We start from the raw sequence: 71,461 nt of genomic DNA on the forward strand, positions 1-71,461 counted from the left end.
AGATCAAAGGTAATTCAATAATAAATATTATGTTGCACCTTCAACCAATAGCCTAACAAATTAACAACTCTTGAAAAAATACAAAGACTTTTGCATCAAATTTCAGCCAGACCTGACCAGCCAGCCCGAGCCGCCTGCATGCTCGACCCCCACCAGTTTAGTCCATAACTCAACTCTCTCCCAACACAATTTCCTTCTCAGTTCTCACCTTAAATTTTTTAATTCTCAAGGGAAAGGTTTGGAAACAACAACAAAAAACACACAAAAAAACCATACACCTCAAATATACATTAACACACATAAACAGCAAATCCCCCATATAAATTAATCTTATAGGCCTAATAGTACTGTAGAGCTCTTTTTACTTGCACACAATATAGCTGGGTCGCCTCGTCTTGTACCTAGGGGTCCACCACCCTGCAGCGCCCCAACCCAACACACACCACTCAGCTTTAAGATCTTTGTGAAACATGAATTTATTGTTTTTAGGCATGTAAGGCCAAGGCCAGATTGAGAACTCACAGGACGGCAGATCCCAGGGCCAGTACTGAGCAGCCCAGCAGCTAGGGATTGCCTAAATAGGTATCTCCCTGACGTGGGCATGTTTTCAGTATAGACTCCTTTTGGTCGAACTGTATTCCATATAAGGCATCCAGACTTTATGAAACTTGCCAGTATACCCTTAATCTGGTAATAAATCAAATCTCGTAATACATAACTTGACATTATGGGAGGATAACCAACCTTCCAATGAATGGCAATGCATTTCTTAGCCGCTATAAACGCTTGGTTACACAGTTTCTTCAGAAAAAAGTCTCCAGTACTAACATTTCCAAGCGAACAAAAACAGGAAGGAGAATCTGTAGACATGCTGAGACAAAACAACATACTCTTTGCCAGAATTCAGCCAGCCTTCACAAGACCTTAACATATGCAAATATGTCCCCTTTTGTGTTTTACACCTCCAGCAGAGGAATGACATTTCTGAGTGATGATATTCAGTTTCACTGGCATATAGTACATACTATGGATGGTCTTAAACTGCAGTAATTTATGTCTGAGATTATATGAACATGACTGGGCATTCTAACATATCTGTACCTATTCATCATCATCAATAGCTTCTTCCAGGTCTTCCTCAAATATTCATTTTTGTTGTTGTTTTGTGTCATCGGGAAAAGCCTCTATCAACCCTTGATACAGTTTGGAAATCAACTTTGGAGGTGTGTCAGACTGCTTTAAAATAGCATCTGGCTTGTCCAGTGTTTGCTGCACAGAGAGAATAAAGTCTTGTATCTGCAAAAATTCCCCTCAGCTCCGTCACAGAATAGTATTCTCTGGCTGCCTGACCCTGCTGAGACCCCTGTCCCAATCTGATTCTCCTAAAATGAGGCATTATCCAAGAATAGAATCAATGGTTCAATTAATGAAATGACCATTATTCCCAGATCCTACACCGTAGCTTTAAGCTTAAGCTGCAGTTTTGTAGCTACTGTAGGTCTACCCATCAATTCAAGATGGACATTTTTATCATTCACCGATATTAATATACTGCAAAATTCACCTGAGCTCTGTAGACTGGTCTTCCCTGGTTGTCTGACCCTGCTGGGACCCCTGTCACCATCTGATCCTGCTAAGACATGATGAGCAGTGTTGTGTACTGACTGTGCACTAAAGGGCTGCATTCCCGAGGGATGCCTGTGGGACCTGCGGGTCCCAACAGAGATCATTGCAGTTTGGTCGGCATCTTTCATGCTGCGGGAGGTCAAACAGATGACTTTGGGATGAAAATATTTTTGTTGTCCCATAAATTATTTGGAAATGGTCCTCTTTCTGCTTTGTATGTGTTAGCCTACCTATTGTACTAAAATCACATATTTTTCGCGTTATTCACACACTCAGGATTCGCTGCTTCATCATCATCAACCTCTTCATGTTTACATTTTTGGCATGGATGTTTTTGGGGCCATACTGGTATCATCATAGCCCTGTCTGTTTCCTTCCATAGACTTCCTGTAATGAGGCTGTATGCTTTTTAAAAATAACTGTGATGTTCATCTCAAGCAGTCAGTCAACCACATAGAGAGCTCACCCATGATAGTGAGTTGAGGGTTACATAGGAGCTGCAGCACAATGACTCTTGTGAGTAACGTCCATACAGCTGTATTTATAGTGTATATTTGTTGATACATTTTTTACTAGAAGCAATAACTGTTTTATTACTAAATGTAACATTTGGGACTTTCTATCTTTAGGAGAAGATAATTGTGTTTAATGTTTTAAAGTAGACTAATAATAATAATGTAATATTGTGCCATAGGAGATAGAGGATTTAGGTTCAGGATTTATATTTATCAGCCTGTAAGGATTTATATAAAATAAGTCTCCATTACACTTGAGGCATATAGTATACCATATGATTATTCCATATACTACTACAGCACATACAGTACATACAGCATAGGCCTAGAATGTGAAGCTAGCACCAACGTGTAACTGTACCCTGAGATAATTTGGTTGATTTATAAATACATTTAAAAAATATAAATAAATAAGAAGAACTAACATTGTATTTCTAATGCCTGTGTCTGTTTGAAGGAACAGAAAAAAATGACCAAGTAAAGAAGCTAAATAGACTCTCAATGAAAATAAATAACAGCAGCTATCCAAAAGTATCACGAATGACAGTTCATTGCTTGTTTTATCAGGCTTTTATTAGTTTATTCATAGCTGACCTGTGGAGCATTTAATGTCTCTAATATTAACTCATTGAGTTTACTCATATTTGTGGCGGATATCTCACCATTTGTTAAATGACAGTAAGGCAAAAAAAAGAAGATTGCTCATGCCTAATAAGAAGAGGAGTGAATTGCTTAAGTACTTCTAGCCAACTATTTAAGAAGTGAGATATTTCACAAAAGTTTGGGACAATTTCCCAGAACCAGATCAAACCTGTTCCTGAATGAAGAGTACTCTCAATGTCCAGGAATTCAGCCCCATAACTTTGTAGACTCATATGTACCTCATATGTACTGAATGACTGATCGTCTTCCAATTCACAACCTGTTAGCTATACCTCACTGGGCGGTAACATTTTTTTTTTTTTTAAATGTGTTCTTAGATACCCGCCTGGATAAATAATGGTAATGAATAATTGAAATACTGGCAATGAAGGACATTTAATTTAACAACAGCTATGCTTTTGAAAGATACTTTTATCTCCTTTACTCTCTGTTCATATGAGTGGCTTTGTCTTCAGCAGGGGAGGCTCCTCAGAGGAGGAAGGGGAGGACTATCAAAATATATAGTGAAACATAAAAATGTATCCTTTTTAGATAAAACGAAATAAATATAACTAAATGACTAATAATAAAAATGAAATATAGTGCATTTGGAAAGTATTCAGACCCCTTCAATTTTTCCACATTCAAGTCCAAGGTAAGCTTTCGGTTTTATTAATTTATTGCCACCCGGGTCCGCCGGTGTTACTGCTAAACTGCAATGCTGTACACTGTAGCGGGTTTAATAACAGGTTAGTTCTAGTAGCTATTGACTATGGCGTTAGCTAATATGGTGACAACGATGTAGGGGCTGTATGAGGCGGTTATGGTACAAAAGTTTGGAGAGTTTTTTTTGCCTGGTTACTTACAGCTGTTGTGTTGGGCACTGAAGCAAACGGAAAACATGAGAGGAGGAGAGCATGTAGATGTGAGAAGGAATTATACAACAAGCAATGTGATGATGCTGTTTGTATGTGGCTGCTATGAAAGTGAAAGATGCACTACACAGAAAACGCTTCGCCATTTCCTGGTTGCTAAAAATCTAATAGTTATCCCAATTTCAGTTTATGTGACAAAACAAACAGGTGTAGTGTAGATAATCATTGTACCATGTAAACCGCTGTGAAATGTATTTTTCATAACCAAAAATATTGTATTTTCAGCTGTTTAAAGCTGGCGTACAAAACCGATAGTAGAAGACGCAAAAGCGAAACTTGAAAACGGGAAGCGTAGCTATAGCGCACATAGACTTGCTTTCAAGGACAGCTCTATAACTCACATTTCTATATGAATTTTGTTGGGTCACCCAAATAGTTACATTTTGCAGCTTGAACTCTGAGTGCTGGTGATCAGGGGTGTATTCATTCTGCCGATTCTGTTTGGGTGGGGGTGGGGGGGGGTAGATCAGCTTTAATATTTATGGATTGTGGCTTCCATCTACAGTATGTAATTGTCTGCCTCATTTCCAATCCCCAATATATATATATATATATATATATATATATATATATATACAGTGCCTTGCGAAAGTATTCGGCCCCCTTGAACTTTTCGACCTTTTGCCACATTTCAGGCTTCAAACATGAAGAATCAACAACAAGTGGGACACAATTATGAAGTGGAACAAAATTTATTGGATATTTCAAACTTTTTTAACAAATAAAAAACTGAAAAATTGGCCGTGCAAAATTATTCAGCCCCTTTACTTTCAGTGCAGCAAACTCTCTCCAGAAGTTCAGTGAGGATCTCTGAATGATCCAATGTTGACCTAAATGACTAATGATGATAAATAGAATCCACCTGTGTGTAATCAAGTCTCCGTATAAATGCACCTGCTTGGTGATAGTCTCAGAGGTCCGTTTAAAGCGCAGAGAGCATCATGAAGAACAAGGAACACACCAGGCAGGTCCAAGATACTGTTGTGGAGAAGTTTAAAGCCGGATTTGGATACAAAAAGATTTCCCAAGCTTTAAAACATCCCAAGGAGCACTGTGCAAGCGATAATATTGAAATGGAAGGAGTATCAGACCACTGCAAATCTACAAAGACCCGGCCGTCCCTCTAAACTTTCAGCTCATACAAGGAGAAGACTGATCAGAGATGCAGCCAAGAGGCCCATGATCACTCTGGATGAACTGCAGAGATCTACAGCTGAGGTGGGAGACTCTGTCCATAGGACAACAATCAGTCGTATACTGCACAAATCTGGCCTTTATGGAAGAGTGGCAAGAAGAAAGCCATTTCTTAAAGATATCCATAAAAAGTGTTGTTTAAAGTTTGCCACTAGCCACCTGGGAGACACACCAAACATGTGGAAGAAGGTGCTCTGGTCAGATGAAACCAAAATCAAACTTTTTGGCAACAATGCAAAACGTTATGTTTGGCGTAAAAGCAACACAGCTCATCACCCTGAACACACCATCCCCACTGTCAAACATGGTGGTGGCAGCATCATGGTTTGGGCCTGCTTTTCTTCAGCAGGGGCAGGGAAGATGGTTAAAATTGATGGGAAGATGGATGGAGCCAAGTACAGGACCATTCTGGAAGAAAACCTGATGGAGTCTGCAAAAGACCTGAGACTGGGATGGAGATTTGTCTTCCAACAAGACAATGATCCAAAACATAAAGCAAAATCTACAATGGAATGGTTCACAAATAAACATATCCAAGTGTTAGAATGGCCAAGTCAAAGTCCAGACCTGAATCCAATCAAGAATCTGTGGAAAGAACTGAAAACTGCTGTTCACAAACGCTCTCCATCCAACCTCACTGAGCTCGAGCTGTTTTGCAAGGAGGAATGGGCAAAAATTTCAGTCTCTCGATGTGCAAAACTGATAGAGACATACCCCAAGCGACTTACAGCTGTAATCGCAGCAAAAGGTGGCGCTACAAAGTATTAACTTACGGGGGCTGAATAATTTTGCACGCCCAATTTTTCAGTTTTTTATTTGTTAAAAAAGTTTGAAATATCCAATAAATTTCGTTCCACTTCATGATTGTGTCCCACTTGTTGTTGATTCTTCACAAAAAATTACAGTTTTATATCTTTATGTTTGAAACCTGAAATGTTGCACAAGGTCGAAAAGTTCAAGGGGGCCGAATACTTTCACAAGGCACTGTATATATATATATATATATATATATATATATATATATATATATATATATATATACACAGTACCAGTCAAAAGTTTGGACTCACCTTGTAAAATTCTAAAAACCTGTTTTCACTTTATCGTTACGGAATATTGTGTGTACATTGCTGAGAATTTTTCTTATATTTAATCAATTTTAGAATAAGGCTGTTACGTAATGAAATGTGAAAAAAAGTCAAGGGGTCTGGATACTTTCCAAAGGCACTGCATATACACACAGTACCAGTCCAAAGTTTGGACACACCTACTCATTCAAGGTGTGGCCACCAAATATTAACCCTCAGAGACAGTGGTTGATATTGCTCAGAATATTGGACAGTGGCCATGTGTGCATCAGATTCTAATAGTATAGGAGCTCTTACAGTGTACAGCTCTTACAGTGTATGTTTATCCACAGTGCACTTTTACTGGTGTTTGAACGGTAAATATAGACGACTGTAATAGTCTTTGACATTTGGTCATGATTGATGGAGTGACCAATGGCTGTTCCCTCTTTCTGTCACCAGGAAATGTATCCGTGTGTGTCTCTCCTGCTCCTGATGATGGGCAGAGGTGGTACGTTATTAAAAAAGTCAACAAAATCACCTCTTGATTTCTAAAATTCTCACAATTATAATATGAGTCATCCTGTGTGTGTGTGTGTGTGTGTGTGTGTGTGTGTGTGTGTGTGTGTGTGTTGTGTGTGTGTGTCAGCCATTCCCCTAGTGCTCTCCCAGGAGGTGAAAGTATGTTCCAAAACAGTGATCAACTCCTGCAGTGACTGCATCAAATCAGGAGCGTACTGCGCGTGGTGCAAACAACTGGTGAGGAGAGCCATATACAGTTGAAGTTGGAAGTTTACATACACCTTAGCCAAAAACATTTAAACTCAGTTTTTCACAATTCCTGACATTTAATCTTAGTAAAAATTCCCTGTTTTAGGTCAGTTAGGATCACCACTTTATTTTGAGAATGTGAAATGTCAGAATAATAGCAGAGGGAATTATTTATTTCAGCTCTCACATCACATTCCCAGTGGGTCAGAAGTTTACATACACTCAATTAGTATTTGGTAGCATTGCCTTTAAATTGTTTAACTTGGGTCAAACGTTTCGGGTAGCCTTCCACAAGCTTCCCACAGTAAGTTGGGTGAATTTTGGCCCATTCCTCCTGACAGAGCTGGTGTAACTGAGTCAGGTTTGTAGGCCTCCTTGCTCGCACACACTTTATCAGTTCTGCCCACACATTTTCTATAGGATTGAGGTCAGGGCTTTGTGATGGCCACTCCAAGACCTTGACTTTGTTGTCCTTAAGCCATTTTGCCACAACTTTGGAAGTATGCTTGGGGTCACTGTCCATTTGGAAGACCCATTTGCGACCAAGCTTTAACTTCCTGACTGATGTCTTGAGATGTTGCTTCAATATAGCCACATAATTTTCCTCCTCATCATGCCATCTATTTTGTGAAGTGCAGAAGTCCCTCCTGCAGCAAAGCACCCCCACAGCATGATGCTGCCACCCCCGTGCTTCACGGTTGGGATGGTGTTCTTCGGTTTGCAAGCCTCCCCCTTTTTCCTCCAAACATAACGATGGTCATTATGGCCAAACAGTTCTATTTTTGTTTCATCAGACCAGAGGACATTTCTCCAAAAAGTACGATCTTTGTCCCCATGTGCAGTTGCAAACCTTAGTCTTTATGGTGGTTTTGGAGCAGTGGCTTCTTCCTTGCTGAGCGACCTTTCAGGTTATGTCGATATAGAACTCGTTTTACTGTGGATATAGATACTTTTGTACCTGTTTCGTCCAGCATCTTCACAAGGTCCTTTGCTGTTGTTCTAGGATTGATTTGCACTTTTCACACCAAAGTACGTTCATCTCTAAGAGAAAGAACGCGTTTCCTTCCTGAGCGGTATGATGGCTGCGTGGTCCCATGGTGTTTATACTTGCGTACTATTGTTTGTACACATGAACGTGGTACCTTCAGGCATTTGGAAATTACTCCCAAGGATGAACCAGACTTGTGGAGGTCTACCATTTTTTTCTGAGGTCTTGGCTGATTTCTTTTGATTTTCCCATGATGTCAAGCAAAGAGGCACTGAGTTTGAAGGTAGGCCTTGAAATACATCCACAGGTACACCTCCAATTGACTCAAATTATGTCAATTAGCCTATCAGAATCTTCTAATGCCATGACATCATTTTCTGGAATTTTCCAAGCTGTTTAAAGGCACAGTCAACTTAGTGTATGTAAACTTCTGACCTACTGGAATTGTGATACAGTGAATTATAAGTGAAATAATCTGTCTGTAAACAATTGTTGGAAAAATTACTTGTGTCATGCACAAAGTAGGTGTCCTAATCGACTTGCCAAAACTATAGTTTGTTAACAAGAAATTTGTGGAGTGGTTGAAAAACGAGTTTTAATGACTGACATAAGTGTATTTAAACTTCCGACTTCAACGGTATCTATGTGTGATTGATTGCCAGTGGTGGAAAAAGTACCCAATTGTCATTGTTGAGTAAAAGTAAAATTGGGTTTTAAATATACATCAGTATCAAAACTAAATGTAATTGCTAAAATATACTTATTAAAATAACTTGAAATTCCTTATATTAAGCAAACCAGAATGCACAATGTTCTTGTTTTTTAAAATTTACAGATAGCCGGTGGCACACTCCAACACTCAGACATCATTTACAAACAAAGCATTTGTGTTTAGTGATTCCGCCAGATCAGAGGCAGTAGGGATGACCAGGGATGTTCTCTTGATAAGTGTGTGAATTGAACCATTTTCTGTCCTGCTAAACATTCGAAATGTAACGGTACTTTTGGGTGTCAAGGAAAAAGTATGGAGTAAAAAGTACATTACTTTCTTTAAAAATGTAGTGAAGTAAAAGTTGTCAAAAATATAAATAAAGTACAGATACTCTAAAAAACTACTTAAGTAGTACTTTAAAGTATTTTTACTTAATTACTTTACACCACTGGTGATAGCAGTGCTTAAACTATAGATATAAACAAGGTGTAGGCCTAAATTATATCTCCTCTTTAAGACCCATGCATGTGAGTAAACTAGATGCTAACATGCATTTGGTTGTCTATGTATAGCGGTGTATGCAAACAGAGCTGAGAATATGCATGAAGGTGCTAAGCCACAGCATGTGGGTGGGTGTGCTAGCAGCAGTACTAAAATATACATGTGAAGGCCTTATTTTATTTCCATTTCTTGGTAACACTTAATTTGAATAATAGTCCCTTAGGTCTAAATGTTCAACTAAGCACAAACTGTCATTTTAATTGTCAACTGCAACATTGTTTGTAAACAACTACAGCGACCAAAAAAAATAAACTAATTTTGAGTTGCTGGATATAGTTTGATATTCAGGTAATCTGTAGAGGACTATCCACAGACAGTCAGACCTCTTGAAACCAACCTAGAGAGATGGTCTTAACTAGGGGTCCTACTAATTTAAAATTCATTCCAACACATTTACTACAAATTCAGAGTGAATTACAGAGAAACTCCATCACTAGCTGCAGATTTGTAACTGGCTAATGTGATTCTCCATTAGCCATTACAGGATTGCTTCTGTTTGGCGTAGACAGAGAATTTTCGAACAGCCTTAACTTGGCGATAGTATCTTTGTTCTCAAATCGGCCAAACGTATATTCTAAAATGTCTGTGTCAAGTTGCAGGTAGTTGAAATTGCGACATTATTAAAATGTGTTTTTGCTCCATGAAGTAATCCAATAATGTGTGTGCCACAATCTTGTCTATTTCAAATCATAACATGCGGCACTTCAGGGTGGACCCACCTGTATTAATCAATAAGAGAAGATTTGAAATAGACAAGATGACGGCATGCATATTGTTGGATTACTTCATTTAATAATGGAGAATTTTCTAAATTCAAATGACTCACCGACATTTTAGAGATACATGTTTGGCCGAATCGAGTACGAAGATAGTATCGCCTATGTTGTAAGGTGATTGTCATAAAACCAGGTTTAAAATGTTAAATTAAAAAAAATCTTTTAAAAAAACGAATTTCAATAAAACACAATACGTTGCTGTGGATTGTACATAAATCATTGAAAAGAAAGTTTACATTAAATATTTATTACGTATAAACAGTGTCTGTGGACATGTGTCTCATTACCGTAACAATTCAAGTTTCTGTTAAACTCCAATCAGTTTTTGAGTAGTTTTATTCACCCATGATGCATAATATAGAAGAGTAGTCCTTAGATGAGCACAAGTTAAGTTAATTTATTTGCTTACAATGCACTCAGAAAGTATTCAGTATTCAGATTTCCCACATTTTGTTACATTAATCCTTATTCTAAAATTGATTAAATATTTTTTTCTCTCCTCATCAATCTACACACAATACCCCATAATGACAAAGCAAAAACCGGTTTTTAGACATTTTTGCAAATGTATTAAAAATAAAAATGGAAATATTAAATTTTCATAAATATTCAGACTCTTTACTTAGTACTTTGTTGAAGCACCTTTGGCAGCAATTACAGCCTCGAGTCTTCTTGGGTATGACACTATAAGCTTGGCACACCTGTATTTGGGGAGTTTCTCCCTTTCTTCTCTGCAGATCCTCTCAAGGTCTGTCAGGTTGGATGGGGAGCATCACTGCACAGCTATTTTCAGGTCTCTCCAGAAATGTTCGAAATGTTCAGGTTCAAGCCCTAGGACATTCAGATACTTGTCCCGAAGCCACTCCTGTGTGGTCTTAGCTGCTTAGGGTCATTGTCCTGTTGGAAGGTGAACCTTCGCCTCAGTCTTGAGCGCTCTGGAGCAGGTTTTCATCAAGGATCTCTCTGTACTTTTCTTCGTTCAACTTTCCCTCGATCCTGACTAGTCTGCCAGTCCCTGCCTCTGAAAAACATCCTCACAGCATGATGCTGCCACCTCCAAGCTTCACTGTAGGGATGGTGCCAGGTTTCCTCCAGACGTGACACTTGGCATTCAGGCCAAAGAGTTCAATCTTGGTTTCATCAAACCATAGAATCTTGTTTCTCATGGTCTGAGAGTCCTTTAGGTGCCTTTTGGCAAAGTCCAAAGGGGCTGTCATGTGCCTTTTACTGAGGAGTGTCTTCCGTCTGGCCACTCTACCATAAAGGCCTGATTGGTGAAGTGCTGCAGAGATGGTTGTCCTTCTGGAAGGTTCACCCATCTCCACAGAGGAACTCTGGAGCTCTTTCAGAGTGACCATAGGTTTCTTGGTCACCTCCCTGACCAAGGCCCTTCTCCCCCGATTGCTCAGTTTTACTACTGTGTTCTTGGGGACCTTCAATGCTGCAGGCATTTTTTAGTACCCTTCCCCAGATCTGTGCCTCGACACAGTCCTGTCTCGGAGCTCTATGGACAATTCTTTCGACCTCATGGCTTGGTTTTTGCTCTGACATGCACTTTCAACTGTGGGACCTTATATAGACAGGTGTGTGCCTTTCCAAATTATGTCTAATCAATTGAATTGACCACAGGTGGACTCCAATCAAGTTGTAGAAACATCTCAAGGATGATCAATTGAAACAGGATGCACCTGAGCTCAATTTCGAGTCTCATAGCAAAAGGTCAGAATACTTATTTAAATAAGGTATTTCTGTTTTTTATTTTTTATAGATTTGCAAACATTTTTAAAACGAGTTTTCGCTTTGTCATTATGAGGTATTGTGTGTAGATTGATCAGGATTTAAAAAAAATCAGTTTTAGAATAAGACTGTAACGTAAAAATGAAGGAAAAAGTCAAGGGGTCTGAATACTTTCCGAATGCACTGTATATGCCTTCAGAATGATGTTCTTATTCTCAAACACCCCCTTTACCCCACGTTCTCATTACCAAAATAGCTCAAATTGGGAAAAAGTCTGATTTAATTTGATCATAATTGTATAATTTAATTCGAAATATTTTTATTTTCAGTGTTATGTTTATCAGGCCTTTTCATTAGGGGAGCAATGTAAAAAAAAAAAGTAAAAATATGGATTTGTTTATTACTTTTTTGGACATCTAAAACTGCTTCGGTAATTAGCATTTTGTGAAAATGTTGGTAAAATGCATAATATCTCATTCAAAAACGTAATAATAATTATGAAATAGATAAGTACATATGCTCATCTCAGTGATTCAAGAGGACATTTCTTGAAAAATGACCCTTGAGAATTGTTTGGTGACAGTTTTGTGAGAATTACCTTGTAACAGCTGACGGAGAATCACATTATCCCGTTGCAAATCTGTAGCTACTCCATCACAGTTGCCAGTCTGTTCCATTCCCAGAACTTCATCAAAGCAGGGGAGCAGGAAGCAGCTCGCTGTGACACCTGGGCTCAGCTAGTAGAAAGGGGCTGCATGGAAGGAGACATCATATCTCCCGAGAATACCTTTTCTTTTTCTAAGAACATCGCCCTGTCCAACACTGCATTGGACAAGGAGGAACCCATCCAGCTCCGTCCTCAGGAGGTCAATCTGAAGCTCAAACCAGGTGAGGGTTCTCAAAATGGCCACCATGTAGTGATGTGACGTTTGATACCGGATCTCTGAGGCATGCGTCGAAAATGCTAAGAAGCTAACTTCGAAGCAGTGCGTGTATCACTTTATCAGAAGTAAATCATGACGTCCGAAGATTCGTTTGATCACGTGCTTTTTCAAACCGTGTGTTGCAAAATTCGAGATCCCACTGATTTCGCCATGGTTCCGGTGCTTTCTTGGATTCCAAGCTGCTTTTTAACACCAACCTCTACTGGAACCCATACTTACAAATATAGTTTTGGTTTTGTACTAAAAGTTAGCAGGTAGAGTAGGTAACTATGTAACATTCAGGGAAGTGAGAATATGAGGTCAAATCCCATTGAAGACACACTATTTTGAAAATTGTTTTATGTGAAACCACACTTTCTGCACTGTTGTTCAAATCATTTGTTTTATTTAGTATAGTATAAACTTCTGTCTTAAGTATGACGTAAGACACAAAGCATGATGTAAGATGCAAACCTGGTATTCCAACTGACTATAGGCTAACAAAGCCAATGACTTTCCGGTGCACCATGTAGATTTGAGGAAAAGTATGGAGAAAAATAAGTCTCTGATCATCACACGCTGCTATTTATTGCTGACCATTGCATTGGAACAGATAATGAAGCTCCGAGTTATTAACAATTTTTCGGCACAATTTGGTGAAAGCGCCGAAGCCTTCAGAAAGCCTCAGTTTCCCATCACTACCGCCATGTTCTGAAAATGGCTAAAACCAGACCTGTTTAAGCATGGGTAGAGCATTTTTTCCACCAATTAGTCAACTAGGTTGAACTTTTATGGGTTAAATGAGGATAACAGAATTTCATTCAGGTTAGCACCAGGGATCAGCCAATTAACTAAACTCCTCAGCGAACATTTCCTAACTACAGGTGGCAGTAAATCACCAACCTTGGCTTTAAGCTCTCTATCCAACTCTATGGCTGTAACAGATTCAAAGTAGTCAAATGCAATCACAATAAAAGGATCTTAAAATGGAAAATGAACGTCCTCAATTTCATCATTACTGTTATCCTTGCAGTCTATGTTTGTTTTTATGAAAGTAATACATCTTTTCATTCACTTTTTACTTTTCTCTTGGGCATTTCAGTTTTCATCTTGATGTTGCTTTTTTCAGGACTGCCTTGTACATTCAAGCTGGACTTTCAGAGAGTAGAGGGCTATCCTGTTGATCTCTACTACCTGATGGATCTGTCCTACTCCATGGAGGATGATTTGAGGAGCATCAAGACTCTGGGAAATGAACTGTTTAATGCTCTGCAAGGCATCACAAAAAAAGGACAAATCGGTGACATAATCTCAGATCAGATAAAATTGTTCAAATACTATTTGATTATTTTATTTGCATTTGCTTTAGTTTGCCTTGGGTGTCCACGTGGGCAGGGTTTGCACTTTTGGGACTTTCCTATTAGTTCCATTCCAACAGCACAGCTAAAGTATTTCAAATGATTTCAAATAGTATGTGAATCCAGGTCTATCTCAGCTCCAATTCCTACTCAAAATCAATGTATGTCCATGGGTGTCCATGAATCTCATTTTTATAACCATTACCTTTTGCTCTAGGTTTCGGCTCTTTTGTAGACAAGACTGTCCTGCCGTTCACTAACACCAACCCGGAGAAGCTGAATAAGCCATGCGCCGAAACGGAGAAGTACTGCCAACCTGCTTTTGGCTACAGACATGTTCTTAGCATGACGGAAAACAAAGCTGAGTTTGAGAGCGAGGTCAACAAGCAGCGCATCTCTGGGAACTTAGACTCCCCCGAAGGGACGCTGGACGCCATCATGCAGGCTGCAGTCTGTGGGGTAAGAGTAGACTAATCCCACAGAGCAAAAATATGTTGAATCAACATTCTGTCAACATACTGAAGTTGAAAATCAGTGACAGTTTTTGGTTAGCCTGTTGTCGAAGCAGCATTGTGTATCATAGATAAGTACATAAGTTGCCAAGTACAGTACTTCAACTCCTTCATGGAGTTGAGTGCAGACTATAGTTTTTTAAATGAACCTCCGACTCGCTTCGCTTCAATACTTCAAAAATGTTCATTCTTAAACACTTACTGTATACCTATGTTTGTCCTCTGTTGTTGCATGTCTTTCTTCGTTAGTTGAAATCAATACTTTTTAATAAAACGTTAGTCAAATACAACCACTGACTGTTTCCTGATTGAGATTCAATTGGCACTTGCGCATTCGCTCTGAGTTGCCATCTTAGAGCAACAGCAATAAGGAAACAGTCGGTGGTTGTATTTGATTAATGTTTTATTAAAAAGTATTGACTTCAGCTAATGAAGAAAGGCATATAGAGACTAGGAGTCAGAGGTTAGTTTCAATGTAGTAGTAGTACAGTAGTAGTGGTGGTGGTAGTAGTTGTTCATTTATCAGACGCTTTTGTCCAAAGCGACTTAGTCATGCTGTCATACATTTGATGTATGGGTGGTCCCGGGAATCAAGCTCACAATCCTGGCATTACATGCTCTACCAACTGAGCTACAGGGGACCACAAAAACTATAGTCTGCGCTCAACTCTGTGGAGGAGTTGAGGTACTTGGCAAGTACAGTAGATAGGTAGCCCTATATAGACAAACAGGGAAATAGTCCACTTCTGCAACAAAAAATTCACACAGAGATGTGGTCGGCCTATTGTTATTCCAACAATTTTCATAATTCAATGAAATGGAGCAGAATGATGAAATATACGCACGTTGTGAAACTTAAATGTATTTCTGTATTTTTACACATTACGATAGGTAAAAAAAAGGGTACTGCTAGTGTAGCACTCGAAAGAGAAACTCAGGCCCCTAACAATGTATGATGAATACATTTTCACCTCTTTGCCATTCATTTTATATGAAGCCCCAAATTGCTTTCAACAGGACAGGATTGGCTGGAGGAATAGCAGCACTCGGCTTATCGTCCTGACCACCGACGATGGCTTCCACATGGCAGGGGATGGCAAGCTGGCTGGCATACTGGAGCCCAATGATGAGAGATGTTACATGGACAATAACCTGTACAGCAAGAGCAATGAAATGGTATGTGATGACATGCAGCACATTCAGATCAGTATCATTGGTCCTCAACAAAACTATATGAAACATACCATAAGAGATTATGAGAAATATGTAGTGAATGTAACAGCATGACTTAGAAGCCTGCATTCCAGCCCATTTGTCCCTAAACAATTACATTGTTGAGGTTGTACAAGTGTCTCTGTATGTAGGACTACCCATCTGTTGGTCAAGTGGCTAATCAGTTAGAGAAGAACAACATTCAGCCAATCTTTGCTGTGACGAAGAACATGGAGCACGTATACAGGGTAAGTGGACTCTTTCTTTCCTTTATTTTTCCTCTGTCTTTCTATTATTCATTTTAATGTTGTCTAAAGGTGTTTCGGCACCAATATTTTGACACACTTCAACATATCTAATGCAGGCACTTATTAATCCTGTGACATAATCAACACCTTTATTCCAGGAACTCAGTAAAATGATCCCCAAGTCTGAGGTGGGAGTGTTGTCAGCTGACTCCCATAATGTTGTGGAATTGATCAAAAATGCCTACAATGTAAGACATTTATAATCTTTTGTTATTAACTTAACAAATCACCAAAAAAAAACCTGTACTCCAAGAAATCATATTGTAATTATGTGTGGAACTTTACTTGAGTTCAGTGGTGGGAAAAGTACTAAATTGTCATACTTAAGTAAAAGTAAAGATACCTTAATAGAAAATTACTCGATTAAATGTAAGTCACCCAGTAAAATACTACTATCTGGTTTTAAATGTACTTAAGTACAGTGGGAAAAGTTCTTAATAGTCATACTTGAGTAAAAGTTAAAGTAAATGCCACACATCAAATTCCTTATATTAAGCAAACCAGACGGCACAATTGTATTGTTTTTTAATTATGGACAGACAGGGGCACACGCCAACACTCAGACATAATTGACAAACTCAGTATTTGTGTTTAGTGAGCCCGCCAGCTCAGAGACAATAGGGATGACAACGTGTTAAATTTATAGGTGCGTGAATTGGACCATAATTCTGTCCTGCCTGAGCATTTGAAATGTAACAAGTACTTTTTGGTGTCAGGGAAAATGTATAGGAGTAAAAAGTGCATATTTTCTTTAGGAATGTAGTGGAGTAAAAAAGTAAAAAGTACATATACCCCCCAAAACTACTTACGTTTTACATTTAAAGTATTTTTATTTAAGTACTTTACACCATTTTTACTTAAGTACTTTACAACCCTGCTGGAGCTCATCATAAACTTGAAACTCTAGTATCTCTAGGAATAAAGTGTCCGTTTGGATTTTCTTGGGTTGTTTTTTTCTGGTGATGTAGCGTTGGTGTCAGCTCTAAGACTGTTTTGTGTCTCTGACACAGAGGCTCTCTTCCAAAGTGACGGTGACTCATGATGCTCTCCCTGACAATGTGAGAGTCACTTACACTCCGCTCTGTCCTGAAGGGGGAACCTCAAGGGACAAAGGAGTGTGTAACAATGTGGGAGTGGGACAGATGGTAAGTGCTCAGCAGCAACAGACTATCCCATACCAAAAATAATATGGTAACACTTAACTTTCATGAATAAGCATTAATAAACTGTTGACAAAACATTCATTAAATATGTATTTAATTACTTGTAAACATTTATATGCATCTAAAAGGATTCTAAGCATTATAATTCATATAATGGCTAATTACTGAAATGTATTATAAAGTGGTATACTTCAGGAATACATTTAGTTACATGATACATAGCAACAAACAGTATCCAAACAGATACCCTAAAATGCCTCTCTTGAATTCCTCTCAGGTGTCTTTCAACATAACAGTGACAGCGGATGAATGTATGGACAGTGTAATGTCTTTCCTGATTGGTCCGTTGGGTATGAAGGACAAGCTGAAGGTGAGCTTGTCGACTCACTGCAAGTGTGAGTGTAATGACACTGTGATGGTCGATCACCAGAACTGCAACGGGAAGGGCCGAGTCAACTGTGGCATGTGCAGGTAAGGCAGGCATTGGCCGGGATATTAAAAAAAAATAGCACGTGCAGTACTTTCATTCTTATTTTGATTTAGTCAATATTGAATTCAATATGTGATGCACGATTCACCCTCCTTCCCGCTATGTGTGCATTGAGTCACCTGAAAAACAAATGGCCTTCTGGGAAACATGAACTGATATGATTCACCTATTTTCTATACTGTATCTATATTCTCTATATTCTGGGGGGACAAAACACAGGCACCACGGTGGGGAGGGGGGGGGGGCATGTAAAGTATTCACAAGCAATCTGTACATTTGGCTATTTTCCCCAACTCTGTGCAGTTGCAACGCCGGCTTCGTGGGCCAGATGTGTGAGTGCTCCATCGGGGAGAAGGATGAGAGCTCTCTGAGAGCAGCGTGCCGGAAGGACAACGGCACGGACTGCGAAGGACGAGGGGACTGTGTGTGTGGCATTTGCCAGTGCTACACCTTACCAGGCGGCAGCACCTACTACGGCACGCATTGCGAGTGTGAAAACGAGAGCTGCGAGAAGTTCCAGAACAAACTGTGTGGAGGTGGAGTCTGATATATAGGAAAATACTGTATCAATTGGGGGGGGGGAATATAGATAACATAGGAAATATAGATGAAAACATATGCGTGCATTTATGTATGCCATTTGTTTACTTTCTGTTAATGACAGTTCCATTCTGATTTAAGCTATTCAAAATTCTGACATAAGATCACTTCTTTGTGTTGAAGGGAATGGAAAATGCCGTTGCAAAAATTGCGAATGCAACCCCGGGTACGAGGGCACCGCCTGCCAATGCAAGAAGTCGGACGAGCAGTGTCGCACACTAAGCGGGAGTGTGTGCAGCGGCAGGGGCACATGCCAGTGTAACCAGTGCAAGTGTATTGAGGGCTACCAGCGGCCCTACTGTCTGACCTGTCCCGCCTGCCATAGCCCCTGTATAACCAAGGGGTAAAATGGCCTGGGCCCTCCTTTTCCACTCACATAACCACCTTTTTCACTGGCCCCTTGGGGTAATGTTGTTGGAGCCATTGTGTACACGTTAAAAGCCACAGGACAAAGATGGCTACCATGGATCGTAAAGGAATAACTAGGAGAATAGAAAATACCATGTCTGGGTGTTGCCATCTTACTCAAAACTAAGAGTTTTTTAATCAAAGCATGCGTTTAAGTGTTAAAGAGAAGAGAGAAAACGTTGAGCAATGACGTTTCTCACTATTTACCTCTTGTTCTTCTGTTTTCAGGAAATGCATTGAGTGTTGGGGCTTTCAGACAGGCCCATTCAGTAAGAACTGCTCCCAGGCCTGTGCAAGTATCAATGAATTCAAGATGGTGGAGATGTTGCCACCTGGTAAGCCTTGTGATGTGAGGGATGTGGAGAACTGCCGGGTGTTCTTTACCATTAAACAGTTGGATGGAGAGGACAACTACACCGCCCAAATACTAAAGACCAGAGGTAAGAGACATGTCTTGTGCAACTAAAAAGTATGCCCATGTTACCTTCATTGCCCACAGAGACAGAAATATGTGCTGGGGTTAATTGACCGCCCATATTGTTTGAAGGGCATCAGATAGTCAGCTTTTTAGTCAGCTTAATCTGGGTCCAGGAAATTTCCCCTACATGCAAATATACTCCATAAACTATCAGTTACATTTTTTTCCCAGGTAAGTGGCAACTTTGCTGATATGGGAAAGCTAGATTTAACATGGTTAGACACATCTTAATTGCATGTTAACCTGCTAGAGGGAACTATTTCAAAACAAAGTGTAACCAAGTGTTTTCGCAGCAGAAACATAATCCTGTGATAGCTCCAGGACTGCCTAAACTGACGATTGTTTATGTCCGTCCTAAATGTGTTAGAGTGTCCCAAGTTGCCAAACATCTATGCCATCATTGGAGGCTCCATCGTAGGAGTGACTGTCATCGGAATCCTGATCCTGCTCCTCATCAAAGTCCTCTTCTACATGAAAGACCTGAAGGAGTACCGCAAATTTATGAGTGATGCGCAGAAAACCAGGTGGTCGGAGGTGAGTGACATTTGCTTGCACATAAAAAACATCACTTTGAGTATGGCAGAACTGCACAGCAGTGGTCTACACTACACAACCTGGGGGGCCTCGTTCATAAAACACTCTTGCAAGATTTGATACGTAATTGTACAAAGTCAAAATCCATGCCAATGTTGTGATTTATTAACCTTGTATGTCAGTTGCCCTAAATGTATGGCTGGCAAAGACGGCAGCTATGAAAAACATGATAATGTGTTTATCGCTCCAGACATCTGAGTTCCAAACATTACAGATCTTCTATAATTTCTCATTTGTCCTCTCAACAGAATAAGAATCCAATATTCCAGGAGGCAACCACCACCGTGGCTAACCCTACCTTTACTGGAGAATAAGTTCAGGGAAGTCAGTTAAGACATTCGGTTGGATGCAAATGCATACATTTATTGTTTCTGTTTTAATGTGCATTTTATGTAGATTAGTTCATTCATTTATACATTGGTCTGTCTTTTTGTGTGTCCTGAGTCTGAACATTTAGAGAATGACAGAACTTGTACTGATGGAAAAAGAAAACTGCTGCAATGTTGCTACATTATCTTATGTCTAGTTGGAGTCAATTCCATTTTAGCTCAATTAAATGCAGGAATTCGTTTAGAAAAGTACTGAATAGTTTTGTGCAAGCCTGGTTTTATTTTGTTTGGGATTATAAACTGTTGTGTAAAAAGTTGGACACATTGTTCAACTTCATGAAACCTATTAAAGGCCCAGTGCAGTCAGTGTGATTCTCCTGTGTTTTATATATATTCCCACACTGAGGTTGGAATAATACTGTGAAATTGTCAAAATAATGATAATGCCCTTTTAGTGTAAGAGCTGTTTGAAAAGACCACCTGAAATGTCAGCCTGTTTTGATGGGATGGAGTTTTGGTGCCTGATGACATCACCAGGCGGTAAATTAGTTAATAGACCAATAAGAAATAGTAACAAACCTCTCTGCCAATAACAGCTAGTTTTCAGTATTACCCTCCCCACTCAGACCACTCCCAGATAGTCCTCGCTAAATTATTGCTTGAGAAATTTGCCTTTGCTAAGAATTTTTGGGGGTTCAATTTTAAATGAAAACAATCACATTAAGGTACTTAATTGTTACTCAGAAATGATTTGATATCGAGATAAAATGGCTGCTTTGGACCTTTAAGCAATTATTTTTGTAGCTTTTATGTAGTTATCTACAATGTACCATGACTGTACATCATGAGTAAATATTGGATAAAGAAGCAAGTGAATGCTGAAATAAAACTCTCTCTTGATTTGATGGACTCCAGCTCATGATTCAAAGGAAGAGAATGTGATGCACTCTGCAGTCATCACAACAACAGAGCACATTTGATTAATAACCTACAAAGATCTACTATTGTGTACACTAGCAGTGCTTCCCTCCCTTCTTTTCTCTATATTGTTAATATTCAAATGTATATTATAAAGAAATCTATCTCATCTGCTATTGTGCGATTCTTTTACAGCAGCAAAATGCACCTTCCCAAGCACTTACAATCCTGTGCAACCTTGCCAGCTCATTGGCGCCTTGTGCAAGAGACGACGACGGGGGGGAATGGGAAAGGGAACTAGGGAGAAAGGTGTGGGAGCTGGATCTCCTACTCACGAGTGTTGAGGTTGGGTCTTAGCCCCTCCTTTGAGGGCCTGCAACAGTCCAGAGCACTTTCACAAAGGGAGAGCCATGGAGCTGAACTAACCATTCGCCCAACACCTCAGGCTTACATAAGCCTTGGGAAGGGGAGTTGAGAGTCCGCCAGCCCATGCAGCAACCAGTGGCAGCCAGTCAATGAGGGAAGCAGCTCTGAGGTGCAGGCTCTCTTTATCTCCTTCCAAGCACTTCCAGGCACCACCACCACCGCAACACCAAGGGGCTGGTTAATGAGTTGGAGGAGCTGTGCAGAAGGGGCTGAAGTTCACCGGCAGAAGCAGCAGGTGGAAGAGTGAGAGAGAGTGTGAGAGACCCTGATGCACTGACTCTGTCAAGGAGACGCACGTCCTTCACCTGACTGAGGTAGGTTTTTTTTTTGAAGGGTGAATGTTCGTTGTTTGTTTTCTTGTGTTTGTAGGTGGTTGTGGTGCATGGCGCAGGTGTGAACAGGCTTTGATTTCGTGAGAGGGTTGTTTAGTGAGCCAGCTGAGCGAGAGCTGGTGTAAAACACTTCCTTAGGGCTGACAATGGTTTCAGAGTTGTCAGGAGTGAGCAGGTGTACGTGTGTTGTGTGTGCGTTTGCATGACTGTATAAGTGTGTCTGTTTCTGGAAGCCTGTGTGCATGTGTGCACTGTTTTATGTGGCCCTGCTTGCATTGTTTCTATGTTGTGTATCTGTATGAGCCTACTGCGTGGGTGTGTGTGACGTGTACGCAATTCCAGGTCATTATAAAGCTGAGGGGATGCGCATCGTACGTATGGCCCTGCTTGCATTGTTTATGCGTTGTGTCTACTGTTTGTCCATAGAGGTCTTTTGGTAACCTGCCTTGCTCTGAATTTTCCCATGCCGTCTCTCCTCTCTAACCAGCAAGGTTTCTCAGGGGCTCCTATGTTGAGTTGCTGCATGACTTCAAGGGAACAAAAGTCTGACCCATTAGTGGAACAAACATTTCCCTACTGTACCAACACATCTCCCACTTAGCGTTCGCCAAATTTGAATGGTCCGTTTAGCTTGGTGAAGCACTCTGAAGAGCCCACCCATTCGTCATTTGACATGGTGGTCCAAATATCACCAAGTGAGGCCATAGTGGTCCGATCCTCTGGACAGTTGGATAGACAAAGAGGCCAGTGAACGAGGAGGCAGGACATTAGAGAAGAGAGTGGGTGGCTCGGGGAAGGGGCCTCCATGATAAAGAGAAGGCTTCAGTAATGGCCTGCATTCGATATCTGGTTCAGCTGTAGTTCAAACTTTGTGTGTGTGTGTGTGTGTGTGCGCACGTGCAATTACAGGTCATTTCAAAGCTGTGAGGAACTGCGAGAGTTAATCATTTGTGCATTCCAAGATTTTGGCTTGAGTGTTGGTAGAATTCCCTTAATCTGAAAATCAGGGCGCTTTTAATCACCAGACTATTATCCAGAGAGCTCTGGCTGAGGTTAAACCAGTACAATGTGGCACAAGTACAACTACAACCTACAGAAAACCAATATAAAACCAACAGAGGAAAGAGAACACATACTACAACCTATAGACAACCATAATAAGAAAGACAAGGCAAGACGGAGCTGCTCTTCCTCCCGGGGAAGGACTGCCCGTTCCATGATCTCGCCATCACGGTTGACAACTCCCTTGTGTCCTCCTCCCAGAGTGCTAAGAACCTTGGCGTGATCCTGGACAACACCCTGTCGTTCTCCACTAACATCAAGGCGGTGACCCGATCCTGTAGGTTCATGCTCTACAACATTCGCAGAGTACGACCCTGCCTCACACAGGAAGCGGCGCAGGTCCTAATCCAGGCACTTGTCATCTCCCGTCTGGATTACTGCAACTCGCTGTTGGCTGGGCTCCCTGCCTGTGCCATTAAACCCCTACAACTCATCCAGAACGCCGCAGCCCGTCTGGTGTTCAACCTTCCCAAGTTCTCTCACGTCACCCCGCTCCTCCGCTCTCTCCACTGGCTTCCAGTTGAAGCTCGCATCCGCTACAAGACCATGGTGATTGCCTACGGAGCTGTGAAGGGAACGGCACCTCCATACCTTCAGGCTCTGATCAGGCCCTACACCCAAACAAGGGCACTGCGTTCATCCACCACTGGCCTGCTGGCCCCCCTACCTCTGAGGAAGCACAGTTCCCGCTCAGCCCAGTCAAAACTGTTCGCTGCTCTGGCACCCCAATGGTGGAACAAGCTCCCTCACGACGCCAGGACAGCGGAGTCAATCACCACCTTCCGGAGACACCTGAAACCCCACCTCTTTAAGGAATACCTAGGATAGGATAAAGTAATCCTTCTAACCCCCCCCTTAAAAGATTTAGATGCACTATTGTAAAGTGGTTGTTCCACTGGATATCATAAGGTGAATGCACCATTTTGTAAGTCGCTCTGGATAAGAGCGTCTGCTAAATGACTTAAATGTAAATGTAAATGTAATAATACAAGTTACCAAAAGAGGAAAAATAGCACATACAGGATCATCTGTATTTTGTTTCCCTTTACTGCCTAAATCCACAGACAGACCCCTACTACATAGAAACAACCCCTACTGACAAAAAAACTAAACCACCATGCAACTTCATTGTTACAGAATAGAAACTTCACTGATGCATCAGGTTCAGTTTGAAAGTAATTGATGACCAAAGCCCACTCAAACACAATACATCTAGCTCTACGTGGTATTCACCATGCAATTGTGTTCTAAAAATATGCACATCAAGTACTTTCTTCAAAGAATTCAACACAAGACCTTACCGTGCAGTTAACAATCATTTCCATATACAGTGCATTCGGAAAGTATTCAGACCCCTTGACTTTTCCACATTTTGTTGAATTACAGCCTTGTTCTAAAATGCATTAAATAAATAAAAATCCTCATCAATCTACACACAATACCCCATAATGACAAAGCAAAACAGGTTTTTCAATTTTTTTAAACAGAAATACCTTATTTACATAATTATTCAGACCCTTTGCTATGAGATTTGAAATTGAGCTCAGGTGCATCCTGTTTCCATTGATCACCCTTGAGATGTTTCTACAGCTTGATTGGAGTTCCCCCCGTGGTAAATTAAATTGATTGGACATGATTTGGAAAGGCTAGATTCACGATTTTCTGGTCTGATGAAACCGAGATTGAACTCTTTGGCCTGAATGCAAAGAGTCACATCTGGAGGAAACCTGGCACCATCCCTACGGTGAAGCATGGTGGTGGCAGCATCATGCCGTGAGGATGTTTTTCAGAGGCAGGGAGACTAGTCTGGATCAAGGGAAAGAAGAACGGAGCAAAGTACAGAGGGATCCTTTATGAAAACCTGTTCCAGAGTGCTCAGGGCCTCAGACTGGGGTGATGGTTCAACTTCCAACAGGACAACGACCCTAAGCACACAGCCAAGACAACGCAGGAGTGGCTTCGGGACAAGTCTCTGAATGTCCTTGAGTGGCCCAGCCAGACCCGGACTTGAACCCGATCGAACATCTCTGGAGAGACCTGAAAATAGCTGTGCAGGGACTCTCCCCATCCAACCTGACAGAGCTGGAGAGGATCTGCAGAGAATAATGGGAGAAACTCCCCAAATACACGTGTGCCAAGGATGTAGCGTCATACCCAAGAAGACTCGAGGCTTTAATTGCTGCCAAAGGTGCTTCAACAAAGTACTAAGTAAAGGATCTGAATACTTATGTAAATGTGATATTTTAGTTTTTTATTATGAATAAATTTGCTAACATTTCTACAACCCTGTTTTTGCTTTGTCATTATGGGGTATTGTGTGTAGATTGATAATGGGGAAAAACAATTTAATCAATTTTAGAATAAGGCTGTAACGTAACAAAATGTGAAAAAAACTCAAGGGGTCTTAATACTTTCCGAGTGCACTGTAAATACCTGGTAATTGTCTGTACCATAAAATGAAGTGTTAGGCTAAATGTATATTCTCCAAACACACAACAAGGGCAGGAGGGAAAGGAAGTACCACAAGTGAACATGAGGAGGCCAAACACAATAACACATCTATTGACTAAGGACAATTCCACAGAAACAGAATGACAATGAGACTCCAGTTTTTCACTTTAAAAGTACGCCAAACAAAAAACATTGATTGCAAAGTTAAACAAACCAACTCTATTTCCCAAGGACTACTTTTAACAATATCCACTGAAAATTTTACAAAAACACATTTACTCGAAGAACTATGCAGGAGTAAATCATGGTAACAGAATGTAGGTAAAATCTCCTTCAGTTTTTGTGACAAATTTTTTTTTAAACTCTGTTATGTCTACTTTGAATTAAGAATGGGGTGGCAGCTATGATATGACAATTTTTCTAATTGAAGTACAGTAAGAAAAGTGGTTTAACATCCGGTACAGACTGACATCATGGGTCCCCGAATTGTACTATACAGAAATGCATAATTCTCTTCATGGTTATGTATCCTGAGTAGGTACACAAAGGTAGAAAACTTTAATATCCTCCTTTGCATGTTTGGGTATGATTCTACACACTGGCTATTATTCTAATGAGCTCTGCCCCCAAACAACACAACATTTGGTTGGTCCAGACCAGACCAAATCTCTACCAATCATAGACTATGTTTCACAAGTTTGGACATCCCAGTACAGCACAGTAGAGTGGAGTACAGTACAATACAGTCAATTATACTGTACTCTAGTGTGCTCTAAGGTACTCAATGACTGTTTATGAATGGACGAAGCCATCGATCACGTGACATCCTTCATTCCTATGTGAAGACTCAATAGAGCATTTGAAGCCAAGGATGTCAGTTAAGGTGGTGTTTCATGGATACATAACATGCAACATTTAGAGCTACTTCAAGAAGTGACCTTGCCGGCTAGCTCAGTGCTGCCCCTTCTCATTGAATATCTCAAGTTGAAGGCCGACCAGAGTACTGCAGGCTGCCTATAGCAGCTAAACTATCCTTCTTCTGTGTGCGATTTTAAAATAATCCGTTCAAGGACATACATCTGCTGTAATAGAAGCAATTATTGGTTCCGTGATTGTCTTCTAAATATACATGTATTTTTTACACAAAGATTGACATTTTCCAATTCACTATAACGGGGAATCCTGTTTTCTGCAAAGAACACCTGCAGTACCACGGTCAGCCTTGAACTTCGTGGCTTCGATGAGAGGGGTCAGTGTTCTTACCTGACTGTACTGTACTAAACTTTACTTTAGTGTTCTGTTCTGTACTGTTCTGTATTGTACTGACTTCTACTCATTAAATGTTTTAATCCATTAATAAATTATAAACCAAATTGTTATCAGTAAAATGAGGGAGAGAAATTTAAAATATCTTAAAGATATGTGTTTTTTTGGTAAGGTTTTTGTGTTCCTATTTGATATGCTCCTATAAGCTTTTTACATGGAAATGCCCATAAACACTGTGGGGTCTAGGAACAAGGTCGCTCGTCACTAGATAAGAGAAGGCACACACCTGTATGCATATCACCTCTCTCTTCCCATAAATGGATGGAGGGAGAGAGGGAGGGAGAGAGAGCACAAAGTTCAGGTGCTGTAAATCGCGTGGTGACATGTACAGGTAGTCTGCTGCTGCCTGCTAGATCCTGACACATCTCACCCTCTCCTCTCCACTCCTGTTCCCTCCACATCAGGTGAGTCCTTTGTACAAAGTAACAAGCTAACAGTCGGTTTCTGTGTGTTTTCGCAAAGACGTCATGTAGAAAATGGGCATTTATGCGGCATGAGCTCTATTGATGTGGACAATTAAGGACACATTATGTCTTGGTCGCTGTGGAACCATGGGAGGTTAGCCAGGGAAAATGGATCTATCAGATGTAGATATCAGCTAAAGTAGTAAACATGTCTGCCTGCAAATGTATTGCTATTGGTTATAGGAGAAACATTTATTTGAATGGAAATGGGATTTGTTTGAACAGTATATTGTTACAACAATATGTCTAAAATTAGCCAAATCAAAAAGGGTAGTTTTGAGATATTAATATTTTAAATGTCATTATACTCCTTAATTTAATGAATGTGAAATTTGCATTACAGAATCTAGACACACTCCATATTTGAGAGAACACTATAAGGAGTATAATGACATTAAGTTGTTGTCTGTACGGGTTGACAGGAGTCATGTATAGGTCTAAAAAAAGGCCTACAATTGCCAATTTCGTCATGATATTCAAAACAAAATGTGTGATGTTTCCTCCCAATGATGTTCCTATGTGAGAATTCATAGCGGTGGGAAGTAGTGGTGCTGAGGTAGCTACAGCTCCCCCTGATAAATCAGAATTAAAAAATGACAAAACACAATTTTACAAATATCAACAACAACAAAAAATGATGTATATGGGCCTTTATTACACCTGTATGAGCGGACAAAAATAGTCGTCAGTAGCACGGGGATAAAAAAAAATGTCTTGGCACCCCCATCTCTAAACATTGGCTTGACGCAAGGCAATATTTCTTATACTTACAGAAGGCAAATCATTTCTGCAAAACTAAATATAAATGTTGATATTAGTTGGCAAGGGTTTTACTACAACATTATTGTGTTTTGATGTACACTATGTATACAAAAGTATGCGGACACCCATCGAAATCAGTGGTTTCGGCTATTTCAGCCACACCCGTTGGTAACAGGTGTATAAAATCGAGCACAAAGCCATGCAATCTCCATAGACGAACATTGGCAGTAGAATGGCCTTACTGAAGAAGTCATTGACTTTCAACATTCCACCGTCATAAGATGCCACCTTTCCAACAAGTCAGTTCGTTAAATTTATGCCCTGCTAGAGCTGCCCCGGTCAACTGTAAGTGCTGTTATTGTGAAGTGGAAATGTCTAGGAACGACAACAGCTCAGCTGCGAAGTGGTAGGCCACACAAGCTCACAGAATGGGACCTCTGAGTGCTGAAACACTCACTACCGAGTTCCAAACTGCCCCTGGAAGCAACGTCAGCACAAGAATGGTTCAGCAGGAGCTTCATGAAATGTTTTTCCATGGCCGAGCAGCCGCAAACAAGCCTAAAATCCCCATGCGCAATGCCAAGCGTCAGCTGGAGTGGTGTGAAGCTCGCCACCATTGGACTCTGGAGCAGTGGAAACGCGTTCTCTGGAGTGATGAATCACGCTTCACCATCTGGCAGTCTGAAGGATTAATCTGGGTTTGGCGGATGCCAGGAGAATGCTACCTGCTCCAATGCATCATGCCAACTGTAAAGTTTGGTGGAGGAGGAATAATGGTCTGGGCTTGTAGTTCCAGTGAAGGGAAATCTTAACGCTACAGCATACAATGACATTCTAAACGATTCTGCGCTTCCAACTTTGTGGCAACAGTTTGGGGAAGGCTCTTTCCTGTTTCAGCATGACAATGCCACCATGCACAAAGCGAGGTCCATACAGAAATGGTTTGTCAAGATCGGTGTGGAAGAACTTGACTGGCCTGCGCAGAGCCCTGACCTCAACCCCATCAAACCCCTTTGGGATGAATTGTAACGCTGACTGCAAGCCAGGCCTAATTGCCCAACATCAGCGCCCAACCTCACTAATGCTCTTGTGGCTGAATGGAAGCAAGTCTCCACAGCAATGTTCCAACATCTAGTGGAGAGCCTTCCCAGAATAGTGGAGGCTGTTATAGCAGCAAAGGGGCGGACCAACTCCATATTAATGCCCATGATTTTGGAATGAGATGCTCGACGAGCAGGTGTCCACATACTTTTGGTCATGTAGTGTATTTCTAATACCTTTTAAGACTTTTTATGCTAGATGTATTGTAAGACCACTTTTCCATATTTGACCAGAAATCTAAGCATTTGCTTATTCCTAATTTTCAGGATGGAAAATGGTTGAAAAATGTATATACCTTAATTACTCAAAATTATAGACTCTTAGCCTTCATTTTACACCAAAGTTGATATGCTCTTATAAACTTCACATGTTAGTGCTCATGGGTCTTTTTACATGGTACACATTGTGGGATCTAGGAACAAGGTCGCTCGTAACTAGATAAGAGAAGGCACACACACCTGTATGCATATTACCTCTGCTTGCCATATATGGTCACTAAAGTAATCGACAATCAAAAGTGTGTGTGTGTGTGTGTCTGTGTGTGTGTGTGTGTGTGTGTGTGTGTGTGTGTGTGTGTGTGTGTGTGTGTGTGTGTGTGTGTGCGTGCATGTGTGTGTGCGTTAGAGAGAGAGATGTTAGAGAGAGAGAGAGAAGACAAAGTTCAGGTGCTGTAAACGGGTTGGTGAGATGTGCAGGTAGTGACACATCTCACCCTCTCCTCTCCACTCCACTCCTGATCCCTCCACATCCGGTGAGTCATTTGTACAACGTACCAAGCTAACAAACAGTTTCTGTGTGTTTTCGCAAATAAGTGATGTAGCAAATGGGAGTTTATGCGGAATGAGCAAATGGGTGTTTATGTGGAATGAGCTCTGTATTGATGTGGACATTTAAGGAGAAATTATGTCTTGGTCATTGTGGAACCTTTGGAGGTTAGCTAGGGAAAATTGGCTCAACATGTATCAGATATATAGCTATCAGCTAAAGTCGTGACATTTTTTGCCTGCAAATGTATTCATATCGATTATAGAAGAAACATTTATTTGAATGACATATTGAGCCCAGTCTGAAAATGTGTATATTGTTAGTAACAATATGTCTAAAAATAAGCAAAATCAAAAAGAGTAGTATATTATTATTCATATTTTTAAGTTTGAATAAATGAATGTGAAATTTGTTTTACAGAATCTAGACATACTCCATATTTGAGAGAACAATATAAGGAGGATAATTACACCAATATGTTTTCTGTATCATGTACGGTTCACAGATCATAGGGTTTTACAGGAGGCATGTGTAGGTCTAAAAAAGGCCAATTTCATCATGATTTTCTAAGAAATTGCATGTGATACATATTTAAACACCATGTTAAACATCCTTCCTCCCATTGATGTTCCTATGTGAGAATTGCCAGTACAATCTGAGATACTAAAAATATTTTCCGCTCCCGCTGGCATGGAATCGCCCTATTATCCAATCATGACACAAGCAAGATAAGTGTCGTTGTGATGAATCATTATTGTATTACTCAACAGACCTCTGAACAGCAGTTATGGGAGGAAAAATGGTGCTGATAAGTTGACTCAAAGTTATTGTTTTATGATAAGCAGAAAGTAGAAAGTAGAAAGGCTCATTATGAGCGCAACAGTCTTACTTATCGTCAATTTGAAATGAACATTTTGTGAACAATAACTCACTTGGTTTTATTCCATTCGACAACTTATAGCAACGAAAATCAAATAGTTTTCAATATCATGAATTTGGCTGGGATGTGCAAATCAGAAAGAGTGTTTTTGAGGACATGCATACACTGCATGGAACAGAAAGGAAAGATAAGCAGTGAAGGTTAAGGTTAAGCAGTGATACACATTTAAACAATATACACACACAAACCTACATGTACAAATTACCTCGATTAACCTGTACCCCCGCACATTGACTCGGTACCGTTACCCCCTGTATATAGCCTCGTTATTGTTATTTTATCGTGTTACTTTTTATCATTTTTGACTTTAGTTTATTTGGTAAAATGTTTCTTAACTCTTCTTGAACTGCACTGTTGGTTAAGGGCTTATAAGTAAGCAATTCACTGTAAGGTCTAGACTTGTATTCGGCGCATGTGACAAATAACGTTTGATTTGATTTGAAACCAGCATGGAGCAACTATACAGTAATGAGTTGATGAAGCTGTGAATAGCCTATCATGGGTCTTTGTAGTTATGAGTCTTATATTTATTATTGAATCTACCCAGGGTGTTGGGGTGGGTCATTTGATTGACAAACACTCAGGCTACAAAGGACACAATGTAATAGGCCTGCTAGTCTGTTTCAGCGATGGCTGCTGTTTGGTTTAGAAGCCATATGGAGACGAGTCTGTGGTTACAAGAAACAGACAGAGTGCAAACACAGCACAATATTACTTTATGGTCCACTGCTCATAAACTGAACTGGGCTTCCATGGTCTATCAACAGCCATCCAACTAGCCAGCCTGCCAGCCAGTCAGCCAGCCACACAGTATGCTGTTCCAGCTGGCCCTCTCATTCTCTAAATGAAGATTCTATTAATCGGGACAAATAGTTCTGTTAAGTGGATGTTTTGTTCCTATCGCTACTTGATATTCCTATCGCTACTTGATATTCAATTAAAGCCTTTCCACAGTGGACATTTGAATAAGAGTAGCCTACTCTGTGTCCTAGAAATCAGTCCTAAAGGTTTAATGCCTTCTCTACCTCTCCCTTAGATTGATCGAGAAATTATATTAGCATTATCGTTAAAACTTGGCTTCGCCTCAGCAGCCAAATGTACCAACTAAATGACAAACCATAAATGTGTCAATCCCTGTATTTACAGCACGCTGTACAATGGAATGGACCACGAAATGAAGCACACAATAGACACATATATATTTATAATTCTGGCAGGTCCTCATTACAAGTAAGGCATGAGACCATGATGCAAAAGTTGACATTCAGCTATCTGTCAATATATACCAATATAGCAGTATAACTGTAGACACTGTAGTAAGGCACCATATGTTTTGACACTCAGAAAATTGGAGACTGCTGTGTTCAAGACTGTGGTAACAATTGGGAGGTACTGAGACTTTCACTTCCTGCTTTGTGGCAGCTGTTTACGCTCCTCCTGCAAAGGTGGCTTCAAAATATGTTGTTCATTTTATGTAGTACAATGAGCACAGACTTAGACACTCTTGAGCAGTATACTCCCGTTACCATTCTGTGACCTGAGATAGGAAATACTCTACTGAGGTCACATCCAGGAGTGAAAGTAAGGCAGTACGGTCCGGTACGGCGTGCCGGCAAAATAAATAGTGGGGGTACGGCATACCGGTAAAACATGATTAAAACAAAATAATTCAAGCAAAATGGCAAGAAAACTGTAGGCTATTACATTATTATGTATCATTACCGCATGAAAAATGAGCGAATGGACTTGAAAACGGGTAGTATAGCCTATGCTCCAAAATGCGATGTGGTTCGACGAGAACACTCACACTTTGCCAAGGCAGGGAGAGACGAGTGGCCGACAGCAGCAGACAGCAGTAGACGTACTGTATAAATTCTGGCTTAATGACAATTGCCAAATGCTGTTACACTTTTTGGTGTTTTGTGTAACAGATGTCTTTTTCCATTCACCACTGTTTGGAGTCTGGAAATATGTTGCGAGTGGATGAACATGTGCGGTTGGCCTAGTAAAGGAGCTCTTTGAAGTGATTGTTTGACAATCAGATGACAACATCAAGACTGGTTGTGTTTATGCCGCAGTAAAAGGTAATACATTTTAATAGTTAAATGAGAAATCTTTACAGCTTGGCCCACAGAGATCCTATTGAATCAATAGGGATTCTATATGGAATTCTATGATACACAACACTAAACAATACATTAATTGCACTATAACAGTGACAAACGATGCCCACAAGCTGTTAGGGCCTACATAAAGCTGTCCATAAGGGGATATGGGGACGACAAGCGGATAAGAGGCAATCCGTAATTCCGATTAAGACATTAATGAGTGAGCAACGACGAACGTAGTCAATATAACTATTTGTTCAGCACTTTTGAAATGTACAGCGACAGAATTCAGAACATGGGCAGTTCTTACAGTGTACTCCCTGTACAACAAGTCAGACCCGTAGGATAAATAAAGGGGGCATATAAACAGACAATGAAAGCTCTTACAACATTCAATGATTACATTTCTCTAAAACAGGTTATAGGCTACAGTACATGTGCACCACCAAGTTAGAACATTAGGTGAAATTAAGAGGTGAAAATAGACCAAATTATTTGGGTGAGGCACATTGAACTCCGTTTGGGTCTTTACGTGTCAAGAAAGATAACACTATTTGACGAGTTAAATAATCTTTTAATTTGACACGTCAAATAACACAATTCTATTATAGAATGTTGTGTGTGCTGAATTTGCACATGCAAGCCAAGCACCACCACTACTATCAGTAGCACTGTCAAAGCTGTACAAATAAAAGGTTGGCAAACAAGCACACGGCAACGAAAAATGTGTTGACAATACCGCGTTGGTGAAAGTATACCAAATTATTAGGTTGAGGCACATGGGCTACTAACAGCGTATTACATAACATACACTTAGTATAACTTTCTTAGCTACAGTATACATATCTCCCTTGCATATTACATAATTTATGCAGCAGCATACAAGACATTTTTGGACTCACCTTGTGAAGGTGTCGCGGCGGTCCTTTGTGGGCAAATTTTGTCATCAAACTTTGTCATTAGTCTGGCATACTCTGGATTTATCGTGGGAACTCGGAGAAAAAAAACACACAGCCACACCATTGAATAGCAGGCTAACATTAGTGGTTGCTTTGCAATGCTTGCAGTTAGCCACTGATTCCCTCCAAATGACTCATTGTTGAATTTGCGATTTCCAACTTGTTGTGTAATGTTTATGTTCAATGACCGATGAGCACCGATACATTTTATCCATAATTTCTCTTCATTATTTATCTTCATATGACAAGGATTAAAAAGGATTTGCCTGTAGATTGTCGACTTGATTCATGATGATGACTGCTAGCTAAGACTTTGAAAGTAAGATGTTGACGTGATCAGTCCAATCAAAGCTACTGTACATATAACGTGATTTGACGTCATTTTATCTGTGGCCAATGACCTTGAGCCTTATTGGAAGGGCACTTGTAATATAACTCTATGGTAAGATGTTGACGTGATCAACCCAAAGGGCTGAAATTTTGGATGTCTATCCTTACTAAGGACTTAAACTTGGCGATGACGTACTGTCCCCATGAGTGACAGAAAACTGAGCCAATCAAGGCGCAATGCTCCTATTTTCTGCTGGCTTGCCCCATCACCACAGAAAGCACTGAGCTAGGCTGAAACACCTGCATTTTGAAGCTGCCTTACTCAAAAAACAAAAAAGAGACCATGTGTATGCAGCTTTATTAACTGAATTATATATATATATATATACTTTTTTTATACATTGTTTGCAAACTAATATGAGATATGTATTAATGCCAAAATAACGTGAAAAACAGGCAAGCCCCCCCCCAAAAAGACATTTATTTATTTATTTTGCAACAAAATGTGGGGCTCAAAACAGGTGGGGCTCTGATTAGGCCCACACACAAGTGTGTGCACACAAAGGATATCCAGTACAAGGAATACATTGAATCTACTTTCACCCCTGTCACATCATTGACTCTGCCAATGATCAACTCATTGACTTATGGATCAACTCCTCCCCTTAGCCAGTCATGTGAGGTAGCAGAGCAAGATAACACTAGGCAACAGTACAGTTTATAGAGTTTGTGTCTGTTTTGATTATGTTTTTCGGTATTTCAAGCCCTTTGAATAATTGTCTGGAATACTATTGAACATGTCAACAACAGAATATGAATAGGTTAGCTTCGTTAATAAATAGTGAACGACCACTACCTCACTCACACCTTCCCCCCCCTCCCTCTAGGTATCTTCTCCAAGCTGAATCTGGCACCATGCCACAGATCGAGGTCAAAACCCAAGTTGCAAAAGTCCTCAATAAAACCACGCCAGGGCTGCAGATATGGAGGATAGAGGTGAGAGAACAGCACATATTTCCTTTGTCATCACTACATAATGAATATGCAGAACATGTAAATAACAATTTAGGTTCATTATCAAACTTTTTCACACAATGAAATTAAATGCGGGGAAATTGAACTGGTTCCAATTTTCCAATTGGTCAGGCCATGGAGATGGTGCCCTTCCCTTCTAAAGCATATGGACAGTTCTATGAAGGAGACAGCTATATCGTTCTATACGTAAGTAATCAATGTAACGTCATGATGCACCCCAAAAAATACATACAGTGACATCCCAGTAACATCATGTTTCTGTCTGATCTCGTAGACCAAGAAGATGAACAGCTCGTTCACCTACGACGTCCACTTTTGGCTCGGAAAGGACACCTCCAACGACGAGCAGGGGGCGGCGGCCATCTACACCACCCTGATGGACGAGCACCTGGGGGGTGTGGCTGTGCAGCACCGCGAGGCGCAGGGCTATGAGAGCGACACCTTCCGCGGATACTTCAAACAGGGCATCATGTGAGCTACGTAGTCCACACCCTACACCTGCCTACTGTATGGAAAGAAAAGGAACAACTCTGATACAATGATTCCCATTGAACACAGACAAATTAGCAGCAGCTCACATTTATCCAATGCAACGTCACTATTTACACTAGAGACAAACAACTTGAGTTCCTCCAACTCATCACTCAAATAAGCCACCATTTTGGCTTAACCTCAAAGTAACACACCCAAACACCCATAAAAAAATGTTTAACACCCATAAAAACCATCTACCCACACACAGTTTAGTGGCACTGTCAATGCACACAATACCAAAAAGCCTCAAACCAAGATATTTGGAATGATTATGGTGCCATGAAAGACAGTGGCAAGAGAAACACCTTGTTGATGTACAGGAGGTGACAATAGGAGGAACCAGAATCTTGAGAAAAAAGGTAGCTACTGGTATTTCTGTATCCACCATCGGTTTTGTACTGTAAATCATAGTGAAATTATATCACCTCCCACTCTCTACAGCAAAAGGCCATTTCCCCTTGTGGTGACGTACCTAACATGTAATGGTTTTCAGAGCATCAGAGGTGTATTCACTAGGAAATGAGTAGAGACAAACAGGCTGAAACAGGAAGGGATCTACCTGAAGATGTGCAATAAGAAAAACACCTTTTTGTTTCAAAACCTTTTGCTGAAATTTGCGCTAACAAATACAATCCTGGTAATTGCCAAATAACAACAGAAATGGTTTCAGACCATCATTCGTGGCTGTCATCTGACAACATTTCTTGCGCATGTTTTTCTGCAGCTACAAGAAGGGCGGCGTGGCGTCTGGGATGAAGCAGGTGGAGACCAACACCTACAACATCCGTCGCCTGCTCCATGTCAAGGGAAAAAAGCATGTGGTGGCTGGAGAGGTGAGAAAGCTCAAGCCAACGTGACCCTTGTGGAATATACAGCCTTCACAGCCTCTGTTCCTGCCTTCACAGCCTCTGCTCTGCCCCTGACTAGGATGTCTACTTCAGTTACTATATTTTCTTCTTCAATTTCACTTGACTAGAAACAGCTCAGCCTGTGCATGTCACTTCCTTTTCTGCCTCAGAACAAACGCAAAACACTTATTGTACAGCGGATTGAACTTAAGTTCAAGTGCATCAATTATTAGTCACATTTGTTGAGCCACTGGCTACCGTGTAGCTCCTCACTGACATAATCACAAGAAAGCCTATCAAGAAATTACACCTGATGTGCCTTATCCATTACAAAAAGTCCAAGGTTAAAAGTTGACTCAGCCAAATGACATTTCGACAAGCAGCACCGGAGATATTGAGATGAGCAAGATGCAACACTTTGCGCTGACACGGTCACACACAGTATCTGTGCATGCACACGGTTCGCTTCACGTTGTGCACAGCTATGTACAACGTGGTAGCCACGGGACAAAAACAGCAGAGAAGTTGAGCCTCTTAGTTGTTTGCGGAAATTGACCCACTATGCTGTTTACTTTCTGCATCTATGTCATATCGCTGAGTCTTCCTTTAACGTTCAACTCAGACATACTAATTGTGAAAGCTGAGTAGAATAAAGAGGATATTGTTAACCCAACGATTACCCCATAATGCTGGTGCGTTTTAGACTTCTAACCCCCTTTAAAAAAAAATTTAGCTACAGACTTCTGGGTTGTACCATTGGATTAGTCTAGTTCATCTGCATCCACAGATACCAACCATTCTGTGTGATTAACGGGGGCTGTGCTAGAGTGGTGTTTGTGAAACAAGGGAGTATTCCAAAGGGGCACGGTGCCGGGTCTTTTTACAGAAACATCTGTGGAGTCCAAATGATTGGAGATACAAACTATTCAAATCTATCTATTAAAAGCTGAGACTCCCACGAATATTCTACGACGCTTACGTGCGACACAAGAGTCGTTAGAAGATAAGGCGTTCTACATAAAATATCTTTGGAAATCCCAGGACATAGTGTCTGTAATACTGTACTAATCTCACATAGTCACTGTCACAAACTCCAAATTCCACACAGTTGTCACTGACTAGTTGGATATCCAATTCCCAGTGAGCCAACAATTTCCCTACTTACAGTATTTATATTCATTTTTTATTAGATTTTTTAATCAACATTATTATGGAATTCATCTGTGTCTTTTCCATCCCCATCCACCCCCCTTTCCATCATCATCAATACCCCTTTCCATCATCATCAATCCCCCTTTCCATCCCTATCAATCCCCCTTTCCATCATCATCAATCCCCTTTCCATACCTATCAATCCCCCTTTCCATCATCATCAATCCCCTTTCCATCCCTATCAATCCCACTTTCCATCATCATCAATCCCCTTTCCATCATCATCCATCCCCTTTCCATCCCTATCAATCATCATCAATTCCCCTTTCCATCATCATCAATCCCCCTTTCCATCATCATCAATCCCCTTTCCATCCCTATCAATCATCATCAATTCCCCTTTCCATCATCATCAATCCCCCTTTCCATCATCATCAATCCCCTTTCCATCCCTATCAATCATCATCAATTCCCCTTTCCATCATCATCAATCCCCCTTTCCATCCCTATCCACCACCCTTTCCATCCCCATCAATCCCCCTTACCATCATCATCAATCCATCCTTGAGAACAGGTGGACATGAGCTGGAGCAGCTTCAACAAGGGGGATGTGTTCCTGCTGGACCTGGGCAACCTCATCATCCAGTGGAACGGACCCAAGAGCAACCGCATGGAAAAACTCAAGGTAAGGAGACATTTTAGACCGCAGCCATAGAGATAACAGAACTTTACAGGTGACATTTTCGTTGTCTAAACACTGCGAGCAAAGTGGACAGATCTCGTCAGAGTTTAGTTCCTGTCTGTGCTTGGAGATTTTTTTTATTTAACCAGGCAAGTCAGTTAAGAACAAATTCTTATTTACAATGACGGCCTAGAAACAGTAGGGTTAACTGCCTTGTTCAGGTGCAGAACGACAACCTTTCGGTTACTGGCCCAACGCTCTAACCACTAGGCTACCTGCCACCCCATTTTACCACCCAAAGTTTTAATGAAGTGAAACTGTGGAGCGGTGGTACTTTGTTTTTACTTTGGTGCATCATGAATGAGAGATATGTGAAAGCAGGGGTTCAACCACATTGCTTTCACACCTCCAGGCATGTCAGGTCAGTGATAACCATATGGAAGAGAAGTGAGGACAGGTGCATTTTTTAAGTATTCAAACAAGGCCCCTATGTAGGAAGACCTCTGCCTCTAAACCTAACCCTTCCAGCATGGAAACATACAACTAAGAAAGGAGTGTGGTTCCAATGGCTCAATAAGGTAGAGCGTAGTGGGTTTTATTGTAAAGTACTGCCCTTGCACTCAGGGTGCTTTGGATAAAAGCATCAGCTAAAAACTAGCATTACAGAGCGCCCTAGTACCCTGGTGGTGGTATGATTGGTGGATATTGTCACGTTTGCTTTCCTCTGCAGGGAATGAATCTAGCCAAAGACATCCGTGACAGGGAGAGAGGGGGACGGGCACAGGTGAGCGTGGTGGAAGGGGACGACGAGAAGTCTTCAGAGGAGGCCATGAAGCTGATGAAACAGCACCTAGGAGAGACAAGACGGGACATCAGGGACTGCATCGCACCTGACGACATAGTCGACCAGAAGCTGAAGTCCAGCGTGAAGCTCTTCCAGTGAGTGCTGACCACTGACATGACCTCAGGGATATCTATAACCTCCTTATGACCTGTCATAGACATGATAAGCTCTTATGACCTGTCATTGACATGTACTGTAGCAGATGTGAACTAGCTAGTGAGAACTAGCCATTTTTCTTACAGAATTATTGTTAAAAAATGATGTGTAACATTTTGTTTGTTCTGTGCAGTATCTCAGATGCCCAGGGGAACCTTGTGGTGCAGGAAGTGGCAGTGAAGCCTCTGACTCAGGACCTGTTGAATCACGACGTCAGTCTCCTTGTCAATCAGGGAAAGGGGAGGGGGCATGTTAAAGGAGAAGGGGTTTAAAGTGCACTTTGTCGCCACTTGTCTACTCAAGCAAACTTTTATCCAGAATTCAAAGTACAGTATTTGGGCGTGTGCTATTAAATTATATTGACTGAGCTTAAGCATAATAAAATGATCAGGTTTCATACAAGAATGAGAAGATGATAAGGATATGATAAAGATCCTTCTGCGAGATGTGTAAGCCGAGAGAGATAAGTATGTGTAAGTTTGACACTAGTTCTGTGATGTTTTAATGAGAACTGAAAGAGAGGCTATTTCTGCCCTGTGACACCGAACAGAGACAAACATGCTTCCCCTTGAGCGCTGGCATGTGGTCTGAACAGTCAAAATTAGCCAAACTTCTAATACTAATAAATCTAGATTACAAGGGGTACACAGAAAATAAATCCACTGTCTGTCTGTGTCTAAGTATTTCAGTTAAAAGCCAACACTGATGTGATTTAAAACCATGAGAAATGAGGCTCACATGAAAATTGAGGATTACAGTAACTGGTTCTCATAGTAATTGGTTCTCATTTTTAGCGCAGTGAAAATTAATCTGTTGGGATTGTTACCGACATTCTCGGTATGCCACATAATAATTGTCCCTATGTACAGAAGTGAATAATGCAGTACTGACACTCAGGCAAACAGTAAACCTATTTACTGGTCATTAGAGGTATAAATAAATGTAATTTCATACATGAGACATCTAATCTAAATCTACTAATTTCACAGGACTGCTTTCTGTTGGATCAAGGTGGTACACGGATCTTTATCTGGAAAGGAAAGAAGGCTTCCAAGACAGAACGGTCTGAGTCTTTGGATAAAGCAGAAGTGAGCCGCACCTCGACACATTTTACTTTCACAATGGTTTTGATACCCCTTTGCTGTCCCCTATAGGCTTTTTAGGGGAATTCATACTGACTGTTATAGGGGGTTCGAAAATATCAGACACCCTCGGTTTGTACATCCCATATAACAAATATCCAAACAAGTTAAACCTGAAAACCAGCTGAACACCTGAGACACTTATTCTGGTCCTGGATCAAAGGTCCACTCAATGAGTTACCCACTCTCTCTGACACCCATATATCTATATCATTCTAATGTATGAATACTTTGGTACATCCCTAGCAAAAGAAAAAATAAACAAAGCACAGGAATTACATTCCATGTGATCCCTAAAGATGTGCGATTTTAATTTGAGCCAGTTTGGAAAATAATCCTGCAGCAACAAGAAATGTGAATTATTATGTGGATTATAATGAATGCAATGATTTTAGGGGTTGATACATTTTCATCAACAAAATAGTGATCTTCAAAATCTCAAATCTTGGAATTCTAGGCATACAAGAAGGCGAAGGGCTACCCTAGCTCCACCTACATTGAGACGGTGAATGATGGTGCTGAGTCTGCCGTATTCAAGCAGCTGTTCCAGAAGTGGACCGTGAAGGGTCAGACTGTGGGGATGGGAACCACAAGCAGCACAGGGAAAATTGGTGAGCAAGTCACACTGGATATACACTAAATGCACAGTAAAACTCAAATGATGTCAATTAGCCTATCAGAATCTTCTAAAGCCATGACAGAATTTTCTGGAATTTTCCAAGCTGTTTAAAGGCACAGTCAACTTAGTGTATGTAAACTTCTGACCCACTGGAATTGTGATACAGTGAATTATAAGTGAAATAATCTGTCTGTAAACAATTGTTGGAAAAATGACTTGTGTTATGCACAAAGTAGATGTCCTAACCGACTTGCCAAAACTATAGTTTGTTAACATGAAATTTGTGTAGTGGTTGAAAAACGAGTTTTAATGACTCCAACCTAAGTGTATGTAAACTTCTGACTTCAACTGTATTTCTCAACTTGACTAATGAAACTAAGCACTCAGTATTCACTGGTTAAAAAAAAAACGGTGTCTCTCGTATCTGTGAATGTGTTTTCTTGACAATGCAGCCAAGGTTGAGCAGATCAAGTTTGATGCAACTTCCATGCATGCAAGACCTGACCTGGCTGCCCAGCAGAAAATGGTGGACGACGGAACAGGCGAAGCAGAGGTTGGTTGGTAACAAGAATTCTTCTATCACATCCTGTTATAACTAGCTTTGACACAATAATCATTCCTAATCCTCCGCTTTAAACTATACATCCAATGGACACCAACATGTCCTATTTTCCTCCAACCAGGTGTGGAGGTTAGAGGACAGTGAGCTGGTGCCTGTGGACAGGAAGTGGTTGGGCCACTTCTATGGAGGCGACTGCTATCTCATCCTCTACAAATATGAAGTCAGCCACAGGAGTCACTACATGCTATACATGTGGCAGGTCAGAACAACCTGCTAGCCACCATTCCCTGTATGACATAGCTCATTTTCTGCTTGGCAATCAAGCTTTGTTAATACCAGAACATTTTGATATGAGAAGAGCTTAATTTCATGACTTAGTCTCTGGCTTGCTTTCTGCAACCTATGCAGATAGATAACTAGGATGTGTTTGATGTGTGCAATATAGGGTCGTCATGCGACCACGGGAGAGCTAGCTGCCTCTGCTTTCCAAGCCGTGAACATCGACAGGCAGTACAACGGGGAGCCAGTTCAGGTCCGAGTGCCCATGGGGAAAGAACCACTCCACCTCATGGCCATATTCAAGGGCAAGATGGTGGTCTATGAGGTAAGCCCTCCGTGTGTTCCTTTGTCAGTGAGTTTTCAAGGAAATTCTTGGAATGTTTCAAATCTATCGTCTTAATGATTGTATGTAATCATTCGATTGTAATCATGGTTTGCAGGAGGGGAGCTCCAGAGTCAACTCTAAACATGTCCAGCCGGCAGTTCGTCTCTTCCACGTCCATGGCACCAACGAGTTCAACACCCGCGCCATTGAAGTGCCAGCACGCTCTTCGTCCCTCAACTCCAACGACGTCTTTGTGCTCAGCACTGACACTTGCTGCTATCTGTGGTACGGAAAGGTAAGCAGCAAAAACGCCATAACCTTGTAATCCAGGTTAAGCAGAGTAACAGGTCTCCAGCTAAGCATTGATGATGAGAGTACAAACAGTGGCGTCATGCCCAATGGCACGTGCCCCCTCAGATTTGCCCAGTTTTTGAAAAATTCTGATGCTAATTACGAAACTTTATTTTTAAACCCAAATGTTACCATAATTATCTATAAAAAGATCTGTCAGCGGTATTTGGGTGGAGGGGCACAATGATTGGACCAGCCAAAAAGTACAAGGAATGTTTTTTTTATTAGATAAGCAAGAAATTACTAAATGTAATAAAGGAAAATTGCACATACTTCGTGCCCCCTCTAAAATAATGGGTGCCTGATGTCTCTGAGTTCAAGGGCAGTACTTTACCTAGTTATGCAACAGGTATGACTCTCATCCCTTGCAGGGCTGCAGTGGCGATGAGCGAGAGATGGGCAAATCCCTGGCAGACATAATCTCCAGGAGGGAAAAACAGGTCATTGCAGAGGGCCAGGAGCCGGCTCACTTCTGGGTCAATCTGGGAGGCAAGTCCCAGTATGCCAACAGCAAGAGGTACTACAAATGATCCCTTGGTTTTATAGTTACCTAAGGGCTCTGTTCATCTGAATTCAGTTAGCGGGTTTTAACTTCTTTTATTAATGAACTCAGAAAAACATTGTTTACAACTGAAAATAACATCCCTTTTTTGATGCCTTCTTCCTGGTCCGTCTGTGGTCTCTGCCAAGGCTTCAGGATGAGCACAGCAACATCACCCCACGTCTCTTCGAGTGCTCCAATCAGACGGGCCGCTTCCTGGCCACGGAGATCACCAACTTCAACCAGGACGACCTAGACGAAGATGACATCATGTTGCTGGACATATGGGACATGGTGAGGGCCTGTCTTTTTAGCCTTTATTTGTATTTATTAGGGATCTCCATTAGCTGCTGCCAAGGTACTCTTCCAAGATACTCTTCCAAGGTACTCTTCCACTCTTTCATTAAGACACTTACATCACCAATTAAATAAAAGATAAAACAGTACATCATATAACATTACACCACTACATATCTACAATACAAAATGTATAATACCACCATACAACAATATTGCAATGAACGTGTGTGTAGAGTGAGTGTGCTAGCGTTTGTGTGCCTATGCCGTGTGTCTGTACGTGTGTGTGTCACTTCACAGTACTCGATGTTCCATAAGGAGTGACAATATTGTCCGCTATCATCCTCAGTAATTTTCTATCCAAGTTGTCAGATCCCAGTGGCTTGTCATTGTTGATAGACAAAAAATATATATATCACCTCTTCCACACTCACTTAATAGAATTCAAAATTACAATGCTTGTCTTTCATAATTTGTTCAGTTATACTTGAATGTGTAGAATCAGCACTTGTTGCTGGCATGTCATGCCTAAGTTTGCTAATCTTGCCAATGAAAAAAAAACATTTTAAAGTAGTTGGCAATATCAGTGGGTTTTGTGATGAATGAGCCATCTGATTCAATGAATGATGGAGCTGAGTTTGCCTTTCTGCCCAAAATTTCATTTAAGGTGCTCCAAAGCATTTTTACTATCACTCTTTACATCATTTATATTTGTTTCATAGTATAGTTTTACTATTTTTATTCAGTTTAGTCACATGATTTCTCAATTTGCTGTACAACTTGCCAATCGGTTGTGCCTGGAATCCAAACTGATTTACCATGTTTCCCCATTGTTACAGTCTGTTTTTCCAGGCTACTACTGTACTGTTCTTTGGTGGCCACTATCAATCTACGGTCTGGAGGTTTGGTTCTTGAAAAACACAAGCGGTCCTGAGAGGACATCCTTCCTTACAAACCCTTGACCTCTTCTTACTCAGGTGTTCCTGTGGATGGGCAAGGGAGCCAATCAAATAGAGAAGGACAATGTGGTCCCCACGGCACAAGAATACCTGAAGTCCCACCCAGGGGGTCGGGATGTAGACACCCCCATCGTGATGATCAAACAGGGCTTTGAGCCTCCCACCTTCACTGGCTGGTTCCACGCCTGGGACCCACACATGTGGAGTGTATGTAGCAAGAATATGAGTAATTATGAGATAATAATACACATTGTAGCAGGGTTATGTGCTTATAACAAGTCTAACAATGCGTTAGAACTGCATCATAATGCATTACACCTGTTGGTTTCAAGTGTTACCAAAATGTGTTTACTCGGGGCACAAAATATTGATTTAAACAAGCTGATTATTATGTCCACAGGGAGGGAAGACCTACCAAGAATTGAAGGCTGAGCTTGGGGATGCCACTGACATCATCCAGATCACTGTGGTGAGTCTACTCTCTCTCAAGTGCACTAACATAATCTGATTTACGAAACCGTTCTCGTGTAAGCATTATTTACAAATGCAGTGCATCTACAGTATGCAACGGGAAATGTATTTAAGTGTTAGTGTTAATCTGACTCACGGAAAACAATGTCCACCAACAAAGTCGCCGAAGGTCTAGCCACCAGTTGACCTGGTGTTTTAACCTAGCCTAGCCATTTAGGAAAAATGATGGCATTGTCACAGAAACCAGTCAGATATGATTTTCTGCAACGGTTAAAGGAATGGTCTCTGTCTGTTTGTGGCTACAGGAGAGAACCACATCCAATTCCACTCAGAATAACTCCAAGAACACTGGAATACCACTGTTGCAACCTACCGTTCAGGCCACCTTCCCTGCAGACAAGCTGTTGAACTGCCAGACAGAGGACCTGCCCGAAGGGGTTGACCCCACCAAGAAAGAGGTAAGCTACACCCGTGAACTACATGATTGTTCTCTCTTCAAGTCTGTATTTCAGAGTAGCTGTCAGCTAAATGCATGCTTATTGTTCTCACTCATCTATTTTAACATGTACTATAACTATACCATACCTTTATCTTTTCCAGGAGCATCTTTCCAATGATGACTTTGCTCTGATCCTGGGTGTGTCCAGGGTAGAGTTCTACTCCATGCCCAACTGGAAGCAGCAGAATTTGAAGAAAGAGAAGGGTCTGTTCTAGAAGGAGTATATCTACACCTTGGGTCTCATTTTGACAGCGTAAAATAACTGCACTGTTGTCAAATCTCCTCAAACTCTATTTCAAAACGAGTTAGAAATGCAAGAGTTCTAAATTCTGCATCTTGAATCTGCACTGTTATTTGTGCATCTTAGACCTGCAGAAATATTACTCCAGCGTGGACATTAAAACAAAAGTACTAAAACAAAAGTATATGGAGTATTTCAGACATGGTTGACACTTTTTCATGCTTTCAAAATTAGGCCTCTCGTGTTTTGTCATCTAGCCTTGCACTTCTACTCTTAACCAAGAGAATGTGTGCATGAGTGGGTAGTTCTCAAATAACTGTAAACAACAGATTGAAGTGCCTTTAGGTTAATGTCTTGCAAATAATCTATGATTTTTTTTCTTGCTTCTGAAATGTTGTTATAATGTAGGCAATCGAGTTATGAAGATGACATTAGTAGTTGATAGAAAGGATTCTACACGTTTTATTATTGGAGATTTAGCATAGCATAGCATATTTGCAGCACTTTCCCCCCTGAATTGCTACTTGTGTCACAGAATTATATCTGGATATGTAACGTGCCTGTCAGGCATTTACAAATAAGTAGAATATGATATTGGTTCTATACTTTATGTCCACAATTAGCCTTAATATTGAAAACATATCTGCAAATGTATATTTGCAATCTTCAGAGGACCACAAGGGCTTAGTTTATTAGTAGGTACTTTGTGTTTCATAATATAAATGTTGAGGTATAACGTATCAATGAAATTATGACTGTCAAATGGAGATATCTATTGGGGTATTTTGTTTTTGCTATGTTGGATAAGCAGATGAATATATCTCTATGAAGACCCTTCATTTGCAATGCTACAATGACAGTCAATAAAGACCATATTCCCCAGTTTGTGTTTTCAGTACCTTCAGCAAATCATAATGACTCATACTGATATGTGCATAAAATTTTAATGTGAAAACAAATGGCAGTGTGGTGTATCTAATTGGGATTCAATTAATATATTCATCACCCCAAAAAATTATTTGTGTAAAAAAAAAAAAAAAAAGGTTGTCAATGAATTACTGCTACGGTTTCAATTTACATGAAAGAAGGAACAAAGGTCATTTCATTATGAGTATTCATTAGCATTCATTATTCATTATTAGTATGCTAACCAATCCCTAAAAGAAAGAACTAATACTGTGACATACAACTACAATTACAAAGCACTTCAACTTTAACACAATCGCATGATAGTGACCAAAGTCCACAGCTGAATCCATAGTGGCGACATTCATAGTGGCTAATGATTTCAAGCAGCTGCTTACTGAAAACAATTCATGGTAATTTCATCAGTATCAGTAACCTGTTGAGAAGCTAGAGGTCTTAGTTAATGAGGCGTTTTGTGTATCACTCGTTATAGGAATCGGGCTCACTATCGGCGTAAAGGTCAATGAGTCTTTGTGCTTCTCTGATGCCCGTCATGTAGGCCCCGTGAGTGGTGGTGTAGAAGTTAGCGTGGGTGGCCTCGCCAGCAAACAGCACCTGAAGAGGCTGAACATACAGAGACCAGAGTGGAGGTCAATTCAGGGAGTAATTTGAAATTCTATTCACGAATTGAAAAATCTTAATAGAAAACAATGGATAATTTCCATTTCATGAATATCATTTTAATTCACTGAATTAACTGACTAAATTGAAAACTGAATTGACCCCCAGGACTGACAGACACAAACACACAAACTTTGGTCCCTGAATATTATCTTTATCGTAAATCACATGTGTATATTATGCAATTCTACAACGCATCATTAAAAAAAAAAAGAGGTCACAGTCTACAAAGCACCACCAACTCGGTTGGTATTTGGTATATGATCTTGGCTTCAATTGCAGATACTGAGCGAAAATATCTGCTCCATAAAACCTGATTAAGGGTCAGCTTGCCGACCATAAAATTAACACTGACTGAGATCATTCTGAGTGATACCGCGGCTTAATTGATGCCGTCTCAAAGGCAAGTTAGCTAACTTAGAGACATATCGCTGGTTCATACACTTACAAACTTGACTGTGTGTGTACCAATATTAGCCATGTCAAACTACAATACATGCTTACTAACATGCTATTAGGAAGTAGGTATGTCAAAGATATTAGTTATTGCAATAATGAGCAGTTAGAAGCATATTACTAGAAGCTATCTTCATTTTAAAGTGTTGCCAACTGTACATGAAAGTTGTTGTCAGAATCATGTGCGCTCAGGAAGGGTTGTGAACATCATGTACTGTACCTTTGCCTGTGAGTATCCAGCCTCACAGGGCAAAGGAAGAGGGGCTGCCAGGGCTGTGTGTTCCCTCACAGCGTCCACTCCTGGAGGGGGGTACGTATAGGAACCACGGACAAAACGCTCACTCCCCCACTTGGACATCAGGACCTGGGCTGGCTCTGGTACTGACCAGCCAGTGAAGGACCTGAGCATTCTGTGAAAACACAAGCCTGATTGTTACTTATTCTGAACATGCAAACGCAGTTTGCCAAAATAATAGCTGACTAATAATGGGATTAAAACTGATGACTGTGTGTTTCTGATTTAATTCTTCATGCATGCACTCTCACACAGTTTTTTTGCTTGGTGAGAAATAGCTCATGCTTGAATGTTGCAAAATAGGTTGTTTAGAAATAAGAAGAGCTTTTTTTTTTACAAACTCACTTTTGTCATCAAGCACAAAACAATAGCAAAATAAAAAGTCCTTCAATATTAGTGTGGTAAACCATTGTATGGTATTTAAGGGCATAAAAAGCATGGAATCTGAGGCCATCTACAGACACCACCTTAAAGACAGGGTGAAAGGTTCAACATGAATGTCACATATCTCAGTGATGAGATATGATGGCCGCACCTCTCTCCCACACACCCAATGATTGAACCTTTGACCTGTGCACCTGATTGATAAGCAGACCTGATACACACCTTACACAGACCTCTCCCACTATCTTCTCATCCAGGCTCTCCATGTGTTGGGCCTCCCGGCCTGTGATCCAGCCGCAGAGGACTGTGGGATGGCGGGCCACCGTGTCAAAGCCACAGATCTTCTTATACCACATGTCTCTCCAGGCCCCACCCTCTGACTGAGAGTGCTGGTATACCTCCTCATCCTCGGGCCCCGCGTCCCACACCAGCTGGATCCCGGCACAGTCGTGGGGCCAGAACCTGTCCTCGAACCGCAGGTAAATCTTGTCCACCGTGCCAAAGCCCAGTCTCTCAATGGCATCGGCCTTGGACTTGGGGAGGGCTGGCTCAAACATGGCCACTGCATTCTCTTTCAGGAAGCCTAAAGGGACGGTCACGATGACGTGGTCTGCCATGAAGCACTGGCCCCCCTGGCACAGCACTCTGACTGGACAGGTGTGGTTCTTCTCCTCCTGCAGGGCCCAGTGGATGCTGTGTACCGGCCTGTCACACAGCACGGCTCCAGGCGGAAGGTTGTCCAAGAGGGTGTCTGCCAGGGCCTGATAACCTCCGGGGCCCAAAGAATTGAAGAAGCCCCCCTCCAAGGCCACATAGTGACCCAGCTGCGAGGCAGACACCTCATAGAGGGAGGAGCTGGCCTCATCCGTGCATTCGCTCCTCTTGCACCACTCGAATACCCTTGCGCCGTCCTCGGAGGCCGCCAGGGGTGACTGGGCGAACTCCTCGTCCAGGTAGCCCCCCAGGCTCTGACTGCTGTGCCTCGGCTCCAACTCTGATTCGAAGGCCCTGGAGGTGAGCCCGCTGAAAAAGGAACACACCTGCTCCACCTCGTCCACCGGAAGCTGTCGCCTGCTCTCCCGGAAGAAATAGTCCCTAGGGGTGACGGAGCCTGGCAGGCACATGATGCTGGCTGAGCCTCTTTCCTCCAGCAGCAGGCCCTGCTCCTGGGCTAGCAGGAAGAGAGGGTTGGCCTCCTGACCGTGGATCCAGTTGGCCCCCAGCTCAATTACATTCTGGCCAAAGGGTCTTGTGGTGTAGACCCGGCCTCCAGGCCTGCCCATAGCCTCCAGGACTTGGATGTGCTGAAAGCCAGCTTTCACCAGGGTGGAAGCTGCAGATAAGCCTGCTAGACCAGCACCAACCACCACCACTCTGGCAGCACTGTGTGGACTCATTCTGCAGTGAGCTGTCTCCTGAGGGAAGGAGGTGAGAAGGGTACAGTTTTTGCCCTGTCACCATAGAATTGCTTGGGACACATTCCTTCACCAAAAACTAAACTTTCCAATTGCATGCTGTATTTGTGCAGCTGTTTAACAACAAATAGACCATTTCAGTTGCTCAAAACTTTAGCCAAAAATGTAAGGGACAGAGGTTAAGTTGAGTCACTCCTTGTTTCTAGGAAACTATACACAAAATCAATCATGTGACCAAATATTTAAGAAGTCATCATGTTATGGAGTCTGTGAAGGAAGAAACCACATGGGGAAAAAAGATGGGAAATTTGCGTGCTATACTGTTAATAAAACAAATTTCCACCACCGTGGCTAATGCTACTTCCTGATGTTGTGGTGCGTGTTCATCCAGTGGTAAACAAGACTCACGAGGTGTGCAACATCCGGAAGTTGTCAGAAAATCTGAAAATGGTGGTGGGAAATTGTGTTTTATTAAGAGAGCACAAATATTTTCCCCATTTTTTTTAAACCGAAAAGCCATTAAGTCTAGTTAAGGAAGAAACCGAAGCAAGTTTTCTTCCCGGACAACCTTGTACGTGGCTTGATTCATGCGTCCTTCACAAAAGACAAATCTGTCCGATTCCAGCCTTGCTGAAGCACACCCAGATCATCACCGATCCTCCACCAAATTTCACAGTGGGTGCGAGACCTGGAGAGACCTACAAGCCACAGTGTCTCGCACCCACTGTGAAATTTGGTGGCGGAAGAAAACGTGCTTCCTTCTGCTGACAATGTTCCCCATCTCTGAGGATTGTTTTTTCCAGCAGGACAATGGTCCACGCCACACACTCTTCCTAAGTTAAAACACTACTATTGTGTTGTTTTAAAAATGAATATTAACTTATTTTCTTTGCATTATTCGAGGTCTGACATCACTGCATCTTTTTTGTTATTTTGACCAGTTGTCATTTTCTGCAAGTAAATGCTCTAAATGACAATATTTGGGATAAATGTTGTCAGTAGTTGTCATAGAATAAGTCGTACTCATCGTTGAAAATGTCATGCATGAGAGAGACGGACCAAGGCGCAGCGGAAGTGTGGACACTCATGTTTCTTTAATTAACAAAACAAGTAAAGTATCCACTGGAAAAACAAAAACAAAACCATGAACAGTACTCACAGGATGACAGTGCAGCAGGCTTAACCAAAAAAAGCAGTGCTCACAACAATTCCCCACAAATGACAAACACACCCTAATAAATGGGACTCTCAATCAAAGGCAAATAGACAACACCTGCCTTCAACTGAGAGTCCCAACCCCAATTAACCAAAACATAGAAACAGACACACTAGACTAAACATAGAATACACGAAAACCAAACAGTGCCCAAAAACCCCGGAATGCTTAAATCAAATGCCCCTTCAACAAACACACCACCCCGAACCACATAAAACGAATACCCTCTGCCACGTCCTGACCAAACTACAATACCAATTAACCTTATACTGGCCAGGACGTGACAGTAGTTTATAGAATAAAATGAAAATGTTCATTTTACCCAAACACATACCTATAAATAGTAAAACCAGAGAAACTGATAATTCTGCAGTGGTCACTTAATTATTTCCTGAGCTGTGTTCTTTTCATAGTCATGGTACGCTTTGTGTAAAATTGAAAGTAAAAAATCAAATGTAAAAAATAACTACATTTCAACATCAACAAAAAGTGGATTTTTATCCATCCTCCCCACATAAGAATATATAATTTTCATAGTCATGGCAAGCTTTGTCTAAGAGCTATTGAAGATTAAAATCCAGAAGAGAAAACAAACATTTCCATCCCCAAAAAATCTATTATAATTTTGTTTTCTGCCCTGCTAGAGCTGCCCCGGTTAACTGTTATTGTGAAGTGGAAACGTCTAGCAGTAACAACAGCTCAGCCGCGAAGTGGTAGGCCACACTGGCTCACAGAACGGGACCGCCAAGTGCTGAAGCGCGTAGCGCATCAAAATCGTCTGTCCACAGTTACAACACTCACTACTGAGGTCCAAACTGCGTCTGGAAGTGACATGAGCACAATAACTGTTCTTCGGGAGCTTCATGAAATGGGTTTCCACAGCCAAGCAACTGCAAACAAGCCTAAGATCACCATGTGCAATGCCAAGCGTCAGCTGGAGTGGTGTAAAGCTTGACGCCATTGGACTCGGGAGCAGTGGAAACGCGCTCTCTGGAGTGATGAATCACGCTTCACCATCTAGCAGACCGACGGACGATTCTGGGTTTGGCGGATGCCAGGAGAACGCTACCTGCACCAATGCATAGTGCCAACTATAACATTTGTTGAAGGAGAAATAATGGTCTGGGGCTGTTTTTAATGTTTTGGACTAGGCCCCTTAGTTCCAGTGAAGGGAAATTTTAACACTACAGCATACAATGACATTCTAGACGATCTTGTGCTTCAAACCTTGTGACAACAGTTTGGGGAAGTCCCTTTCCTGTTTCAGCATGACAATGCCCCCGTGCACAAAGCGAGGTCCATGCAGAAATGGTTTGTCGAGATCGGTGCGGAAGAACTTGACTGGCCTGCACAGAAACCTGACCTCAACCCAATCGAACACCTTTGGGATGAATTGGAACACAGACTGCGAACCAGGCCTAATAGGCCAACATCAGTTTCCGACCTCACTAATGCTCGTGGCTGAACTGAAGCAACTCCACGCAGCAATGTTCCAACATCTAACTGCATGTTAGGGACTGAAAGAAAACAGACAACCTGCGAGCTTTGCACATTCTTGGCATTCTCTCAACCAGCTTCACCTGGAATGCTTTTCCAACAGTCTTGAACGAGTTCCCACATATGCTGAGCAATTGTTGGCTGCTTTTCCTTCCCTCTGTGGTCCAACTCATCCCAAACCATCTCAATTGGGTTGAGGTCGGGGGATTGTGGAGGCCAGGTCATCTGATGCAGCACTCCATCACTCTCCTTTTTGGTCAAATAGCCCTTACACAGCCTGGAGGTGTGTTGGGTCATTGTCCTGTTGAAAAACAAATGATGGTCCCACTAAGCGCAAACCAGATGTGATGGCATATTGCTGCAGAATGCTGTGGTAGCCATGCTGGTTATGTGTGCCTTGAATTGTAAATAAATCACAGACAATGTCACCAGTAAAGCACCAACATACCTCCTCCTCCATGCTTCACGGTGGGAACCACACATGCGGAGATCATCCATTCACCTACTCTGCGTCTCACAAAGACACGGCGGTTGGAACCAAAAATCTCAAATTTGGACTCATCACACCAAAGGATAGATTTCCACCGGTATAATGTCCATTGCTTGTTTCTTGGCCCAAACAAGTCTCATCTTCTTATTGGTGTCCTTTAGTAATTTGTAGGAATTTGACCATGAAGGCCTGATTCACGCAGTCTCCTCTGAACAGTTGATGTTGAGATGTGTCTGTTACTTGAACACTCTGTGAAACATTTATTTGGGCTGCAATTTCTGGTAACTCTAATGAACTTATCCTCTGCAGCAGAGGTAACTCTGGATCTTCCTTTCCTGTGGCGGTCCTCATGAGAGCCAGTTTCATCATAGCGCTTGATAGTTTTTGCGACTGCACTTGAACAAACTTGCAAAGTTCTTGAAATATTATGGATTGACTGACCTTCATGTCTTGAAGTAATGATGGATTGTCGTTTCTCTTTGCTTATTTGAGCTGTTATTGCCATAATATTGACTTGGTATTTTACCAAATAGGGCTATCTTCTGTATAACCCTACCTTGTCATAACACAACTGATTGGCTCAAACGAATTAAGAAAGTAAGAAATTACACAAATTAACTTTTAACAGGGCACACCTGTTATGGAAGCTGGTTGAGAGAATGCCAAGAGTGTGCAAAGCTGTCATCAAGGCAAAGGGTGGCTCCTTTGAAGAATCTCAAACATAAAATATATTTTGATCTGTTTAACACTTGTTTGGCTACTACATGATTCCACATATGTGATTTTAGAGTTTTGATATCTTCACTATTATTCTACTATGTAGAAAAAAAGGAAAATTAAAGGAAAACAGTGGAATGAGTAGTGTGTCCAAACTTTTGACTGGTACTGTATTTTTCCTCGCATCTATGCGGAGCAATATTGGTAAGGGAGAACAGGAGTGACTGGAGAAATGGCAGAAAAGGAAATAAGGAAGAAAGTGGAGCATATTATTAATAAACATGGAGTGGAGGATAACACAGGCCTTCTAAAAGATCTAGTGAAGGAGAAGATAATGGACAAGAAAAAAAGGAAAGTAGTGGAAACGTTTATGAGGGATTATGGAATGAGGGATTTCACAGAACTTTTGGAAGAACTTTAGGAAATGGAGTAGGACGAGTGTGAAGATGAATTAGATGTGGTGGCAGGTGCAGTGATGACTGTTGAGAAGAAGTTGAGTGTAGAGGGAAGGAGTGTGACAAGGAAGGTTGGTTTCAAGTACAAAAAAAGGGATACGTGTTTCAGTAGCTCAGTGATGGGCCCTGATGAGAGTGTGGATGAAGTTCCTGCAATGAGGACCACCAAGGTCGGGCCTTGTCCGAGGAGGTAAAGGATGATTCTGGGCCAGTGCGAGTGATATTCGTGTAGAGAATGGATCCTTCTATTTTGGATGATCAATATGTGGTGGTAGGTTGGGTGGAGAAGAGGTTTGGTACTGTTGAGTTGGTGAAAGTAACTAGGAGTGGACTAGGGATGATTTGTTGTGTTTCTTCCGCCCAGAGGGAGCGGGTGCTCCGGATCACGCGATTAGAGACAATGTGACTTGCTTTGATCTCCAGAGCAGGGCACCTTTGAAAGGAGTGATAACGTGGGTAGCATTAAATGTTGAGGAAGATTAGTTGAAAGTGAAGATTCCCGGTGTCTGTGACGCTCGCCGTTTGGTTGGGTAGGTGACTTTCTAAATGTAATCCGTTAGTTACTAGTTACCTGTCCAAAATTGTAATCAGTTACGTAACTTTTGGATTATCCAAACTCAGTAACGTAATCTGATTACATTCAGTTACTTTTAGATGACTTTCCCCTTCAGAGGCATTAGAAGAAGATAAAAATGTATGTTACCAACTGAACGACATCTATTGCAGAATAAATCAATGTTCAAATTTACATAGCTGGCCATATATGGAGTACAATTTTACTTTATGGGTTGGTTATGTAAGCTGCTTTTAATCCATTACCTTCTACTACATATAATACGATTAAATTATAAATTACATCTTTACATTAAAAATCAAAGTCTATCAGAATGTTATGCCCCTTGATCTTCAAGAATAGGACTTGGAAATATGGAAGTATAGATTAGCCAAATTGCTTTACCTGAGCATAACCCAAAAACGAAGGACTTATTAGCCAGCCCTACTCTGTTGCTTATGATTTTGTTGTCATGGAGGACTAATTGTGCTCACTCGTTCGAGTTGAAAAAAATGCTGCGCTCATGGAATGTCATGCTTTGAGCACTACTGAAAAGTGCTATTTACATGTGAAAAATGAATGCCATGTGACGCATTTGCTATAGGCCTATTGTTTATCTTTCTGTTGGTGACACTTTGATATCTTGTTAATATGCAGCTGTTTCAAGGGCAAATCCAAATATGAAGCCCTGACCTCAATCCTATAGAAAATATGTGGACAGAACTGAAAAAGCATGTGCGAGCAAGGAGGCCTACACACCTGACTCAGTTACACCAGCTCTGTCAGGAGGAATGGGCCAAAATTTACCCAACTTATTGTGGGAAGCTTGTGGAAGGCTACCCGAAACATTTGACCCAAGTTAAACAATTTAAAGGCAATGCTACCAAATACCAATTGAGTTTATGTAAACTTCTGACCCACTGGGAATGTGATGAAAGAAATAAAAGCTGAAATAAATTCTCTCTACTATTATTCTGACATTTCACATTCTTAAAATAAAGTGGTGATCCTAACTGACCTAAGACATGGCATTTTTACTGGGATTAAATGTCAGGAATTATGAAAAACTGAGTTTAAATGTATTTGGCTAAAGTCTATGTAAACTTCCGACATCAACCGTATAAATACAGTGAGGGAAAAAAGTATTTGATCCCCTGCTGATTTTGTAAGTTTTCCCACTGACAAAGAAATGATCAGTCTATAATTTTAATGGTAGGTTTATTTGAACAGTGAGAGACAGAATAACAACAACAAAAAATCCAGAAAAACACATGTCAAAAATGTTCTAAATTGATTTGCATTTTAATGAGGGAAATAAGTATTTGACCCCTCTGCAAAACATGACTTAGTACTTGGTGGCAAAACCCTTGTTGGCAATCACAGAGGTCAGACGTTTCTTGTAGTTGGCCACCAGGTTTGCACACATCTCAGGAGGGATTTTGTCCCACTCCTCTTTGCAGATCTTCTCCAAGTCATTAAGGTTTCGAGGCTGACGTTTGGCAACTCGAACCTTCAGCTCCCTCCACAGATTTTCTACAGGATTAAGGTCTGGAGACTGGCTAGGCCACTTCACAATGCGCTTCTTCTTGAGCCACTCCTTTGTTGCCTTGGCCATGTGTTTTGGGTCGTTGTCATGCTGGTATACCTATCCACGACCCATTTTCAATAACCTGGCTGAGGGAAGGAGGTTCTCACCCAAGATTTGAAGGTACATGGCCCCGTCCATCGTCCCTTTGATGCGGTGAATTTGTCCTGTCCCCTTAGCAGAAAAACACCCCCAAAGCATAATGTTTCCACCTCCATGTTTGACGGTGGGGATGGTCTTCTTGGGGTCATAGGCAGCATTCCTCCTCCTCCAAACACGGCGAGTTGAGTTGATGCCAAAGAGCTCCATTTTGGTCTCATCTGACCACAACACTTTCACCCAGTTGTCCTCTGAATCATTCAAATGTTCATTGGCAAACTTCAGACAGGCATGTATATGTGCTTTCTTGAGCAGGGGGACCTTGCGGGCGCTGCAGGATTTCAGTCCTTCACGGCGTAGTGTGTTACCAATTGTTTTCTTGGTGACTATGGTCCCAGCTGCATTGAGATCATTGACAAAATCCTCACGTGTAGTTCTGGGCTGATTCCTCACCGTTCTCATGATCATTGAAACTCCACGAGGTGAGATCTTGCATGGAGCCCCAGGCCGAGGGAGATTGACAGTTCTTTTGTGTTTCTTCCATTTGCAAATAATCGCACCAACTGTTGTCACCTTCTCACCAAGCTGCTTGGCGATGGTCTTGTAGCCCATTCCAGCCTTGTGTAGGTCTACAATCTTGTCCCTGACATCCTTGGAGAGCTCTTTGGTCTTGGCCATGATGGAGAGTTTGGAATCTGATTGATTGATTGCTTCTGTGGACAGGTGTCTTTTATACAGGTAACAAGCTGAGATTAGGAGCACTCCCTTTAAGAGTGTGCTCCTAATCTCAGCTCGTTACCTGTATAAAAGACACCTGGGAGCCATAAACCTTTCTGATTGAGAGCGGGTCAAATACTTATTTCCATCATTAAAATGCAAATCAATTTATAACATTTTTGACATGCGTTTTTCTGGATTTATTTGTTGTTATTCTGTCTCTCACTGTTCAAATAAACCTACCATTAAAATTATAGACTGATCATTTCTTTGTCAGTGGGAAAACGTACAAAATCAGCAGGGGATCAAATACTTTTTTCCCTCACTGTATATGTATTAGTCCAAAAATGGATGTAGCAACTACAGATTGCCCCTTTAAGTCTATCAAAACTGCGGGTTTAAGCATGTTTCCATTAGGGCTATGGATGAATTTTTTTATAAGCATGAATTAGATTGAGCAAATTCACATTTAGATTTGTGAACAGCCATCCACAACAACCACAATCCGTAAGGCACAAATAGCTAAATGAGAGAGTAGCAGTGATTCACGTCAATTAGCTATGTAGATATCAATAATAAGTGATATCCGTATCGCATTTAGACTACACCACTGCTGTTGTCCTTACCTCCAAGCATTTATTGATTAATCTTTGGATGCCAACAGCAGTCGCAGCACTGGAAGACATAGCTTGGACTGTAGCCTACAAAAACCTATTCCTGATCTTTTCCAGCGATCCATCAAACATATTTGGTGTGTCATCATAGTGGTCTCTGACTTGTGGTCAGACACGCTCAGGTGGAACAAACTTAAAAACTTGCACCTTTTTTCAATGTTGATTTAAATGTCATTGAGAAAACATAGAAGTGTGAAAGCATTTTTAATACGTTACTCCCCAAGCCTGGTTGCGACAAAGATCCGGTGGAGAGAGTTGGGAAACTGAAAAGTTTTGCTGTAATCTTTGGCAGATAAGATTAAGGTAGGAAGTGAGAGTTATCCCGTGAAACACTTTGGTGTTTAATGGGTCAAATTTATGGGCATGTTGCAGCAGTAAGTAGGAGGGAGAGTCCTAGATGTGAGAAGTGTGCAAGAGGGCATGAGATGATGGAATGTGTAGTTTGGATGTTAGTTGTGGGGGTGCCCATGGGGCTAGAGATCGGAGGTGTCCGGTGAGAGAAAGGCAGGTTGAGGTTGCTACCGTCAGAGTAGTACAGATAGTGTCGTATGCGGAAGTGGTGAAGAGAGTGGTAGAGGAAGATGGGTACAGGGTGAGGGATCCTGAGAGGATTCCTGCGATTTGGCAGAGACTAATAGAGAGTGATGGGAAGAATACTGTATTTGCTTCAGTAAGGTAGGTTTCTTGGCATTCATAGCTATGGTTGTCAATTGTACTGCATAATTTTTTTTTTTTTTTTAAATCACAGAAAATAAAGGTTGTGTTGGCAGCAGCAGAGAAATACTTGGGATTGCGAAGTTTTACTGCATAACAGTTGCGGGGGGGTGTTGAGTGGTAGTGTTCTGTCCTCACAGACATTGGTCTGGAGTAGGATTAGATAGGTTAAATAGTGGAATGTGGTGGTGTGGTATAGAGGACTATTTTCCCTATGCTAAGTAGACTAGCTAAAGATGTAGTTTAAAATGTATTGGGCTGTAAGCAAAGGTTTCAGTCAAACAGGCTATATATTTAAGCAATAAGGCACGAAGGGGTGTGGTATATGGCCAATATACCACGGCTAAGGGCTGTTCTTATGCACGACGCAATGTGGAGTGCCTGGATACAGCCCTTAGCCGTGGTATATTGGCCATATACCACAACCCCGAGGTGCCTTATTGCTATTATAAACTGGTTACAAAGTAATTAGAGCAGTAAAAATACATGTTTTGTCATACCTGTGGCATACAGTCTGATATACTACGGCTGTCAGCGAATCAGCATTCAGGGCTTGAATCACCAAGTTTATAATTGAAAACAATTGCAGCCTACCTTTGTTGATTTCGATAGCATATAGCCTAGGCAGGCTGGGAAACTCAAGGACTCAGATTTCAAGAGAGAATGCTGTTATGTAGGAAGAACAAGACTAAAGTCTTTATAAACTGCTCGGATGTCTATACAACTCTCCTCACATTGTTGAGCTAACATAACTGGTAAGTGAAGATATGTATGGTGGCTCCCGTAGGACATTTTAAGTTGAGTAAAAAGGAACACACAACAATAATATACAAGGGCTACATAGCAACCATAACAAAAACAACTGTTTATATGGATTCTCATGACAATTAAAATTGGCATACGCTATGACCTGTGTGTGGATTGATGCCCTCTACTCTCTCACACAAATTTTGACTCCGTTGACAACGCCTCTCCATGTGGTTTCTGCTTTAAATCCTGGACTAAAATCTCACGCTGGGTAGGCTAGCCTTTGGACCCATACAGTTATAGCACAGTTAGAACAAGGAGGAGTTCTGTGAATGTCTTTGGTAGTCCTCTTTATAACGCATTATAAAACGCAAAATAACAAGTATCTTGCAGTGGGATCTTAAGAACACTCTGGGATTCTATTTTATTAATTTGTGCACGCCATAATTTGTACATTCATGCATATCCAGACCTCATTACAACATGTGTAGCTACAGCAGCTGTTTGACAGCATGATCTTCCTGGTGACTTATGCTACTGACATCTTCTGGACATTATTAGTACATTTTTTGCAACATTGCCAGGTACCAATGACTGATTTTATTACTGATAGGGAAATGGAAAGGGAAATGGAAAAGGAGATACCAAGTCAGCTGTACAACTGGATGCAATCAACTGAAATGTGTCTTCTGCATCATTTAACCCAACCCCTGTGAATCAGAGAGGTGAGGGGGGTGCCTTAAACAACATTGCCGCCCGGGGAGCAATGGGTTAATTGCCTTGCTCAGAGACAGAACGACTGATTTTTACCTTGTCGGCTTGGAGATTCGATCCAGCAACCTTTCATTATATGTGGTATTGGTGCACCTGTATGAAGTTGATGTAAAGTATGTTTGTTTTTTTACAGCAGGCCTACTCAAACACACAGACAAATATCAAGTTTACAACATCATTGTACTGAATTTATTTTACTTAAATATAGAACAGACTTTTCATAGAGAGAATATATATTTTTTAAATTTAAAATTAAAACAGAACAGTTTGGTCTAGATATAGCAATTTATATAGTAGCCTACATTTTAATGAGTCATTGTAAAGCATTTTCAGAATTCCCAACATAGAAGACAGCTGAACCCCAACTAAACCAGCTAGCACATAATGTTCTGAGAACCATATGTTTCTTAGGGCGTGGTTGGCCTATGGTTATTTTGCATACAACCTTCCCACAACTTTCTGATGATGGTGCAGGATAGTTTCTTGGTGTTGGAACATTCTCAGCACATTTAAGGAATTTGACCAAAAAAATTGTACACTGAACAAAAATATAAATATAACATTTAAAGTGTTAGTTTCAAGACCTGAAATAAAAGATCCTACACATTTTCCATATGCACAAAAAGTGTATTTCTCTCAAATTTTGAACACACATTTGTTTACATTCCTGTTAGTGAGCATTTCTCCTTTGCCAAGATAATCCATCCACCTGACAGGTGTGGCATATCAAGAATCTGATTAACAACAATCATTACACACGTGCAGCTTGTGCTGGGGACAATAAAAGGCCACTCTAAAATGTGCAGTTTTATCACACAACACAATGCCACAGATGTCTCAAGTTTTGAGAGAGCGTGCAATTGGCATGCTGACTGCAATGTCCACCAGAGCTGTTGCCAAAGAATTGAATGTTACTTTCTCTACCATAAGCCACCTCCAATGTCGTTTTAGAGATTTTTTTAGAATGTCCAACCAGCCTCACAAAACGCAGACCACGTGTAACCATGCCAGCTCAGGACCTCCAAATCCGTCTTCTTCACCTGCGGGATCGTCTGAGACCAGCCACCTGGACAGCTGATGAAATTGAGGAGTATTTCTGTCTGTAATAATGCCCTTTTGTGGGGGGTAAACTCATTCTGATTGGCTGCGCCTGGCTCCCAAATGGGTGGGCCTATGCCCTCCCAGGCCCACCCATGGCTGCGCCCCTGCCCAGTCAGTTGAAATTCATAGATTTGGACATAATGAATTAATTTCAATTGACTGATTTCATTATATGAACTGTAACTCAGTAGAATTGTAGAAATTGTTGCATGTTGCAATTATATTTTTGTTCAGTATATTTTATTGGCATTTCATTACTTTAATAAAACATTTCCTAAAAGTTCAAAGATGGTTACATTTAATTTCAATTGTGTTAATTTTCTAGGAATGTTCTCCAACTGGTTTGACATTGGGAATGTTCTCAAATAGTTTTGAGAATGTTTAAGAAACAACATTCTTCTGTGGGAATTTCAGTACTTCAGCATAACGTTTCCTACAGGTTTCCTCATGGTTCTATTTAAAGTCATCTTCTCAAATTGTTCCGAAAACGTTAAGAAAACTTTCCATAGAAACCACAAGAAAACTCTGTCAAGTTGGTTGTTGATCATTACTAGACAGCAATCTACAAGTCTTGCTATAGATTTTCAAGACGATTTAAGTCAAAACTGTAACTAGGCCACTCAAGAACATTCGATGCTGTCTTGGTAAGCAACTACAGTCTATATATTTGGCCTTTCCTGCTGAAAGGTCAATTTGTCTCCCAGTGTCTGTTGGAATGCAGACTGAAACAGGTTTTCCTCTAGGATTTTGCCTGTGGTAAGCTCTATTCCATTTATTCTTATCCTAAAAAAACGGCCTAGTCCTTGCTGATGACAAGCATACACAAAACATGAAGAAGCCACCACCATAAATATGAAGAGTGGTTCTCAGTGATGGGTTGGATTTGCCCTAAACATAACGCTTTGTATTCAGGACATAAAGTTAATTTATTTTCCTCATTTTTGGCAGTTTTACTTTAGTGCCTTATTGCATGTTTTGGAATATTTTATTTTGTTCAAGCTTTCTTTTCACTCTGTTGTTTAGGTTACTATGGTGGGGTAACTACAATGTTGTTGATCCATCTTAAATTTTCTCCGATCACAGCCATAAAACGAACTGATTTAAAGTCACCATGGGTTTCATGGTGACATTCCTGAGTGGTTTCCTTCCTCTCTGGCAACTGAGTTAGGAAGGACTCCTGTATCTTTGCAGTGACTGGGTGTATTGATACACCATCCAAAGTGTAATTAATAACTTCACCATGCTCAAAGGGATATTCAATGTCTGCTTTTCTTTTACCCATCTACCAAAAGGTGCCCTTCTTTGAGAGGCATTGGAAAACCTCCCTGGTCTTTATGGTTGAGTCTGTATTTAAAATTCACAGCGCGACTGAGGGATCTTACAGATAATCTTATGTGTGGGGTACAGAGATGGGATAGTCATTTAAAAATCATGTTAAACAATATTATTGCACAGTGAATCCATGCAACTTATGACTTGTTAAGCACATTTGTACTCCTGAACTTATTTAGGCTTGCCATAACAAAGGGGTTGAATCCTTAATGTCTCAAGACCTTTCAGCTTTTGTTTTTTAATTAATTTGGAAAAAAGAACATTATACTTTGGCATTATGGGGTATTGTGTTTAGTACCCGCAAAACACCAGTCTCAACATCAACAGTGAAGAGGCGATACCGGGATGCTGGCCTTCTAGGCAGAGCTGCAAAGAAAAAGCCATATCTCAGACTGGCCAATAAAAATAAAAGATTAAGATGGGCAAAAGAACACAGACACTGGACAGAGGAACTCTGCCTAGAAGGCCAGCATACCAGAGTTGCCTCTTCACTGTTGACATTGAGACTGGTGTTTTGCGGGTACTATTTAATGAAACTGCCAGTTGAGGGTTTGTGCGGCGTCTGTTTCTCAAACTAGACACTAATGTACTTGTCCTCTTGCTCAGTTGTGCATCGGGGAGTAGTACACAGTGTCGTACGAGATCTTCAGTTTCTTGACAATTTCTCGCATGGAATAGCCTTCATTTCTCAGAACAAGAATAGACTGACGAGTTTCAGAAGAAAGTTATTTGTTTCTCGCCATTTTGAGCCTGTAATCGAACCCACAAATGCTGATGCTCCAGATACTCAAGTAGTCTAAAGAAGGCCAGTTTTATTGCTTCTTTAAATCAGAACAACAGTTTTCAGCTGTGCTAACATAATTACAAAAGGGTTTTCTAATGATCAATTTGCCTTTCAAAATGATAAACTTGGATTAGCTAACACAACGTGCCATTGGAACACAGGAGTGATGGTTGCTGATAATGGGCCTCTGTACGTGTATGCAGATATTCCATTAAAAGAAAATCAGCCTTTTCCAGCTACAATAGTCATTTACAACTGTCGTGTCTTTGGGGCACCATTAAACTGAAGACATGTTTATCAAAATAACTCCCTGTAATTATTATCACGCGATTAAACTGATTAATCGTTTAATTGTAATTAACTAGGAGATCGGGGCACCAAGGAAAATATTCAGATTACAAAGTTATAATTTTCCTAATATAACTTTCCTATATTATAACATTATATATTATAGGCCGATTATCTTCTGGTTTAAATGGTGTATTTTACCTCGCGTCCAGTCTCATTCCAAACGTCGTAAATTGTTGTATCTGCACGAATCCAGCCTTTACTAAAGTCATCCATACATCAATTGTCTTAAAATCATTTATTTACTAAACTAAGTAATTCACAGAAAGCATACAAACAGTAATTATCATCACAAAGAATTGGTAGAGTAATGTGCCCTAGTGGGCTAAACAGGCATGGCGGCCGGTTAAACAAAGGGTCATAAAGGGCAGCTGAGGAAGCACACAGAGTTCATTAATATTAACAATTGATACGCTAATCCTTTGCACATGAACGCTCACTCATTCGGGAACAACTGCAATCAATATTTATTTACGCTCAGTGTGTCGTCGGGATCCTTGTTGGAGAGTTTTTTGTCCTGTTCTCTCTCTCTCTCTCTCTCGGTTAGAATGGATCTTTCAAAGTGACATTCATTAATGTCGTTATAGAATGGATGTTTAGTCGGTCTTCGCGTTCAATTATATAATTTACTTTGCTGCAGACTAATAATTAATATCAAAGACTTGTTCTTATTCTGTCGGTATGGATAGTCTAAAAGTTAACTTTCAGTAGAGGAATTGGGTGGTCAAACCTATTGGCCAACTCGTCATGGAGTGGAGGCCTGGTCTGAAGAAAGTAAATCAGGGTGGGGTTTTATACTTGAACATAGAACAGGCTTGTCACATGACGCCTGGTCCTGTCTGTGTCCCTGGGAGGGTGCCGATGACTGATTTAATCTTTGAACATAAATACATTCTATCACATTAACATCAGTACATAGCATCTCAATGTATTACAAATAGCTTTATCCTTATTAATACATTTTATACAACCATTTAGATGCATGTCCCATAGCTGAGGCTATTATATAAACAGTATTATGGTAATATGGCTATATTGTCTCTTCTGAGTATCACAAAATTGTACCACGTGGACCAGTTCGTAGCTGGATTCTTCACCAATCTTTTATACCTTCTCCAGAACATAAATGTTGTTTGGTTCCCCAATTCTGTGAGTTGGAAGAATTTCCTGTGTCTCTCTATGAAACCCCTTTGTGTCTCAACTGGGCCATGTGGTAGGAGATTCTCCTCTAGAATTTTACCACCCCTTCACACAGGGCCTGGGTGGGGGGAGGTAGGTTGGGGGATGGTGCAAGGGGGAGGGGGGTCAACTGTCCTCCCTGTACTCAAAGAGGGCAACGTCATGACACAACTTTATCAATGTCTACACTATTTCTGATCAATTTGATGTTATATTAAAAGGACAAAAAATTTGCTTTTCTTTCAAAAACAAGGACATTTCTAAGTGACCCTAAACTTTTGAACAGTAGTGTATGTTTATTTACAGTCAGCGATAGATATTGTAGGCTTATATAGCAAGGCTGCATGGTGACTAATGGCTATCAACTGTCTTTAACATATCAAAGGGCAGCTTTGTCTGTCCTCTCCAGGAAGTGCAGATTCACTTGCCTGTCTGCCACTAAGACGGAGCGATTGAGAGCTTTCACCTCTCCTATGCTGGGGTCCGGTCTGATTTCAAATAGCTTGATTATCTGGGGGAGAGGAGATATCATTTTCAGTCATTGTCAGGGTCTCTTCAGGAATATTCATGTTCAAAAAACATTCCTGTCCTATCGGCTTCCTGACAACCACCAACCGCCCTGAGTTGTAGGTCTAGTAGTAATTGACGTAGCCTTCCAGATCAAGATGCCTTTATATATTCACTAAGAGAGAATAGGCATAAGTCTTCCACCTAAGCATCGAGCAAGATTCCTGGCAAGCGTTTCCTTTTTAGCAGGGTATTTTCCACAATTTTCAATACCCTGTCCAAACCTTTAAATACACAGGCTTTCTTGAGGAGGAAGTATATCTGTGATATCTTCATATTAAACACTATTGCATTCAATTGCTTTTTTCGATCGATGTTCTCATTGTTCAACTCAAAATTGTCTCAGTTTAATATCAACCAACATCTATAATGATGTCTGTAGGCCAATACGTAATTCAGCATGACTATATCATCTTTAGCCACTTTGATTTTTAGCCACTGATGCTATTAGCCTTTGCATTTTTTGTACCACCTGTGCCATTGTTCCCTTCTCCCTGAGTGCTGCGGGATCTCCATCAGGTGATCGGGTCTTTCTAACAGGCTACAAGTGAAGACAGACACTTCGGGGATGCAACTGCGCCCGTCCTTATCCAACTCCGAGGTGCATATTGAATATATTGGAAGAACTGTCCACATTTACTGGATGGCCTAACAAGATGGCCTAACAAAGTAGGCCTAACAAACAGCAAAAGCACTAGCCTATGTCAATCTACTATCCCCCATAGTGGCGGTAGGTAGCCTAGTGGTTAGAGTGTTGGGCCAGTGACCAAAAGGTTGCTAGATCTAATCCCCGAGCTGACAAGGTAAAAATCTGCAGTCCTGCCCCTGAACAAGGCAGTTCCTAGGCTGTCATTGTAAATAAGAATTTGTTCTTAACTGACTTGCCTAATTAAATAAAATAAAAATAGTACAAAAGTTGACCTATTTTATGAGAGAAATAAATATTCCAAACATTGTCTGGGTGTAACGCGGGTCGTATAAAGGGGACCAAGGCGCGGTGTGTGAAGTGCTCATATTTCCTTTTTAATGAATACACTTAACAAAACGACCAAACAGTTCCGTCAGATACTACAGACAAAACGGAAAACTACCCACAAAACCCAGGAAGAAAAACCCCTACTTAAATATGATCTCCAATCAGAGGCAACGAGGATCAGCTGCCTCCAATTGGAGACCAACCCAAACAACCCCAACATAGAAATAGAAAAACTAGAACTTAAACATAGAAATAGAAAACATAGAAAAAACCAAAACACCCGCTGTCACGCCCTGACCTACTCTACTATAGAAAATGACATCTTACTAGGGTCAGGACGTGACACTGGGTCAGTTGTAGGATGCGATAGATACCAAATTAATACAACCACTAGCATAACAAAATCTTTTTTACACAATGAGGCTGATGCAACAGATCAGAATGTTTAGCTTAAAATGTGATAAACTATTAGGCTATTTCCTCACATTATAAGAGCAGCAATGTGCACATGGCAGTAGGCTATAAGCGCGAATGTTCCATTAGCGGGAAAACACCATTATCAAAAGTGACCACAAATACGATTATGCATGTAATGCTTTTATTATAAAAGGTGCATTTTTATGGTGAAAATGATCTTCCCCAAACTTAACTCACGGGCTGCTTACGTATGCCAGTTAGGCTCTACACCCCTTGTAAAGCGGATTAATGTGCTTCATTTTATGAAGTTATTTGGTCACTTTAGTTGTGATACAAACCTTATCAAACATATAGGTCTATGGGCTAGGTTACATGTGTGCGACTATGATTCGAAAAAGTCGCCCATCAGACTAATATTGTCACCCATCAGACTGTTCTTGATTTAATCTTGTCTTTACATATATTAAATAATATATGTGTGAAATTTGTTTTTATTTAGAATGGACCATTATCATGTACCTGTCTCAAAACAGGGGCAGGGGAAAAATACATATCATCTATGCACTTAAATAGCAACTGAAGGATGCTTTTCCCGTGGTTCATTTTCATGCCAGCCAGGTAGTCTATACTATTAGGAAAGTTGAGAAATAAATATAGTAGGCCTAGCCTATAGAAAGCTGATGGGATCCTCCTCTCTTTAATAGAGGCCATCACTCTGTTTTCTCTCACAATTGCATAGCCTATATGAAGTGTTTGATTAGATTTCCGATTACATTTGCATTGACTGCCCTCATGAATCGTGACCGCCGGTGTGGCGGTAATACGGTCACCGAAAATCAAATCAAATGTTTTATTTGTCACATACACATGGTTAGCAACAGCCCTACCTGTACCCTGAAAGCTCTGTATTAAAACTTTTCCTTCGACTGGATCCTAGAAGCAACTTTCCTCTTTAACCTTTACCAAGTCAACTGTGCTACTACAAAATCCACTCTACACAATCTATTGTTGGTTGAAATAGTGTAGTGCAATGTATCGGTAAACTGCTCTTACCCGTGACAAAGCCAGGTACATCTCCAGTTCAGCTATCCGACGACCTACGCAGCCCCGAACCCCAAAACCAAATGGGATAGAGCCAAAGGGGTTTGGTCGGACTCGGCCGTCCCTCAACCATCGTTCAGGCTTGAACTTCGATGGTTCTGGGAACGTCTTTTCATCTTGGCTGATGGCGTAGTGGCACATTGTAAATGAAGTCTACAGACACAAAACAGCAGAGAGGGAAATAATTGTTACAGCACAATACCAACAACGGCATGATTTACATGCATTCAAATGTTTTGTTTTTATGGTTGGGTCAGTTTTAGGCCAGTAAAGTGAAGATGTACTTGAAAGTTGGTTGTTTCCCTAAAGAGAGATTAACCTTCTTGGGGAAAAAATGTCCGCCAATGATTACATCCTTCTCTGCCATGATGCGTGAGTTCAGGGGGACAACAGGGTACATTCTGGAGAACAGGAAGTACATCAGAAATGGTGTTAGAGCAAGATAAGGGAACTTTCAAAAACTCCATCCTTTCCAAAGTGACGTACACGAACACTTTCACATTTCTTACCTTAGTGTTTCCTTGATGACAGCCTTGAGGTATGGCATGCAGTTGACATCTTGAGCAGATGGAATGTTGTCTCCTGGTATACAGCGGGACACCTCCTGATAAAGAGTGTTCTGCACATTGGAGTCCCTGGACAGCAGGTACATCGCCCACATCATGGTATTGGATGTCTTAAAATATGACAACAACAGCGTTAGTGACACAGGAGGCTACTGCCGGGAGAACGGCTCATAATAATGGCCGGAGTAAAGCAAATGGAATGGCATCAAACACCTGGAAACCATGTGTTTGATGTAATTGATACCATTCCACTTATTCCGCTCTAGTCGTTAACACGAGCCCGTTCTCCCAAAATAAGGTGTCACCAACCTCTTGTGGTTAGTGAATACATGCCCTTATTGTACACCACACTGGGGCCATACTTGTGAACTTTTGGTTAGAACATGGTTTAAATCAGCGGTCTCCCCCCCCCCCCTCCCTCAGTCAGGCATTCAACTTACTCTTCAAAGTTGTAATAGTAGAATGCAGAAGGTGCAATATCGAATTTGGACAGTGCATAAGCAGTTTTGCTAATGTAATGTCAGTCATTACGACCTTAGAGAATTTTTTTATTGTCAGAAATGTCCAGATCACCTAGCTCATGTCAGGTAACATTTTTAGCTAGATTTTGTTGTAATGTTTGAGTCACTCAGACATGAATCAGTGTTAATTTTGTCAACAAAAATAGTGACTAAAATATTTGTCAAACACCTATTTTTCAGTGGCAATTGACGAGAATATAACTGACTAAATAGAGCCAGAAAAAAATATAACTATTATTTTTCAGTTCACTAAAACGAGACTGTCTCTGTAACTAAAATCGTACTACTAACTGGACAAAAGTTTTTGGAGTGATGGAGAGCTTTTCAGTAATAAACATAATTAATATTAGCAGCACAGATGAGTAGCAACACAGCCTTCATCAGCTGGGGAGCTGCTGGGAGCAAGCAACGAGTGTAGGGAGACAGGCTCTGCTCCAGCTCCGCCTCCGATTATACACATCGCGCAGGTGACCCTCTTGCTTCACCTTAGCTAAACAGTCACCACCAGCCTTCTAGTTAGCTACCCTTTGCCTGGTTAAAAGACACAAGCTGCTTTACGATATTAATAGCAGCATTGAGTTTAATAGTAAAACAATAGTCTAGCTATGTTTTTCTCCCACTTCAGTAGGCTTTAGAAAAGTAGTCCGTCTTTGAATTTGTAGTCTCGCTCAATCCTTCCACTTTTCCCACTGAATTTCATATACAGGTTCTGTATCCAAGTCTCCATCTTTTCTTCAGAGAAAACGTCTTGATTCTAGCCCTTAGGCTACCGTTCAAAAGACATGACTCAAAAGGGCACTACGTTTTTTTTCTTTCTATCATGCATTGGCAGGCTGCATTTTACATTCATAAAGCATATCGTGGGCTGTTCTAAAACTAGGCTACTTTTGGACTGGGCCGTCAACTATTTGTTTAGGCTACAGCTTGTTCAGTGATGTTACCTCATTAGCAAGCGATAGTTAACAACCTGGGGGAGCGTTCAGCAGGACACAACGTTTTAGAGATATACTATGAAGAACAAATAACTTAATTCAAGAACGTTTTTCAACTGAACGTGGCCCTAGTAACATTACCAGTAGCGTATATGCAAACATTTAGTGGCATAGAAAGGAAAAGGGATAGCAAACAATTTGACAATAGTGTCCAAAAATAGTGTTGATATACGCTAGCCCAGCTAATAACACATCCATGACAATGACATTCACCAAAGTAATGAGACTGGGTGTGTAAATTTGAGAGATATCATTCACGCAAAGAATTGAGACTGGGTGTGTAAGTACTCCTCCAGGACACTATGGTGAAGTTGGCTTCATGTATAGATCCCTTAACAAATAAATAAGACCAAGGACATCAAAAATCCATCAGATTAAACAGTTTTTAATGAAGCCAGTCTGATGGCCTGGAGATTGAAATATAGTTTGTCTCTCGGTACAAGCTTTGATGCACCTAAACTGCCTCCACCTTCTAGATGGTAGCGGGGTGAACAGGCAGTGGCTCAGGTGGCTGAGGTCCTTGATGATCTTCTTGGCCTTCCTGTGACACTGACTGCTGTAGTTGTCCTGGATGGCAGGCAGTGTGCCCCCGGTGATGCGTTGGGCAGACCACATTACCCTCTGGAGAGCCCTGCGGTTGCGGATGGTGCAATTGCCGTACCAGGCGGTGATACAGTCCGACAGGATGATCTCAATGGTGCATCTGTAGAAGTTTGAGGGTCTTAGGGGCCAAGCCAAATTTCTTCAGCCTCCTGTGGTTGAAGAGGTGCTGTTGTGACTTCTTCACCACTCTGTCTGTGTGAAGGGACCATTTCAAGTTGTCAGTGTACCCCAAGGATCTTGAAGCTTTTGAACCTCTCCACAGCAGCCTCGTTGATGTGGATGGGGGCGTGCTCTCTCTGCTGTCTCCTGTAGTCCACGATCAGCTCCTTTATTTTGTTGACATTGAGGGAGAGGTTATTTTCCTGGCACTACTCTGCCAGGGCTCTCACCTCCTCCCTGTAGGCTGTCTCGTCATTGTTGGTAATCACTACCACTTTTGTGTCGTCAGCAAACTTGATTGAGTTGGAGACGTGCACGGCCACGCAGTCATGGTGAACAGGGAGTACAGGAGGGGGCTGAGCATGCACCCCTGTGGGACTCCCGTGTTGAGGATCAGCGTGGCAGAGGTGTTGTTGCCTACCGTCACAACTTGGTGTCAGCCCACCAGGAAGTCCAGGACCCAGTAGCACAGGCATGGGTTTAGACCCAGGGCCCTGAGCTTAGTGATGATCATGGAGGGCACTATGGTGTTGAAGGCTGAGTTGTAATCGATGAACAGCATTCTGTAACATTTTACTTGACACCTAGCGTCACAACGTTGACACAGTCCAAACCATGTCATAATATTTCATAACAGCTGACAGGACCATATTATGTCAGCTGTTATGACACATATATTTAGACCTATTGTGACATATATTGCATTATTTTATGGCTGGTTATGACAACTACTGTACATTAGTGTCAAACCCCCCAAAAACCTACCACTGTAGTTCTTTTATGGCTGGTTATGACACCTACAGTACTAGTCAAAAGTTTGGACACACCTACTCATTGCAGAGTTTCTTTATTTTTTACTTTGTAGAATAATAACACATACGGAATCATGTAGTAACCAAAAAAAGTGTTAAACAAATCTAAATATATTATAATGTTTAAGATTCTTTAAAGTAGCCACCTTTTGCCTTGATGACAGCTTTGCATACCCCTTGGCATTCTCTCAACCAGCTTCATGAGGTAGTCACTTGGAATGCATTTCAATTAACAGGTGTGCCTTGTT

At 41.1% G+C, this 71,461-nt stretch overlaps 4 protein-coding genes across 10 annotated transcripts in view; 2 read left to right on the plus strand and 2 right to left on the minus strand.

Annotated features, from left to right (window-relative positions):
* Positions 1-2,052: 2,052 nt before the first annotated feature.
* On the plus strand, positions 2,053-20,802 carry LOC106581859 (integrin beta-2). Of its 2 annotated transcripts, none has more exons than XM_014164283.2 (16): positions 2,053-2,142; positions 6,442-6,490; positions 6,629-6,738; positions 12,208-12,412; positions 13,577-13,747; positions 14,023-14,264; positions 15,335-15,493; positions 15,682-15,777; positions 15,936-16,025; positions 16,848-16,982; positions 17,278-17,471; positions 17,794-18,026; positions 18,214-18,433; positions 18,727-18,938; positions 19,344-19,510; positions 19,819-20,802. In XM_014164283.2, the coding sequence occupies exons 1-16, from the start codon at positions 2,134-2,136 to the stop codon at positions 19,882-19,884; spliced, it is 2,358 nt and encodes a 785-aa protein (XP_014019758.1). In that variant the 5' UTR covers positions 2,053-2,133; the 3' UTR covers positions 19,885-20,802. The 2 variants fall into 2 exon arrangements, with proteins under 2 accessions (XP_014019758.1, XP_045560384.1); XM_045704428.1 differs by lacking the exon at positions 2,053-2,142 and adding an exon at positions 3,361-3,438.
* A 463-nt stretch (positions 20,803-21,265) lies between these two features.
* Positions 21,266-46,262, plus strand: vil1 (villin 1). 4 transcript variants are annotated; one of them, XM_014164281.2, is made up of 20 exons: positions 21,266-21,557; positions 34,731-34,839; positions 34,990-35,064; positions 35,153-35,349; positions 36,137-36,245; positions 37,987-38,097; positions 38,825-39,033; positions 39,228-39,306; positions 40,084-40,182; positions 40,694-40,847; positions 41,308-41,408; positions 41,539-41,676; positions 41,863-42,021; positions 42,137-42,316; positions 42,744-42,889; positions 43,063-43,207; positions 44,188-44,376; positions 44,570-44,638; positions 44,946-45,098; positions 45,241-46,262. In XM_014164281.2, exons 2-20 carry the CDS (start codon positions 34,759-34,761, stop codon positions 45,352-45,354), a joined length of 2,508 nt encoding a protein of 835 aa, XP_014019756.2. In that variant the 5' UTR covers positions 21,266-21,557; positions 34,731-34,758; the 3' UTR covers positions 45,355-46,262. The 4 variants fall into 4 exon arrangements, with proteins under 4 accessions (XP_014019756.2, XP_014019755.2, XP_014019757.2 ...); XM_014164280.2 differs by lacking the exon at positions 21,266-21,557 and adding an exon at positions 26,632-26,818; XM_014164282.2 differs by lacking the exon at positions 21,266-21,557 and adding an exon at positions 29,366-29,492.
* A 43-nt stretch (positions 46,263-46,305) lies between these two features.
* On the minus strand, positions 46,306-59,029 carry LOC123729547 (peroxisomal N(1)-acetyl-spermine/spermidine oxidase). Of its 2 annotated transcripts, none has more exons than XM_045704431.1 (4): positions 58,829-59,029; positions 48,325-49,517; positions 47,644-47,833; positions 46,306-46,910 (listed from the first exon to the last, which is right to left on the minus strand). In XM_045704431.1, the coding sequence occupies exons 1-4, from the start codon at positions 58,847-58,849 to the stop codon at positions 46,767-46,769; spliced, it is 1,548 nt and encodes a 515-aa protein (XP_045560387.1). In that variant the 5' UTR covers positions 58,850-59,029; the 3' UTR covers positions 46,306-46,766. The 2 variants fall into 2 exon arrangements, with proteins under 2 accessions (XP_045560387.1, XP_045560386.1); XM_045704430.1 differs by lacking the exon at positions 58,829-59,029 and adding an exon at positions 57,473-58,306.
* Positions 59,030-64,646: 5,617 nt separating this feature from the next.
* The window catches only part of cyp27a1.1 (cytochrome P450, family 27, subfamily A, polypeptide 1.1), a 27,915-nt gene continuing 21,100 nt past the window's right edge, over positions 64,647-71,461 (minus strand). Inside the window, exons 6-9 of one of the 2 annotated variants that reach the window (XM_045704432.1) lie at positions 68,070-68,236; positions 67,880-67,961; positions 67,513-67,713; positions 64,647-65,010 (exon numbers count right to left, since the gene is read on the minus strand). In XM_045704432.1, coding sequence (XP_045560388.1) covers positions 64,879-65,010; positions 67,513-67,713; positions 67,880-67,961; positions 68,070-68,236 — 582 coding nt within the window. In that variant the 3' untranslated portion in view covers positions 64,647-64,878. Of the gene's footprint in view, positions 65,011-67,512; positions 67,714-67,844; positions 67,962-68,069; positions 68,237-71,461 lie in introns of both variants that reach the window. The other variant, XR_006761168.1, reaches the window with a different exon arrangement.

Source organism: Salmo salar, chromosome ssa21 (assembly GCF_905237065.1).
Source record: "Salmo salar chromosome ssa21, Ssal_v3.1, whole genome shotgun sequence".
Taxonomy (NCBI): Eukaryota; Metazoa; Chordata; class Actinopteri; order Salmoniformes; family Salmonidae; genus Salmo; species Salmo salar.

What these genes read in the sequence shown, in the direction of transcription:
- LOC106581859 (XM_045704428.1), top strand. Translation starts at nt 3,376, where the DNA reads ATGAAATATAGTGCATTTGGAAAGTATTCAGACCCCTTCAATTTTTCC. An exon ending in ATGTGGGAGTGGGACAGATG is followed by an intron (nt 16,983 to 17,277) that starts GTAAGTGCTCAG and finishes AATTCCTCTCAG; the next exon opens with GTGTCTTTCAACATAACAGT. An exon ending in AGAAAACCAGGTGGTCGGAG is followed by an intron (nt 19,511 to 19,818) that starts GTGAGTGACATT and finishes TCCTCTCAACAG; the next exon opens with AATAAGAATCCAATATTCCA.
- vil1 (XM_014164281.2), top strand. Translation starts at nt 34,759, where the DNA reads ATGCCACAGATCGAGGTCAAAACCCAAGTTGCAAAAGTCCTCAATAAA. An exon ending in AGGACCTGTTGAATCACGAC is followed by an intron (nt 39,307 to 40,083) that starts GTCAGTCTCCTT and finishes CTAATTTCACAG; the next exon opens with GACTGCTTTCTGTTGGATCA. An exon ending in TTGACCCCACCAAGAAAGAG is followed by an intron (nt 45,099 to 45,240) that starts GTAAGCTACACC and finishes TATCTTTTCCAG; the next exon opens with GAGCATCTTTCCAATGATGA.
- LOC123729547 (XM_045704430.1), bottom strand. Translation starts at nt 57,532, where the DNA reads ATGTCTTCCAGTGCTGCGACTGCTGTTGGCATCCAAAGATTAATCAAT. An exon ending in TAATCAATAAATGCTTGGAG is followed by an intron (nt 49,518 to 57,472) that starts GTAAGGACAACA and finishes TCCTTCCCTCAG; the next exon opens with GAGACAGCTCACTGCAGAAT. An exon ending in GTGGGAGAGGTCTGTGTAAG is followed by an intron (nt 47,834 to 48,324) that starts GTGTGTATCAGG and finishes GTGTTTTCACAG; the next exon opens with AATGCTCAGGTCCTTCACTG.